General features: G+C 35.3%; 3 protein-coding genes and 2 non-coding genes across 5 annotated transcripts in view; 3 read left to right on the top strand and 2 right to left on the bottom strand.

Annotated features, from left to right (window-relative positions):
- The window catches only part of Smp_212310 (hypothetical protein), a gene marked incomplete at its 5' end in the record, with an annotated part of 23,580 nt that extends 15,265 nt beyond the window's left edge, over positions 1 to 8,315 (top strand). Inside the window, 2 exons of the mRNA XM_018797938.1 lie at positions 523 to 1,173; positions 5,798 to 8,315. Of these exons, the coding sequence (XP_018652929.1) occupies positions 523 to 1,173; positions 5,798 to 6,664 (1,518 nt within the window). The 3' untranslated portion in view covers positions 6,665 to 8,315. The remainder of the gene's footprint in view (positions 1 to 522; positions 1,174 to 5,797) is intronic.
- Positions 8,316 to 23,948: 15,633 nt separating this feature from the next.
- Smp_tRNA_02093_Gln_TTG.1.1 lies at positions 23,949 to 24,014 on the bottom strand. The gene has a single exon. It is a non-coding gene (tRNA).
- A 12,363-nt stretch (positions 24,015 to 36,377) lies between these two features.
- On the top strand, positions 36,378 to 39,468 carry Smp_123140 (hypothetical protein; the record flags this gene model as incomplete). Its single annotated transcript, XM_018797937.1, has 3 exons — positions 36,378 to 36,657; positions 36,829 to 36,948; positions 39,440 to 39,468. The coding sequence occupies 3 exons, from the start codon at positions 36,378 to 36,380 to the stop codon at positions 39,466 to 39,468; spliced, it is 429 nt and encodes a 142-aa protein (XP_018652928.1).
- Positions 39,469 to 40,581: 1,113 nt separating this feature from the next.
- Positions 40,582 to 52,753, top strand: Smp_001980 (putative homeobox protein; the record flags this gene model as incomplete). The annotated part of the gene is made up of 3 exons (XM_018797936.1): positions 40,582 to 40,757; positions 45,565 to 45,782; positions 52,665 to 52,753. The coding sequence occupies 3 exons, from the start codon at positions 40,582 to 40,584 to the stop codon at positions 52,751 to 52,753; spliced, it is 483 nt and encodes a 160-aa protein (XP_018652927.1).
- Positions 52,754 to 55,995: 3,242 nt separating this feature from the next.
- Positions 55,996 to 56,061, bottom strand: Smp_tRNA_01944_Gln_TTG.1.1. The gene has a single exon. It is a non-coding gene (tRNA).
- Positions 56,062 to 72,089: the final 16,028 nt, after the last annotated feature.

Raw genomic sequence — 72,089 nt, 5'->3', positions numbered from 1 at the left:
TGAAGGCACTGGATATCCGTTTTGTCCTAGTACGGGACTCCTAATCAGTGTTCATCCACGATCCTGCACGTGGGACTCGAACCCAGGACCTTCGGTCTTGCTCATGAACACGCACTGCTGAAGAGTCCCATACTAGGACAAAACAGCCGTTTAATGCTTTCAGGTTTTTAATGGTAGTTTAGTTTAAATAGACTCATGAGTTCAACTGTTAAAATACTACAATCCCCACACTGATAATTTATTTTGTTAGGATTATTCATGGATACTACAGACAAATAATACATAGATAATTGTTGATTTTAACACAGTGAACTAATCAGAAATCAACCATATGATGAGTGCACACTATTGGCCTCGAAATGACTTATATGTTCCTAGTCATGAAGCATACACCGTTGGTGGCTTAATTTTCTAGGATATATATATATGTTTTGAAAATATTGTGTCATCTTATTTCTTTCAGATACTAATTTATGTTCGGTTAAACAAAAACCAGTTGCCAGTGAACAGATGATGACGACGATGACGGATAAAAACATTGTTTCGAAAGATGCAGACAGTATCGCTTCTACGATTCATGAAGTAGCGAAGACGTCCAGTAGTAAAGGTAGCAGTACCACTGCTAAATCGTTGAAGACAAAGAAATCAAATCCTACACATCATGAATCGTGTAAAGCAGTAGTTGAGTCATCGTCACCACCATCATCATTGTTATCTTCGTCTACTGTTCCTGAATCATTGAATAACTCATATATATCTACTCCTGTTCCTGGTACGTCTGTTACGCCACAAGCATTAGATACTACCGGGAATGATGATGGTGAATGGTTATGTGCAAATATCAAAACAGTTAGACGTCGTCGACGCAATAATAATAACAAAGACATTAAACAATTGATGAGTACAGATAATAATAATGATGATGTTCATATTGATGACACCAAATTAGAAGGACACGTTCTACAACCGCAACCAATAGAGTTATCATCTGTAATGGTAGCAGAAAAAAATAGTCAACATAAGTCCAACTCTACACATGACATTAGTAGCAATGATAAACAGTATTCAATGACTGGTCAAGATATTATTAATTCTAAAACTAATGAAAATTTGGAACCTGATTCTAGTCATCAATGTGTAGTGGAATGCTGCAACAAAACATCTTCCATTATAGTAAGTTTTTTATATTAAAATATAATTTGAAACGAATTCTATATTTGTTACATTCAATATCACCCCCAAATGCCCTGGAGCGGCCGAAGGGGATCAGAGTCAGCTCTCTCTCTCTAAATGCCCTCACATGGCCACGTGTATACAACTGTAGTGTGAGCTACTTATATCCACATAAGTAGTATACAGCGATAGTCGGGAATAGAATGTATTTCAGTAGAAGATCGAGAAGGAAAGAACGGAAACGGAACGCAATTGGCGTGAAAATGCAGGAATAATTAAATTTGAGACGATCGACTGATGTTTGCAAAAGGAACAATCAAGTCTGAAACAATCGATTGACATTTTGCAAATTAAGTATTTACTGTATGATTCTCAGATTTTACTAAGACGTTCTGTAATTTTGTATTCAAATACATTCGATTGTCCCCACTCGTGTTCTTGTCCACTACATAGCCACTGTCATAAAAGTCCTACTCACTGCCCCCTCGCAGTGGGGGTGTTGTTTACGGAATTGAAAGGACGAAAAAGGAATGTCCGGCTCTTTGACCGGGTTGGTGGATATAGAGGATCCACCTAAGGGAGTTGGAAAACCCTGATTCCAAACCAATGGTGTACATGGTCTCCAGGATTCTGAGAGAACAAATGTCATATGAACCTGTTTTTGGTGAACGAATTCCATGGGACTGCATCTCCTAAGGTTGCTCGACTGCATTGTGGATTAGACCTCTAGGTGAAATGCTCATGGAGTGCCTCTCTAAGAAAATCACCTATTTCGGTTTGGGCGTTCAGACAGTATTCCAGCCCTTGCAAAAATCGAATGATTTGTGTGGCGCGTATATGTTCAATGCCTCCTTGTACTAATGTTCATGTGTTTAAATAAATAAATGTCAATGCACAAAGTCATTAACTGTGTTAGGAAGTAGTAACCAATGTGTTATGTCTTTGTTGTGTGAATATTATTTCGTATTGATAGAATTCTATCGATTTAGTTTCTCACATGACAACTCTTTTGTCTAAGTGACTTCAGTATTAAGGTGCACTTTTATGTGTTTGAATACTAATCAATAGTGTTCGTAGTCAATTAACAACATAAACCTTATTTAATTTATAGACATTCGTTAGTGAGAAGTTTCTGTGAAACTGCAGAGAATTCATGATGTCTTGTTTTGTTTAACAATTAAACTTACCTACCCATGATTGACTTTAATGATACTTTCGATAGTAAAAGAAACTGAATTGGGTAACTTCATACTACTAATCTGCTTGATAGTACTATTTAGTAATATATTGATCCATTATGTACCATCATTATTTGTGAAACACGTGCTCCTTACTACTATACTGCACAAGGTTTACTATTTCCATGTGATATAATCTAGATAAGGTTATCAGCCTTCTGTATGTGTTTGTGTTTATGAAGATTTGTCATTCTCCTTAGTAACTAGTCAGTTAATATACTAATTTCTATGTGATTTTTTTCGATTTTAAAACTTAACGCAGTACGATATAGATTCGATTACTATGACAAAATACGAATCTATTTGGCTATCGGTTAGCCAATTGATTATCACTATTAATATAGAATCTGGGACGATTGATTCAAGTTTATGTTCCATGAAGTCGACAGTGGAGGAGACTTAGCATGAAGAGTGTGGGGTTTGAAAACAAAAAGATTAATCTGTAAGATAAGAAAACAGTATAAAACTAATTATGAAACTCTTAATCTAGAAGTAGACAAAGAGTGGATGAATCTACACCACTGTGACCGGTTTTGAGCTATAAGCTCTCCAACCTTTTATCACGATCATTACTCCGAGCTCGATTAGGTAGTCTACACATGTATCAACACAGTCCAGATAGAAAGTTAATTACGTGATGAACCAACACTATGTCTTGGTTTGGTTACTCCTAGTCTTCTTCTTCCGATTTAATACTGTGCTAGCGAAGTGAAAGTCAGTCATACGTAAAGTAAAACTTTGTACATATCAAGACAAATCTCAGCACAGTATAAATAATATCAGTATCAATGTTTGTAGGAAAAGAATGAATTTGTGGAATAAAATACATGAACTAATTTTAGGACTCATGATCGAATGGAATACAAAGGGTCGTCACACCCATTAACATACCATAATCCAACAGTCATTGACTTGATGGACTAACAATATTTCTTGGTTTGGTCTCCCCTAGCTTTCTTTCTTTCTACACCAGAAAATATCGCTCATCGAAGCAGGCAGTAGTTAACTATATCATGGTAGCCTGCGATCATCTTCGGCATGTTGAAAGACATAGTCTAGTGATGATCGGTTCATTGTTTGTTTCTCGATTTCCAAAAATATCAATAAGTTTGTTATTAAATAGTAGTAGGTTTCTCTATGAGTGCTTATTGGCTTTTTTACATTTCACTATCTCTTTGCGTACATAAGGCAATGAAATCAACAATATGTATGAAGTATGGAACTTCATAATGCTAAATAACTATAGACTGTATAAATACTTTGTGTTTTCTGTTTGACACTAACAGTAACATTAAATCATGCACATAATGTCAAGTCACTTGTACACTAGTGACCACATTACAAATAGACTTATAAGAATCCAATCAAAGTCAAGGATGATATGAAACTAATTACTATTGCTGAAATATTTCAACAATACTATCCGTTTAGGTTGATATTATGAATGGATCAATGTTAGACCACCATTGGAAACGTGTAAGCATTGGACGGCCAGTACGGGACTCCTCATCAGTGCTCATCCACGATCCCGCAAGTGGGGCTCAAACATAGGACCCTATGATGATAATTATCATGTGATCAGTAGTGACTAGCTTCAAGATAGATTCCCTGGAGTTCTAGTGAGAAGCTGTGACCAGTGGAGTTCAACGGTGTCTGTTGCGAAGCAGTTGCTTACCGAAGACAATGGTGGACGATTGCGCAATATCATGGGTTTATTGAAGTTAGACAATAACACTGTTGGATGCCGACTCAGTGGTCTAGAGGTTAAGCGTTCACGCGCGAAGCCGTAGGTCCTGGATTCGAGTCTGGTGTGCGGGATAATGGATGAGCGTTGCTGAGGAGTCTCATACTGGGACGGTTTGGCCGTCCAATGCTTCCAGGTTTTCAGTGACGTTCTAACATTGATCCATTCATGATATCAATCTAAACTCAACAATCTCCAAAATCCTATACTGATAATACTATCTGTGACTGTGGCATTGCGAACTTTGTTGGTGGAGTTTATGAATTTGTGTCTTTAGACGTCTGGTCTACCACTTTAGGACCCATCTCTTGGCTTCCTTATGATCGAATGATATTGATGCTAACAAAAACTACATCCTACTTAACTTCGTATTTATTCTATCGACTTGGCACGTTTAGAACAGTGACATATCGAAATTCGAAGAATTATACTTAGTTTACATTTATTTCAGGCATCCATTCATGCAAACAAACGATGAAAGATGTGGATTGAAGAAGGTAAACAGGGCTACTCAGTTTAATTCAAACGTGAATCAATATCAGTGAACATGAAAGATGCAGGCAGGTATATAGACACGTACATACTGTCATTCGTGTACAAGGTCATATATGTAAACTGCAGAATGGTTATTAAGATAAATCTCATAGACGTTTAGCAATACTAATTGCTACAAGAACGTCCAACTTTCAGCCATTATGTCATAATTTCGTACCCGACACCACCTAATTCAATTTAGACAATAAGTTATCATCACTGATCATCATACTTAGAGTATAAATTCGAAACCAATCACATGAATTTGTACTCAGTGAATCGGTTAATTGTGATGCACTAGTTGACGTAGGTACAAATTGTACAGATAAGATCAATCCTCTGAACATTTCATTGATACCTTGCTATTGAAATAAATCTTTAAGAACCTAAATGTTTTCTGACGTTTCGTGACTTATTGTAAGTCGCTTCTTCAGAGTAAATAAATAACCGAAATCTTTTTATATTTTTTACATAAAACAGTATTATATATATATATATACATATATATATATATATAGTGGAGAAGATTTGTAGCTCAGGTGGATGATTTTGATGGAGTTTTGTTCTCTGAGCTGGATGGTTTGATCGTGGAGCTTTCATCATCCTTCCGAACGACATCATCAGCAAACTTTGAGTAGAAGTGAAGCGTTTAAATTTCTCCACATCTAGTTCACAGCTTGTCCCGTACACCTCGATATTGATTAGTTCTTGTCGACCTTAAATCTGTCATTGTTTATTTCTTTGTTTTGGTTGTATTTTTCATTGGTTTGATTTTTGTTCCTATGTTTCTGCATAATTTTCCTGATTGGTTGATAAAGTGGATTGATTTCAGTGTGCTTGTTTATTGCTGATTGACTTGAGTGTCAGTGTACAAGACAAGCTGTGAAATTCAAACACTTCACTTCTACTCGAAGTTTATGTTGATGATGTCGTCCAAAAGTACAATGAAAGTTCCACGACAAAACCATCCAGCTCAGAGAACCATACTCCATCGAAATGTATATATATGTAGTTTTTCAGTGTTACTAATTCACTTTTTTTTCTTCTTCAAGTAAGACATTTATTCTTAAATTAATGATATATTTTCATATTTGTAAATTTATTTTAGGAAAATATTGATTCTTCATTGAAGAAACAAAGTTCCACGGAACATTCATTAAAGGATCCATCTGTTCCTAGCAATACTACTAATATTACTACTACTATTACTACTACTACTAGTAGTAGTAGTAATAGTAATAATGATCCATCTCTTATTGTTCTTCATTCTACTTCTATTGTTACATCAAAACGTAAACGTCGTAATATTCCAAATAAAAAATCTACAGATGAAATTATTATTAATAATAATGAAAGCATAGAATCTTATAGTATATTATGTAATGAGAATCAATTGGATGATGATAATAATTCAATGTCAACAGTTACTACTACTAATACTACTAGTAGTAGTAGTACTACTACTACTACTACTAATACAAATATTTCTACTCCTATCAATTCATCAATGAAACGAAATTTACATAAAAAACATGAAGATGATGAGAATGGTTTTGAATTAATTGAACTACCAAATACATCATCATCATCGTCAGCTATTGAATCTGATGAGTTGGAAATGCATACATCATCATTAACTATCAATACTACTACTACTAGTACTACCGCTGAAAAGTCATCATTAACTCAGGCACCACCTGATCTCTTATCACATTTTCCACCATTAATTAAAACAGATAATGGTGATCCTATTGCTGTAACAATGGAAGTAGAACTTCTTGAAGGTGGAAGACATCCACAAGCGAATAAATTATTAAAGTCAGCCTTAAGCAGTAATAATAATAATAATCAAATTAGTAATCAACAAGAACAGTCAACTGATGATTATGTCGGCAAAACTTGTAGTACTACTAGTAGTAGTGGTGGTGGTAATAAAACTACCATGAAACGTTCAAAAGTAAGAAAAGCTGATTAAATGATATGAATATGATTTTCAACTATTTTTTTCTCTCTCTATTTGTTGATATGTGTCTTTATTTTTTCTCTCTCATCTATAAATCTATATATCAGATTATATATTTATTAGTTTATCACATTACCTCCTATAACTTGTATTATCCATTCTAAGAACAACAGTTTACTTGTCACTGGTCATCATTCTGCTGACCATGTTCAAATATTTATGATTTTTTAGTGAGATTCAATATCCGCTGGGGTTGCTTTTTGTCTCCCTCTTCTCTCTGAATCAAATAATAGTTTCAAACTAAAAATGAAGTAATTCGTATCATTTTCTTAGCTTTACTCCCCTACTTTCCTTTTATCTCTAAGTGTTTATCTTTATGTTGTAAGTCTATTCTTTCTTAATGTTTTATGTGTAAACATAGTTAGAAAGATACTATTTATATTTCTGGAAGAGATTATGTTATGTTCAATGGTCTATATTGTTTTCACTCTTGAAACTATATTGTATTTCAGAAATACTCCTTCGTTGTTAATGGTTTACATCTATATGTGTGATATATGTTTAAGTCTTTCGTTCTTTTCCTCTTCAATGTTTATCACCGCTTGTTCTTACATATTTTTCTGATGATTCGTAGATCTCCCTTTATCTCCTCTTCAGTGTCTTGTTGATTGTTTTTCTTTTCCAATGTTTATTTATGAATGAATGTTAAAACTTTATGGCAATATCACTATTTGCTTATTCTATCAGCTTACATATTTTCTAGCGCCATGTTATACTGTGATATTTACATCATACATATATATATATATATGCATCTTATTATTCAATTTCAGGGTCAACATAAATACATCCCATTCGCTATTTTCTAATTGGTTATCTAAGTGCGTGTGTGTATGCGTGTAGATAAGACCGCTTATTTTGAATACTCTCCTTTGATTGGTTGATTGGTTGCGTGTGTATGTGTTTATTTTAATTTGTCGTCAATGTCCTTCGCAAGGTCAAAAATGGTTTGTGTTTTTTTGCATTTTGTTGGTTTCTTATTGGTTAGTTAATCCTATATATATAAATGTACGTTAATAGTGCAAGCAGCTTACAAATTTTTTCTTACATTAAATTGTATTCTTCATATCTCCGTTTTTTGTGTGATCAACTAGAGAGTAATTAAGATATTCGATTTGTTGATGGCACATAAAAACATTGGTAATGATGATGTTGGTGTTGTTGTTGTTTCTATGCATTAAGTACTACTATTAAAGGAAGAAATAAAAAAAATGAAATTTGATGCCCTAATCAAACAACTTCTTTAGTAGTCATTTGTGTGTAAACAATATATATAATTGATGTTATTTATTTATATTGAATATTGCAATGATTATCCTTTTCTCTATCTTTGTTCACCCCCCCCCCAGCCCCAACACCAATTTTTCTCCAATCTATTTTTTTGTTGCTTCAGTTTATTAATTAAATGGTTATGATTATTTTCTTAAATGTTAATCAATGTGAATTGATTCGTTTGTTTGTTTATTTATTTATTTTTCTGTTTATTTGTTTATTTTGTTCGTGTGTGGGTGTGTGTACGTGCGTGCGTGCTTGTGTTTATGTCTGTGCATTTGAGTTGGGATAATTATTAGTAATAATAAACTCTTAAAACAAAAAAATAAAATGATTTAGATACATCCCTTCTCATTTTTGTGTTTCTTTTTTCTGTCGAAAAAAATTATTTTTTCTCCCAGTTCTCTTAGTGATTAATTGCTCATTGACTGAATGAGAAAGTATGTATGTTGTTAAACAAAGATGGATAGTGGCTAGCATTGGAATCCAGGACGCACGTTTCGTCCTATTTCGGACTCGTCAGCTGGATATACCTGGAAGTGGCTATCAGGACTCAGTGGCTGAGTGGATAACGCGATGGCGTTTGAAACGAAAGTTACTGGGTTCGATTTCCAGAGTGAACATCAACTCTGAGATGCAGGTACATCCAGTTGACGAGTCCCAAATAGAACGAAACGCGCGTCCTGGATTCCACTGCTAGCCACTATCCATCTTTGCTTACCATGCTTGTGAATTTAGGCTATTACTTACTTACGCCTGTTACCCCTCGTCGAGGAGCATAGGCCGCTCACCAGCATTCTCCATCCAACTCTGTCCTGAGCCTTCCTTTCCAGTTCTTTCCAGTTGCTATTCATCCTTTTCATATCTGCTTCTATTTACCGGCGTAGTGTGTTCTTTGGCCTTCCTCTTTTCCGCTTCCCTTCCGGATTCCAAGTTAGGGATTGAGTCGTGATGCACATTTGTGATTTCCTTAATGTATATCCGATCTACTTCCAACGTCTTTTCCTAATTTCCTCTTCCGCTGGAAGCTGGTTTGTCCTCTCCCATAAAACGCTGTTGCTGATAGTATCCGGCCAGTGAATGTTGAGTATTTTGCGTAAACAACTGTTTATAAATACTTGCATCCTCTTGACGATGGATGTAGTAGTTCTCCACGTTTCAGCTCCATACAGTAAGACTGTCTTGACGTTCGTATTGAAGATTCTCATTTTGAAGTTAGTTGAGAGTTGTTTTGAGTTCCATATGTTCTTCAATTGTAGAAATGCTGCCCTTGCTTTGCCAATCCTCGCCTTTACATCTGCATCCGATCCTCCTTGTTTATCAACGATGCTCCCCAGGTATGTGAATGTTTCCACCTCTTCCATAGTTTCGCCATCAAATGTGGTTGGGTTGGTGTTCTCCGTGTTGTATTTGAGAATCTTGCTTTTTCCTTTGTGAATGTGGAGGCCTATCGATGCGGAGGCTGCTGCTACATTTGCTGTCTTCATCTGCATTTGTTCGTGTGTATGAGAGAGGAGGGCTAGGTCATCTGCGAAGTCCAAATCATCTAATTGATTCTGAGAAGTCCATTGTATTCCGTATTTCCCTTCAGATGTCGAATTCTTCATAATCCAGTCAATCACTAGAAGGAAGAGGAATGGGGAGAGTAGACAGCCTTATCTGACTCCGGTCCTTACTGGAAATGCATCTGTCAGCTGTCCTCCATGCATGACTTTGCACTGTAGTCCATCGTATGAGTTTTGGATAATGTTGACAATCTTTTCAGGAACTCTATGGTGTCGAAGAAGTTTCCATAATGTTCTCCTGTCCATGCTGTCAAACGCCTTCTCATAGTCAATGAAGTTGACGTATAGTGATGAGTTCCACTCAACTGATTGTTCTACGATGATGTGATCTATCTGGTTCTCTGTGATTTGGTCCTGTGAGATCCATGTAGTTTTGTGTATGCGCTTGTGTGGGAATATTGTGCCGCCTATTACCAATTTGTTGAATGCACATAGGTTTGCAAGTCTCTCCCCATTTTCATTTCTCTCTCCTAGTCCATGTCGTCCAATTACATCTTCATATCCTGTGTTGTCCACTCCAACTTTAGCATTTAGATCTCCCATCAGGATGGTGAGGTCCTTTCGTGAGCACTTCTCTATAATTGATTGCAGCCTTTCATAGAACTGATCTTTATCATCGTCGTTGCTATCATTGGTGGGTGCATAACATTGGATAACGTTCATTGTGATCCCTTGCTTCTTTGTTCTGAATGATGCTTTGATTATCCTGGGTCCATGAGATTCCCATCCCACAAGTGCATTTCGTGCTTCTTTGGACAGCATTAGAGCAACTCCCTGAGCGTGTGGAGCATTTTCCCCTTCGTGACCGGAGTACAGCAGCATCTCTCCTGTACCTAGCCTTTGTTTTCCAGATTGTGTCCAATGGGTTTCGCTGATTCCGAGTACTGCCAAGTTGTATCTCCTCATTTCCATTGCTATTTGGCTGGTCTTTCCTGTCTCCCACATTGTCCGGACGTTCCATGTACCTATAAAGAGTGTTGCTCTGGTTGTTAGAAGGTGCATCGGTCTCGTGACTTCCGAAGAATTTCGGCTTTCATCATGAGACGTCATAATTATTCCTTCAACTCCCAAGGCAGAGTTTAAATGGTTTGAATTATTTTTTCTGGTTAGCGTTTTTTTAGCGAGTTAGCTTTTCTACGGGATGGGGTCGCTAACCGCATGCCCAACCCTCCTCCTTTACCCAGGCTTGGGACCGGCAGTAACTCTAGAAGAGCTACAGGCGTAGGCTATATCGAGGCAATACGCACAGTAACACATATGCCAATTAGAGACTGACCAGTTGCAGTCCTAAAAAACATCAATGGGAAAATCCAAACAAACAATACTAAGTAAATATGTATGTTGTTGTTGAGTAGATCAGCCTCTAAATAGTAGCTGTGTAATATTCATAACCTTTATATACATATATTCAAAATAAGTATAGTACGAATTCGGGGCAAATAAGTTTATACTTTGTGATGAATAACTTACCATTTTGTGTAATAATAATGTTGTAAAATGATCTTTTAAAAAAAAAACTAATCATTGAGTCTAATAGTTGTATGTGTATAGATAAATGATTCCAGTCTCCAATTTCAATTATACACCATCACATAATTGAATATATGGCAAGTGTTATGAACGATCCTCAAAACAAGAAAAAAAATACTGATATAATCATGCTCTGCATTGTTTAGATCATCAATATTGATAAGACTCACAATTTACTGACTTGATGTGCTTACACTTAACTGACTCAAACAACCCAAAACAAAGTAAATAAATTAATATATTTGTAATAGATCAGAGGGGGGGGGGGTTGTGGAGAATTTAGTATTTTCATAGTTGAAACCCCCTCTGATCTATAATCATATGCTCACTAGTGACTGACTTCAACAGATATTTCCTTGAGTTCTAGTGGGAAGCAGTGGCCAGTGGAGTTCTACCAAGTCTGTTGTAGAGATATCAACTCACTGAAGACAATTGGTGAACGGTCGTTCAAAATCGTGGATTGGTTGAAGTTAGACATTAACACCTCTGGATGCCGACTCAGTGGTCTATCGGTTAAGGGCTCCGGCTCGAGACTGGTAGGTCCTGTGTTCGAATCTTGCGAGTGCGGGATCGTGAATGTGCACTGCTAAGGAGTCCCATAATAGGGCGAAACGGCTGTCCAGTGCTTCCAGGTTTTCCTTGGTGGTCTAGCTTCAATTGACCCATGATTTCAACTATATTTGTAATATCCCGATGAGTAGAAAAATCAGATTTTCTAACGTTTCGTGACTTGGTGTAAGCTACTTCTTCAAAGAATAAATAACCAAATTAACAATAATCCAAGTTTAAACTGTACACCGGAACAACACACGAATATTAGGTGTGATCAATCAAAAAAACAGGTCTGAATAAATCAATGTCATGTCATTTCGGTCAAGGTGATATATAAGCAACATGTATGTAAATTTGTGTGTGTGTATGTGTACACTGTTAATGATGAAAAATGTGTGACCTTTATAATGACAAAGGATAGAGTTTAATTTGTAATGTAATAGTGTGAAATTGTAAATAATATCAGACTAGGTGATTAGGATAGATTGTTCTAGTAGGGTATATGGTAAGGCCTTCCTTTCTATTGAGAGCAGTATGATTAAGTATTATATGGAAAGCTTCAGCTACTCTTCTTTCTTTGTAACTGGAAAAGCCTTTTTGTAGTATTTTAATATTTCTGAAATCAATTTGATGATTGTTGAAAATGGTGTGAACTGCTATTGCCGATTTAATTTGAAGTCTATCCAGTTGTACAGGATTATTAGGTTTTTTGTGTACCTAATATGTTCTTTGGCACGAGTCATCATTAACAGTGCACACATATCGCTTATGTATCACCTTGACCGAAATGACATAACATTGATTTATTCAAACCTGTTTTTTTGATTGATCGCACCCAATATTCATGTTGTTCCGTTGTACTATTTAAACTTGGATTATTGTTAATTTGGTTATTTATTCTCCTTGAAGAAGCGGCTTACACCAAGTCACGAAACGTCAGAAAATCTAATTTTTCCTATTCATTAGGATCTACCCAATGCTCAATTTATTCGAAATTATCAAATCAAAACATGGTAATTATACTACCAAAACAAAGTGTTTATACGTATGAATTTTAGTCTTATAAAAGAAGAGAAATACACTTGATCTATGCATAATTAGATCAATTGTACTAAATCTAAGGGTTCATTATTAACTAACTATAATTTTTAAACAGTAAGGAATATATCAGTAGTTAGTAGGTTAAATGCCCCCGAATGCCCTGGTATGGCCGATAGTGAGGAGAGTCCGCTCTCCCTCTCGAAATACTCTCACATGGTCATGCGTAATATAGCCTCTATCAGGGAAGTCCTACTCACTGCCTTCTCTCAACACGGGTGTTGTTTACGAAATTGAGAGGACGAAAAGCAAATGTCTGGCGCTTTAACCAGGTTGGTGGACACTCTCCGTGTTCACCTAGGGGAGTTGGAAAACCCTGATTGCAAACCAATGGTGCACATGGTCTCCAGTATCCTGAAGGAACAAATGGCGTATGAACCAATTGTTGGTCACTGGCTACCATGGGACTGCATTTCCTCACGATGCTCCACTGCGTAGGGGATCAGATCTTTAGGTCAAAGGCTGGTGGTGTGACCCCCTAAGAAAACCACTTGCTTCAGTTTGGGCATCTGGAAAGTATCACAGCCCTCACACAAATCTCATTTGATTTGTGAGGCGCATATGTATCTGGTGCTTCCTTGTACCAATATTTATGTGTATAAATAATAATAATAGGTTAAATAGAAATCTACAAATATAATGATTTAAAAAATGCTGTGAACTCATTATTGACAAAAATATAGGGATTCCACAAGTGAATGCGCTTCAAAAGTCTTCTAAAATGTTGGAGAGATCCAGAAAACTCCTCGAAAAAAGCCAATGAAGGCTCTGAAAACGCTGAGAAGCATCTTATTCAATCAGTATACACTAGAAGTTTTGCCAGAAATATCAAAAAGTGAAAAGTTACATCTTGAGTTTCTGATTGGTTGATTACTTATAGTGCTACTATGTTTAATAGCATTCGAGAGTTTTCCAGAAACCCCAAGGCTATCTAAAATACTATAAATATCCTAGATTTTCCGTACAAAAATAAACCTTGGAGTAAAGCGCTTTTCCTCTCGTGTTCAAGTAGCTGTGTAGATTTAGTCTGGGGGTTACTAGAACAGCTTAGGATCTGAATCTAGCGTTCAATTAGAAGACTTATCCCAAAGTTTGTCATTTTCTTATTTATTCATCTTGCCTTAATAGTATGTTTTGAAGTCAAGTACACAAATTTGTACTTAATGAATAAATCAACTACACATTTTGATTGCATCTTAATTACGTTGACTGTCAAAGTTTGATGAGTTGTTAAGTGCATCATGCAATGGTTAGTCAATATATCGAGTATTTGATGTAACCAATAGGCTATTCAAGCTGTTATCAATATGAGTTTATTACGTAATATACAACTTAATCCGATAGCTGAGATTATCGTTTACAGTCAATTCTTTAATGAGATGCTTATTCATTCTTCGCCTAGTTAGCGTCTAACTAACTGTAATCAGCTAATTAAAAGTTCTGATCCAACCAATCAAAGGTTATTTTTTATCGTACCGTTACAAGTGTAGGCAAAATGATATAATATTGAACAACTTTGAAAATATCTTACTCGAGTACAAAAAAGGGAAGAAATTATGACCTCAAAACACAAAAAGTAGTTGCTTATGGCCGATTACACACGGCCACCATGTGAGTAGTTTTCTATATATTATACTGGTATATTTCAAGATCACTCGTGGATATCAAATCTGTTTAGGATAATACGAGGTTTGTTGTACTTTAGATTTGAATTTTTGGTTGTATTCATAGATTTGAATCAGTTAAACAACTCTATAACCTCATATTTTGATCTAACCCGACTGTTGTTGCTACCTTGACGTGGTGGTCGATGAAACAATCGAGCTATACTGGATGGAACAGTCGTTCCTCAAGGTCCTACCGTGCCAGACAGGTCGCTTGCAGTGCGGTATGACTAAAAGCAGCAAACCTAAGGTCCGAAAGTGAAGTCGTACTGCTGACTGTACAGAGGTGTAACGGCAGTAAGTGTTTCCTTGAAACAACCAGCATAACAGCGATGCTGCCTTTCCATAAGGAGGGGTGGGGTTAGAAAAGGTCGACCCTAAAAATGCACACCTCGCCTTATCCCATGGATATCCGTCTCCGGCGGTAAGGTTCTTTGAAGAACAGAGCTAACACAAAAATTACCCACAAAAAGGTCGTGTGTGACCGACCTCAAACAGTTGTCCCTTGGGCACTACAGTCACGCTTTCAGGTCATTAAGACCACTTCTAACCGAATTTCCTTTTCAGGTACCTCTAGAAGAACCCTTCCACGGTGTGGGCAACCGGGAATTGACAACTGCCCTTATACCTCTAACATCACTCAAGATCACTGGCTGATTTTGATCTACTTTGTAAGCCAGCGCACATTTACGATTACATATAATCGCCTTTGAATTGCTTAAATGTTGAATGATAGGTGATGGGCAGTGATACAATGTTAGCTGATGGTGACCACTTGGAATATCAACTTAACTACAAAAACTACGAAGTAATCCGAATTACACAATTAGGCTATTGGAAGATCCCATAAAAGAAATTTGGCAAGATAAATCTATCTTATTTGCAGATGATTTCAGAGACTAGTTAGTTTCTATTTGGAAGTCTGTTTAAATTGATGCTAACTTTCATGTGACTATGAATATAGACATTTGTTTTGACCCAAAAGTGCATATTTATTTTGTATGGTTATAGAGTGTCAATAAAAAACCATAGATACAGGTTTCGTTCTGTTCGCAACTAATCAGTACGACATGAAAATGTTAACCAGTGGCTTAGATGCTTTTCAACTTGCTAAATAGGCTCGATAATACAACTGATGTTACTATAACTACGTTTAAATGAATATATGTTTGAATAAGTGCAATGGACACCCGTTTCTTCTTTGTCATTAGAACAACTGAAAACAAAAAAATCGTTCGTATATGTTTGAATAAAGAATAGGCACGATGATTTGTTTTACAAAAAAGTATTTTCATTCAATAGTATCTGTAGAGGTTGGCATCGCAACTTACGTTTTTTGTGAGGAACATTATACTACTTACTAATGTGTAAGTAGTATACTTTGAAAAACTGAAAATAGATTTATGATAATTATATCTGAATCAGTCAAGAAAATAACCGCTGAAGCCTAGGGTGAATACCACTAAGCCAGGGTACATGCAGTCCAGCACGAAGCCAGGTGCATGCGTCATTATATATTTTTGGGTCATGTTAACGATCCTTCCGTAGGTGAACCTACGGAAACCTTGTTACGACTTTTACTTCCTCAAATTAGGTCATCTCAGTATCAGTCGAGCGGCAAAGCCACTACAACGACGCCAATCCAACGACCTCACTAAACCATTCAATCGGTAGTAGCGACGGGCGCTGTGTACAAAGGGCAGGGACGTAATCAGCACAAGCTTATGACTTGCACTTACCAGGAATTCCTTGTTCACGGGGAATAATTGCAAGCCCCGATCCCAGTCTCGATGGTGATGAAACAGTTTGCCCAACCCTTTCGGGTCAGGTTTCCAGACTCGCTGGCACCGTCATTGTAGCGCACGTGTGACTCCGGACATTTAAGGGCATCACAGACCTGTTATTGCTCAATTTCGTGCGACTTAAGTGTGCCGCTTGTCCCTCTAAGAAGTAAAAACTGGCACCGCACCCGCCGGATCACGACCACACTACTCCATAAAGAAGCAATAGAAGCCGCGCTCTAAACGAACACAGATGACCAGTCTACTATTTAGCAGGTTAAAGTCTCGTTTGTTATCGGGATTAACCAGACAAATCGCCCCACCAACTAAGAACGGTCATGCACCACCACCCACCGAATCAAGAAAGAGCTATCAATCTGTCAGTCCGGACCGAGTGAGTTTTCCCGTGTTGAGTCGAATTAAACGTTGGATAGGACATACATTAAGGAAATCACCAATGTGCATTACAAGGCAATCCCTAACTTGGAGTCCTGAAGGAAAGCAGAAAAGAGGAAGGCCAAAGAACACATTACTCCAGGAAATAGAAGCAGATATGAAAAGGATGAATAGCAACTGGAAAGAACTGGAAAGGATTGCCCAGGACAGAGTTGGGTTGAGAATGCTGGTGGTCGGCCCATGCTCCTCGACGAGGAGTAACAGGCGTAAGTAAGTAAGTACTGGAATGACTCAAACTACGATGTATGGGCGATTCACTAGATAATGTCTTCTGAAAGCAAGAAACAATTGAGAATAATTTGATTGATCAACTCTCTTTAGAAACTTTCATAAGAAATCTGATAAATGACTGCTTAAGATCTTCTTATCCCTTCCAGCCATAGTAACATGATGAAGCTTAGTAGGCCTTTCTGGAGAAGAATGCTACATCAAAGCACGGCACAACTACCGGGGCTCAATAGCTGTCTTTGCATTGATTACACAGAATCATTACATCTTTCTTTCGGTATTTTTTTTGGGGGGGGGCAGACTCGTTTATTCTTTCTTGTTGAACCAACAATAATCATACAATGATTCTTTGAAGCCTTCGTAATCATTTGTGGGTGTAGGTAGAGTGGTTGATTAGGCCGATAACCACCACCCAGGTTACCGTTCACGTTAGTTTATGGAAACATTCCTATGATCCAGGAGACATGACGAGGACGTGTGATTATATAATCGCCTGATTTAGTATGTTTTCTATTGGCTTTTAAAATTTAAAATCTATATATGTTCCAATAAATACTCTTGTTTTGTGTGTGTGTGTGTGTACAAACTAACTTTCAATGTAAAACTCATTGATTACTCTCATTTTGTTTTATATTCAATGTTCAAGAATAAAGAACTTCTAGTGACTAGTAAACTATTAGGATGTCAATGTCAAAGCCTTCAAATTTAAAGCGTATTAATAATTACATGCAGACACCATTCAGACTTTCACGTGATAACCCAAACAGTACAGGTCAATCCCGTCCCACAGGAGAACCAGACACTATATGAGCTTCAACGCTACAATCTGAATAGTACAGCTCAAACCTGTGGCGCAATCACACAAGTACCAAGCACCCTAGTAGACCATTCGCACGATTCATAAATATACTCGCGTCACATGTATAATTATCCCGATCAATGATCGCGTAAATCAATTATGTACAGCATGAACAGGCCGAAGTTGACCCATTCCGCTTACACGATAGTCAACCTCATTACTGTTAGCAACGGGGACATGCCTTGCAATGTTCCGATGACAATGGCCCTTGAGAACACTGAGAAGCAACCATCAGTATGAATGAAATCAGTTAACCAGTAAAGCAATTTTGCACATGAACAGTCAGCAAAACTTGCCAAAGTAATGCTAAACCATCCACAATATCACTGACAAACCTCCAGTCTCACATAAAACCTTCAGCTCTACATGGCAATATAGCTTATAGCTTATACTGCATACAAAACATATATTTGGTAGTAAGTAAAATAGCTCAACCTGAAGCGTTAAGGCATAAAGAACGCTTAAAACCCATTGTCTGGTGTCAGAATCAATGTAAATGAGAAAAGGTAATCAAAACATTTTACTGAAGATTTCTAAGGTGTTCAATTCATTGTTAGCTGGATTTTACAAATACTAATCAGTATGTATATTCAATTGATCGTTCTTTTCAACAGTATATTCCTGAAAGACGTTTCATTAAATACTTGGACTAGGTAAAACGGTAGATTGGATCAAATTTATCTCTCTTTCAATAACATTAAGTAGCTGGGTTCACTGTAGGAATTCAGTCTGATAAATAGAACTTATTTTTATAGTTTAGAAACAGATACGTGAGGATTAAGAGTAGAAGATACTCATAAGTTACTAGTACTTGACCTGATATGTCTTGGAAATATTGCTCGCATCTGCTGGGATCACTGGGTAAGTGATAATGAGGTTAGACACAGGGTATTAGGGAATAATGGTAAATCAGTTGATGACGTTGTGAATTTTCATCGTCTGAGGTGGTTGGGCCACATGTTACTTATGCCTGAACATCGATTACCGTGACGCACAATGCTGACTAGTATAGGGGGTGGTAGGAAGAGAGCTAGGGGCAGCCAAACCAAAACGTGGCATCAGTCCTTGAAGTCACTAACTTCTATTCTGAGCCATGTTGGTAGATGCAGACTACTTGGTTGGGGTCCGCGTGACTATCATAACCAATGGTTGGAGACTAGGTGACATGGCTGAGAATCGATCACAATGGCGTAGGTGTATACACTCTTTGTCATCCCTTAAACCTTGAGATTAAAATTGCTTCATATCTGTCTTTCTTCCTGTACTATATCCTTATGTACAATCTTTCTTTTAAATATTACTAAAATTGAATTAACTACTTCTATGAATCCGGTGTTCATCTTGTTGTGCTAATGAGGTATGGCTACTTGTACCGTTGTATATATATATGCCTGGTCCTAAGTTGTAGCTGACTGTCTGGCTGACTAACACAAAATAAGGATTTCATCATTTAATAGTTGAATTCATGAGTTAATTAAAGTTAGACCATCATGGAAAACTTCGCTGAAGACAATGGTGGATTGTGGTGCTATATCATGGATTGGTACTCATCATTAAATTATTAACATTAGACAATGATAGACAATGATAACCTAAAAAAAATTTAAAAAAATATTTATCGATTTGTTTATTTTTCCTTTTGGTGATAAACTTGAACGGAAATTGTCAATCACTAGATTTTGTTATTTCTGCTAATGTATATTTTTGTTTTAAACAGTCAACATTTCCTGACTGGTATATGGTATAGTGTCTTTTAATGTTGTCTTTATGATAGGTCGATACATTTTTTGTGATTATCAGAAGGGGGTTTTGTGAATATTATAGTCATTTTAATAGTTGAGATCATGAGTCAATTGAAGCTAGACTAGCATGGAAAACCTGGAAGCACTGGACGGCCGAACCGCCTTATTGTGGGACTCCTCAATGGCAGTGTGCATCCACGATCCCACCTCGCGAGATTCTAGCCCAGAACCTATCAGTTTCGCGCGTGAGCACTTAACCTATAGAACACTGAGCCGGTTGGCATTCAACAGTGTTAATGTCTAACTTCAACCAATCCACGAAATTGAGCAAATCATTCACCAATATCTTCAGTGAGTTGATATCTCACAACAGACCTGGTTGAACCCCACTGGTTACTGCTTCTCACTATGATTTTATCTTTTAATTTTTAAGATTTAAAAATACAAAAAAAAATATTGACAATCTAAAATATTTTTATTTATATTTTTCTTTTATTTAATTGATTTCTCTTTGTTTTCATCTTTTATTTGACAAAAAAACCCCCAAAAAAAAAATTTTTTAAAAATGACAAATTCCGGAAATTTCAAATTTTCGACCCACTCTCCCTCTCTCTCTCTCTCTGTCTCCACTCCTCTCTCTTTCTGTCTCCAACCCCCTTCTCTCCCTCTCATGATACTACCCACAGATACATGCATGCTCATATATGTTTAATATATGTAAACTGTCAATATATATGTACATATACTACTTATTAAATACTAGAATTAACATAATTATTATATCAGTAATCATTACTAGTCAAAGATATCCTACCATTATTAAACATGTACCTTGTCAAATTAGTTGTAAAAGCCTGCTAGAATATCTGTTTCCTATTATTATTATTATTATTATTATTATTATTATTATTAGTAGTAGTAGTAGTAGTAGTAGTAGTAGTAGTATCTTGACTATATATATTTACTATATCCTTTAAATTAGAACATAATTAAGCAACCATGATACCAACTAACAAGATTCAACCTAAAGATTGAATGTTACCTTTTTTAGTGTTTAAGGTGGTGGTGGTGGGGGTGGGTGGGGGGAAAGGGATCTAAATAAAACAGAAATTCAAAATTACGTAAAAAAAATGGGATAGAAATGTTTTTCTGTTTGTTTGTTTGTTTAGTTGGTTGGTTGTTTGGTTTTTCATTCCCGTCATTGTCATAGTACACAAAACAACAACAACAACCATAACGATAACCACAACGACAAATTTTAATCGTTTTTAAACGGAATCTATTTAATATTGAATGTGTTCTTCCGTTAGTAAATACATGGTAATGGGTTTTGTGAGTATAGTTGTGTATACACATATCTATATATGCATACATACATGGATAGAACCCTTAAAAATACAAAAAAAAAGAGAAAAAAGAAAAAAAAGAAAAAAGGGTTGTGAGGAAACATAGAAAAGAGAGAGACTATTAGTAACATAGGAAATAATTGTGTTCCATGTCAATAGAATATCCTGTTCTAATCAAATGACATTTAGTTATGTCATTTAAAGAGTTGCTTGTTGTTGTTGTCGTTGTTTGTTTGTTTGTTTTTACTGGATTTGGGGGGTATCATTTTTTTCTTTTTCCTTTTTCGATTTTGTTTTTTTAGAAATAAAAAAAGAAACAATCATTTTGATTATAGGAACATGGTGAAAATTAGTAGGCTTTACTGGAGAAGAGTGCTATATCGAAACATGGCACAACTAGCGGGGAGGGATAGTTGTTTTTGCACTGCTTACGCTCATTCGGGGTTTTTTTGGGGGGGGGCAGACTCATTTTTTCCATCTTTTTTGAACCCTAAATAATTATGCAATAACTCTTTGTAACATTTGTAATCATTTGTGGGTATAGGTAGAGTGGTTGATTAGGTCGAACTCCATCACCCACATTACCGCTCACGTTAGTACATAGGATGGTTGTCATGATTCAGGAGGCATGACGAGAACGTGTGAGTTGGGTTTTGCATCCCAATTTTAATTATATATATCCTTTTAATGTTAAATAGTTATGTATGATAATATAAATTATGTCATAACTTGAGACCATTGATCAATATCATATCATATGGATCGTGGATGCGCACTGCTGAGGAGTCCCACAATAGGATGAAACAGCCGTCCAGTGCTTCCAGGTTTTCCATGGTGGTCTAACTTCAAGTGATTCATGATCTCATCTATAAAATTACAAAAAATCTCCACAAAACCCCCTTGTCATATGTTCAAAGTTAGTAATCTATTTTTTTGTTATTTTCGGATTTGACCAATTACATTCTCAACCTTCATTGTTGACGTTGAACTAAAGTAAGCTGAGCTCTTATTGATTTGTTATTCTCAAGTCTTCTTTTTATCTTTCACTTTGATATTAAAGAGATGTTAGCAACTAACTTTTATATATTCAATTCGATTAGGACTCAAAACTTCATGTCTTTAACAAGTTGGTTTTCTATGGGATGAGGTCGCTAACTCCATATTCACCCCTCCTCCTTTAAACGGGCTTGGGACCGGTAATAACAATAACATTCAAATCATGAACCGACCAGTGTTAGATCACTATTAAAAACCTAGAAGCACTGAACTTCCGTTTCGTCTTAGTTTAAATCTTTTCAACAGTGTGTATCTAAGATCCCGCAAGTGGAATTGAACCCAGGATTTTCAATCTCACGAGCGAACGCTTAGCCTCTAGGCTACCGCACTGTCGATATCTGACTTCAATCAATCCAGGACATTGTGTGACGATCTTCCATTGTCTTCAGTGGGCAACTACCTCATATCCGAAATGGTTTAAGTAATAATAATAATTCATTTCAAAGGCATCTAGACGCATATTCCATTAAGACTGGTTATACACATGAATAGGTCAATGCGACGTAATATGATATGATTATTTAATAGACAATGAGACCTATGTAGAATCATGGAGTTATTGTTCCTAATGATAAATGTTTGGCAGCATGACTTTTTTTCGATGGCTTCATTCAGCCTTCCTTTTAACATTATCTCATATGATCAAATTGTTACTCGAAATGTGTATTATACATTCACGTTTGCACAGCCTTGTTCAAATAACCTACATTATGTCACCACACTTTGGAATTTGCACAAATGAGAATAATTGTTTTATATATGACTCACTGATAACACATTAGATAATACTCGCGGTGTATCATAAATTCAAGTGATCATCTATATTCAGTCATTCATAGAAGTAGAGCGAAACTGAGTTACCCTGGATCAAATCCACCAGGTAGTATCAGTTCCTGTAATAGTTCAGATAAACCTTGATGACGAGTATCAATAACAACAAATCTTAGGTCTACAGTTTCCTAACGACTATTATATATCATCTATCATGTAGAATTGTAGAGAAGCTGTATTAATGTAGAGTGTTGTAAACGGAAGAAAATGACATTCAGTTAATTAGTCCAACAACAACAGCAACAAAAGAATCATTTCCTGAACAAAGTTAATCAAATACAACACCATGAAATCACTTGACATATCCTATAACATTGTGAAGATTATATATTTACCTTAATAATTTCATTTATCTACATATGTAAACTAATTATATTACATAATCATATAAATGCATTAATTCCTATAAATAATGATCAGAAGGGGTTTTATGGATATTAGTCATTTTAATAGTTGAGATCATGAATCAATTGAAGCTAGACCATCATTGAAAATCTGAAAGCACTGGACGGCCGTTTCGTCCTATTATGGGACTCCTCAGTAGTGCACATCCACGATCTCGTCGTCCAGTGCTTCAAGGTTTTCCATGCTGGTCTAGCTTCAATTGAATTATGATCTCAACTATTAAAATTACTATAATATCCACAAAATAACCCTTTCTGATAATAATCAACATATGCTTACTAGTGGTTGGCTCCATGGGGTATTTCCTGGAGTTCTCGTAAAATTCATGACTAGTGGATTTCAACCTGGTCTGTTGTGAGAAAGTAACTCACTGAAGACAATGGTTTATATGTAGCTTAATTTCGTGGATTGATTGAAGTTGAGCCTTAAAATCGTTGAATATCGGCTTGCTCCATGGTCTAGTGGTTTAGTGCTCATGTACAAGACTGATAGGTCTTGGGTTGGAATCTCATCAGGTAGGATCATGGATTCAAAACTACTGAGGAATCCCACACTAGGACGGTTTGACCGTCAAATACTTCCAAGTTTTTCATGGTAGCCTCGCTTTCATTGATTCATGATCTTAACTACTAAAATATAAATAATTGTTTTGTTTTTTCTTTCTTTTTTTTCTCAAATATCTCTTCAATTATTCAATATATATATACAACATTTATATAACATGAATTATAAACATAATGCTACAAGCATGGTAAGCAGAGATGGATAGTGGCTAGCAGTGGAATCCAGGACGCGCGTTTCGTCCTATTTGGGACTCGTCAGCTGGATGTACCTGCATCTCAGAGTTGATATTCACTCTGGGACTCGAACCCAGTACCCTCGCTTCAAACGCCATCGCGTTATCCACTCGGCCACTGATGCTACAAGTTTCTATGTTTCCCCCCCCTCTCTCTCTCACACACACACATACACCTACACAAATAAACAAACAAACTATTCCATTTTCAAAAAAAAAAAACAAGAAACAAGCAAATTGAACACAATTAATTATTATCATTAAAAGCTTTAATTAAACTATTTTTTTTAATTGAACAATTATGTTTCATTATTAATTCAATGTTCAATGTTCAATATGTTCATATTTATCTAACATATATATTAATAAAACAAAAAAAGACTATTTCCTATGACCGAATTGGTTGCTTGTTTAAAAATTTCAAAAAAAAGAAAACATAAATTTATTTTGTTTGTTTGAACTAACAAAATTGATTATTTAAAAGTTAGAGGGAGGGAGAGAGAAGCGCGCGCGCGCCTACTCACATTTGAATGTTAACATATATACATATTCACATATTTGTTTAAAACTATTATACAGACAGATAGATGGGTAGATAGGTGGATAGATGGGTAGATACGTACATAGGTGAATAGATGGGTAGATAGGTAGATATTTAAGTCTTTGATGTCTTTTTTGTTTCAATTTTTTATAAAATGTTCGTTTTTTAAAAATTGTTCTTTCCGGATTGAAAATAAAGTTTTTGATTTAGTTTCTAATGACATATTTAAGTAGATAATAAGTTGAATGAATGAATGAATAAATTAAAGTTAGATTATAACTAGAAAAGTTGGCAGCATTGAATGATTGTTTCGTTTTATTATGCGACTCTTTAGTTATGAGCATTCAATGGTATTCATGTCTAACTTCAACCAATCCACCAAATTGAGCGATCCATCCACCAATATCTTCAGTGAGTTGATATCTCACAACACACGTGGTTTGAACTCCACTGGTTACTGCATCTCAATAGAACTCTAGGAAATGCCTCTTGAAGTCAGTCACTGATGAGCATATGATAATTATCGAAAGGGGTTTTTGTGGAGATTTAAGATTTTCATAGTTGAAAGCGTGAGTCAATTGAAGCTAGACTACCAGGGTGAGGTTGTGGATGCTCACTGCTGAGGAGTTCCACAACAGGACGAAACGGTCGTCAAGTGTTTCCAGGTTTTCCGTTGTGGTCTAGCTTTAATTGACTCATGATTTCAACTATGAAAATAAGTTAATAGTTACTAAAAAGTTAATAGTTGAGTGAATGAATAAATTAAAGTTAGATTATAACCAGAAAAGTTGGCAGCATTGAATGATTGTTTCGTTTTATTATGCGACTCTTTAGTTATGAGCATTCAATGGTATTCCTGTCTAACTTCAACCAATCCACCAAATTGAGCTACACATCCACCAATGTCATCAGTGAGTTGATATCTCCCAACAGACCTGGTTGAACTCCACTGGTTACTGCTTCTCACTAGAACTCTAGGAAATGCCTCTTGAAGTCAGTCACTGGTGAGCATATGATCATTATCAGAAGGGGGTTTGGTGGAGATTTTAGTAATTTTATATAGTTCAGATCATGAGTTAATTGAAGCTAGACCACCATGGAGAACCTGGAAGCACTGGACGGCCGTTTCATCCTATTCTGAGACTCCTCAGCAGTGCTCATCCACGATCCCGCACTCGAGAGATTCAAACTCAGGACCTATCAGTTTCGCACGCGAGCATTTAACCGATAGAACACTGAGCTGGCATCCAACAGTGTTAATGTCTAACTTCAACCAATCCACCGTTCACCAATAGTCTTCAGTGAGTTCCTATCTCACAACAAACCTGGTTAAACTTCACTGGTCACTGGTTCTCACTAGAACTCCAGGAAACAACTCTTGAAGCCAGTCAATAGTGAGCCTCATGATGATTATAATCTATAACTGACTTTAACTGAATAAGTTGACATAATTGAATGGTTGTTTCATCTTACTATAGGACTATTCAGCTGTACGCATTCAACGTTGTCTAACGTCGACCAATTCACGATACTGCACTACTATCTACCATTGTCTTCAATGAACAAACTGTTTCATACCAGACATAGTTGAACCCCCTTTGGTCACGGTTTCCCAACAAAACTCCAGGGAATCCAGTCAATAGTGAGCCTCATGATAATTATAATTCATAAAGTCCCTCTATTATTAAAAAGTATTGATAATTTTAATGAATACATGAAAGAAAATAATTAAAACATAAGTGTTTTTTCTAGAGATTGAATGGTTCTTGGGGGGAATGATTATTGTTGGACAATGTTATATTTGTCTATTTTTTAATTCTACTCAAATTCTGTCACTCAGGTTGAAATGTAATTTGACATCGGGTACACTATGTTGAAATGCTAATTAGTTAGAGTTAGAAGGAAGGAAAGTCTGATAAACATAAGTTTCATTATAGCCGGTAATTGTTAGTATGTTGTGTTTGAAATCTTGAAGGAATTGTAACTTCCTATAGGACTTGAATCTAGGGTATTCAACTTCATTGTGTGATAAATCATCATTGAGCTACGTGACTCACGACTGATCTTCTGTAGCACTCAGATACTTACAGCTGATGGATCACAGAGAAGTGACTAGAATCATGTATCTCTAGTCTTTAGTTAAAATTGAATTCGTGGGATTAAACTTCATGGAAACTAAGTCAATGGATTAATACTGACTAACTTGAGCCACCTAGTAATCAATAAATAGTAGCTCATATTTTACAATCTCAATCATCCTAATAAAATAGTGATACTTCAGTAAACGAATACTCAGGTGGGGATAATCAGTTTATTGATTGATACAAAATTACAGAATATCTTCGTAAAAATATGAGAACCATCGAAGTTATCCTTTTTTTCAACATTCAATAAATAAGCAAAGATGGTTGGTGTCTAGCAGTGGAATCTAGGACACACGTTTCGTCCTATTTCAAACTCGTCAACTGGGTGTACCTTCATCCCAGAGTTGATGTTCACTCTAGGACTCGAACCCAATACTGTCCGCTTCAAACGCGATAGCTTTATCCACCTAGCTACTGATTCCTGATAGCCACTTGCTTGTGAAACGGAGTGAAGCTTAAATTCACTTGGTATGCCAATAAGAGAAAGACTGATCAATTGCAGTCTTAAACATCAATGGGAAGATTCAAGTAAAGAATATCAAGGGAATTCAATAAATATTATTATTCCCAACATTTTCAGAGATTTTTTTCTCGTTTATGTAATCGATAACTGTTGCATAATAAAGGTGGAGAACTACGAAGGCCATCATCCAGAAGATACAGGTGTTTATCAACAGTTGTCTACGCAAGATACTTCGGATCCGTTGGCCAGACACTATCAGCAACAAGTTACTGTAGGAGAGAACAAACCAGATTCCAGCGAAGGAAGAAATCAGGAGGAAGCACTGGAAGTGGATAGGACACACATTGAGGAAAACATCCAATTGCGTCACAAGACAAGCCCTCACATAGAATCCTGAAGTTCAAAGGAGGATAGGAAGACCAAAGAACACATTACTCCGACAAATGGAGACAGACATGAGAAGAATGAACAAAAATTGGATAGAACTAGAAAGGAAGGCCCAGGACAAAGTGTGTTGGAAAATGCTGGTCGTCGACCTACGCTCTATCGTGGGTAACAGGCGTAAGTAAGTAAGTAAACATATTAAAGGGGAATTCTCGTCATAAAGTTCACTTCAAGTCTGAAATTTCATTCTATTCGTTGTTTTTATCCTACATGTCAATCTTGGGTTGTCCTACTATTTTCATAACATACAATTGGGGCAAACTTTAGACTTCTATAATGAAATATGATAAAAGGGATAATTTAATCAGATTCGAGAACATGACTCTTAGGTTCTTGCGCGAAAACTTCAAATAACGAGCATAAAAGTCAGTAGAGTAATATTCCTGAAGTCTTCAAGATGCAGTGAATAATGATGAAGAAGTACTTTTTGAGATTTTAGAGTAGAAATGATAATGTTAAGGCATATCAGATACTCAGTTCTTTCTTTATAGATTGTATATAACAAGTAAGTCAACATCCGCCATCCCACACACCAGACTTGAATTCAGGACCTTCGGTCTAGTTCGTGAATGCTTAGATTCTAGACCATCAAACCGGCATCCAGTGGTGTTAATGTCTAATTTCAACCAATCCACGATATTTCACCATTGTCTACCATCGTCTTCAGTGAGTAATTACCTCACACTAGACACAGTTGAACCCCATTGATCACAGCTTTTCACTTCTACAACTCCAGGATCGTTGATACACACTGCTAAAGATTCCCATATTATAACTCTTTGGCCATCCAGTACTTCCAGGTTTTCAATGGTCATCTAACATTGATCCATTCATGATATCAATCTAAACTTTACAATCTCCTCAACTCTATACAGACTATAAACAATTGTCTACAAATGACTAGTCACATTAAGAATAACTTATAAATCTTATGAATAATAGTTCAGATATGGTTGGCTCCATAATGAAAAATTCTTCATCTACTACACTCCATTTAAAAAGGAAAAAAAACAAACATAAAATATCCGGCATCCAACGGTGTTAATGTCTAATTTCAACCAGTCCACAATATTGCACCACCGTCTACTATTGTCTTCAGTGAGTAATTACCTCACACCAGTCACAGTTGAAACCCATTGATCACAGCTTCTCACTTCTAGAACTCCAGGATCGTAGATACACACTGCTGAAGATTCTCATATTTGAACAATATTTCACCACCGTCTACCATTGTCTTCAGTGAGTAATTGCTTCACACTAGACACAGTTGAACCCCATTGATCACAGCTTCTCACTTCTACAACTCCAGGATCGTTGATACACACTGCTGAAGATTCCCATGTTAGAACACTTTGGCGGTCTAGTGCTTCCAAGTTTTCAATGATGATCTAACATTAATCCATTCATGATATCAATCTAAACTGTGCAATCTCTATAACTCTATGCAGACTATAAACAATTGTCTACAAATGACTAGTCACATTAAGAATAACTTATAAATCTTATGAATAAAATATTCTTATATGGTTGGCTCCACTACTACACTCCATTTAAAAAGTAACAAAACAAACAAAACATAAAATATCCGGTTCTAGATGAAATTACAAAAATTTAACATTAAACGACATATTAACACGGATAAATTTTTCCCCTTATGTCAACTGTATTATTGATAATAACGGATAGATAAGAACCAGTTTAATGTATAGTTTTACCACACACATTTACTTCTATTATATTTAATGCGATGAATAGATTGTGTTAGTAAAGGGTACCTACCTACCTGCCTACCTACCTCCCTCCCTCCCTCCTTTCCTCCCTACCTACTTACCTACCTACCAACAAACCATTCAATGTTTTAATAATCTCTCATTTAAACCCATTAAAACAATAGTAATACTACTAATAATAATCGCGACAACTGATTACATTGTTAAACAGTTAACCTAATTTGTCTAGGGGCGTAGTAATTGTAATAGTTATTAATAATAATAATAATAATAATAAAAAACAACCCCTTACCCCTCCCCTTTCCCCCCCCAAAAAAACAACAAAAAAACCACACAAAAAAATTACAAATCATGTATCTATCTTACCATAATCTATACTCTATTCACCTGACTTGAATAAATAGATATCCGGTTTATGTTTTAAGACAAATAATGAATGAATGTTTTATTTATTTAGTTAATAAACAATTTTCTACTAAGAAAGTTTATCACAGATTTTATCTTATATATATATATATATTTATCATTAGTTTATTGTTGTTATGTTTGTCGTTGAGTGAATGAGTGAATGGGGATGATGGAGGGTGATGGTGATGGTAGTTGTGGTGGTGGTGATGATGATGATGGGGGTCTAACAACAACAACAACACACACACACACATATATATATATATATATATATACTAATAGAGAGAATAATAATAATACGATTCATTGTTAATCTGATTAAGGGAATTGGATAGGGTGAGGCTATTTTGCTGTTGCTACTATTATTATTACTACTATTATAATAAAGAACATAGTAGTTAATTGTTTTAAAACGACAAACGGAAATAATCATAATATAGAAAGAAAAAATTGTTGATTATCATGATTGTATAAATGGTAATTTCTTTTTCCTTTGTAAAGAAAGGATATAGATAGATAGATTGGCTTAGTTTAAGATGTTATTACGGTGAAGTGTGTTGATAGTGAATGAATGAATAGAAGTAATAATGATAATTGAAACATTTAATAGGATTGTATGAATTTGTTAGTAAACTGATTGACACTAACATTTCACTGATATAGTACTGTTATAGTTGAATTTATGAGTCAATTGAAGCTAGACTATCATTGAAGACGTGGAAGCAGTGGACGGACATTTCGTCCTATTGTGGGGCTCCTCAGCAGTACGCACCGGTTGCTCAACTTTGTGGATTGGTTGAAGTTATATATATGAACACCATTGGATGCCGGCCGGATCAGTGATCTAGTGGTTAAGTGCTCTGGCACGAGACTGATAGGTCCTGGGTTCGAATCTCGTTAGGCGAGATCGTGAATGCGCACTGTTGAGGAGTTTCAAAATAGGACGAAACGGCCGTCCAGGGTTTTCAGGTTTTCCACGGTGGTCTAGTTTCAATTGACTCTTGATTTTAACTATATCAAAAAGAAAATTGTTGATTATCATGATTGTATAAATGGTAATTTCTTTTTCCTTTGTAAAGAAAGGATATAGATAGATAGATTGGCTTAGTTTAAGATGTTATTATGGTAAAGTATGTTGATAGTAAATGAATGAATAGAAGTAATAATGATAATTGAAACATTTAATAGGATTGTATGAATTTGTTAGTAAACTGATTGACACTATCATTTAACTGGTATAGTATTGGTATAGTTGAATTTATGAGTCAATTGAAGTTAGGCTACCATGGAAAACCTGGAAGCACTGGATAGCCGAATCGTCCTATTGTGGGACTCTTCAGTAGTGCGTATCCATAATCCTGTCTCGTGAGATTCCAACTCAGGACCTAACAGTTTCGCGCATGAGCGCTTAACTACTAGATCACTGAGCTAGCCGGCATCCGGAGGTGTTAATGTCTAACTTCAACAAATCCATGAAATTGAGCAACCGTCTACCAATGTCTTCAATGAGTTACTATCTCACAACAGACCTGGTTGAACTCCACTGATCACAGCTTCTCACTAGAACTCTAGGAAATACTTCATGGAGCCAATCACTAGTGAACATATGTTGATTATTATCAGAAAGGGTTATTTTGTGGAGATTTTAGTAATCTTATAGTTGTTGTGATGGAAGACACTGACAAAATGTAGAGTTAAATTCATTTTGTATTGTTTGTTTGAATCTTCCCATTGATGTTTAGGACTACAATTGATCAGTCTCTTATTGGCCTCAATATAGCCTTAATTCACAAGTATCAACTCTGAGATGCAGGTACATCCAGCTGACGAGTCCCAAATAGGACGGAACTCGCATCAAACTGGATTCCACTGCTAGTCATTATCCGTCTTTGCTTAAAATGTTGAGTTGTTGTTGATTATTTCTTGCTTCAAGCGATGATGTAAACATTATTTAGAGTGTGTTATTCCATCTTGAACTGTAAACTTTCATTTTAGGATAAGTTTGTATCAGCTCCTGAACTAATGATAATTAATGAGAAAGTTGAGCATGTCAACCAATTTATTAACTTTTGAAGTTATATTTATCCTGGTGGATTGGAGCCTGACGACTGGCGCCACATGTTATATGGATGGGATGTTCGTCCGCCAACTAAAAGACTAGTGTATTGTACACCAGTTCGTTCTGTTGTACATTTTAAAATAAAGGGGATTCATAGGTTACTAATATTTGACCACAGATCATCGATCACAGCATACTAGTTAAATATGGAAAATCGACTGATGAGTTAATAAATGTTTATCAGTTGAGGTGGTTGGGATATTTGTTACGTATGTCCAACTATCCCCTACATTGATGGGAGACGTCTGATGTACGACTAAGATGGAAGAAAGCTAGGATCAGCCAAACTGATATATAACACCAGTCCATGAAGTCAGTGATAAATGAACTAAGCCATATTTATAAGTTTCCACTGATAGATTGGAGTCCATGTGGTTACTGTAACCAATGATTAGAAACTTCTATGGACATAGCTCAGAATCGTTCAAAATGGCTCAGGTTCATTCATTCCTTGACGTCCTTTAGAACTTGAGTCCCGAAATCTACTTACATCTGAAATGATAATGGTTAGTGTATGACCACTTCAGTATCCATTTATTACTACACTTGCTTCTGTAAAACTGAGAATATTAGTCATTCTTTTCACATTTCATACAACAAAGTCCCAGAACAGTATCTTGTATTGTTGAAAAGAGTTAGAAGTGGATCCATGGTAATTTCAATAAAAGAACACTGTGAATATGTGTCATGTTATCATAAGTGACTTATCATTTAGAATCATGTACCAGCTGTGTAGAGACAGTGTCCTTCTGTCTCATTTAGATTGACAAAGTCTCTATCATTTGCATAGAAAGCCCGAAATGTTTTCTTAAACCTACATATTCACTCCCTTCTCTTGTCCATTTCGATAATTTTAGCTCCACTGGTGTTAATCCGTGTTAGGTAGAGATAGGTGTCTATCTCAGTACAATGGAAGATGGTCACACAATTTAGTGGATTAGTTGAAGTTTGACATTAACAACGTTGGATGCTAGTTCAGTGATCTAGAGGTTGAGTGTTTGCGCGCGAGACGGATGGTCCTGAGTTGGAGTCACACGTGCAGGATCATGGATGCGCACTGCTGAGGAGTCCCATGATAGGACGATTTGGCTGTCCAGTAGTTCCAGGTTTTAAATACTGATCTAACATTGGTCAATTCATGATCTCAATGAAAAACTTAACAATCTCCACAACCCCATATCGGTAATTTTAAATGGGAAACATTGTATATCTGTACTGAGAGGTGGTGTTATGAGGAGTAATGACTTAATCTATTGGAGAAAGAATGACCTATGAAATAGACTTTCTTCATATGTCATTTCGATTTAATTACGGGATCGAATCCATATCATTAGTCCTTGTGTTTTCACTATTTGTCGTCGGATTAGGGTTTTCACTACCGGTCAGAAGTCAGTTAAATATTCATCTGATATAACAGTGATAGATATGACACATACGCCTTTAAGCACTAGCCCAATGGTCGCCTACCTTATTGATTGAAAAGTTTTTATGTAGATTGGTGTAATGTGTAATTTGTATTGATCACAGATTAATCTTAGTTAAGGTATTATGGAAAACTAAGGAGCATTAGACGGATGTTTCGTTTTAGTCTGGGGCGTTCAGTAGTGAACATTAACTGCCCTACAAAAGATTGGACCCAGAACCTTAAGTTTTTGCAACGAAAGCTGAACTATTAATATCACTGCACACACCTTCATTGGTTCAATTCGAACTTCAATCAGTTTGCGATATATGACGATAATCATCCAGCATACACAAACTCCAACACTTACGAATGTCCATTAGAACTTCTAGATTACTAATGAGCTAGCTATTACGGTTTGATCGAAGGAGCTTTGTACAAGCTGTCAGTGATTCCTGACAGTTTAACATTAAAATACACTTTAAAACAGAGACTTTCATTAGGTTCATGGAATTTAAGTCTTCCAAAAGACTTTTTTCTTTTCCTTTTTATGTCATTTAGCCAGATTCTTTCATTCTATCTTCTATGCTTAAATATTAAAATTAACATAAGGATTCATGGAGTAAACCATCTTTAACTCTTGAGAAATAATCGTAATATTTTTTATCCTTACATCATTAGTTGACAACTATTGAAAACTAGGAGGCTCTGGAAAGATGCTTGATTCTAGTATGACACTCAGTAGTGTTAGTCCATGACACCATAAGAGGCCTAACAGAAAACCTTCAGGTCTCTTGGGAAGGGATTAACATCTAAAGTACTGACTGACATCTAGTGGTTTAGATTTATAACTCCAGTCAATTCACGATATTGGGTGGCTATCATCTAATAGCTGGATCATATTCATCTCTTGTATGACATTGTTTAAACTTCACTGGTTATGATTTCTCACTAAAACCATGAAAATTATCTCTTCAAGTTAATCACTAGTGAGCACATGTGTTCTGTTAGTAACATGAAACAAAATGGTTGTCTTGTGCTATCTGGTTTTTAATGGCTATCTGACTAAAATCAGTTGGTAATGCAAAGTGAAAAAATTCAATAGTCACCACAGACCACCTGTACTACAAACAATACGATAACATTATTCGTACCCAAACCAAGACCTAATGACTTGGGTTCAATTCACGACTGTGGGGTCTTGTATAACCACTGTTTAGGAATCACATACTACAGCGAAACGGCCGTCCAGTGCTTCCACGTTTTCAATAGATGTCGAACTGAAATAGACTAGTGATTTCAAATAAAAATGAAATCTATTTATCTTTTGCATGATATTACTTCGTCAAAATTATGGGTATGGGGTTGTGAAGATTAATATGATTTTGATTGAGATCATAAACCGATTGATGTTAGGTCAACATTGAAAACCTGGAATTACTGGAAGGCCATTTCGTCCTATCATGGGACTCCTCGGCTGTACGCAATCACGATCCCACTCATCAGACTCGAACCCAGGCCCTACAGTCTCGCACGTGAACTGTTAATATTTCGATCATTGAAATAGCATCCAACAGTGTTAATGTCTAACCTCAACCAATTCACAAAATTGCGCGACCTATCTCTACCTGACACAGATTAGCTCCACTGATTACGATTTATCACTAGAACTTCAAGAATTCATTCATGAAACTAGTCACTAGTAAGCACACAGTCATCATCAGAATGGGGTTATGGAGATCATCAATCAATCATCAACATCAATCGGTTCATATTCTTAGTCATAATCAAGATTTAGGAACCAATTAGTTGGAAAGAAAACAAACAAACATAACATATGAAATGATGAATTCACTTGGTATTGTTTGTTTGAATCTTCCCATTGATGTTTAGGACTGCAATTGATCAGTCTCTTATTGACATACGTGCATACTGTGCGTATTGCCTTGATGTTGTCTTAATTCACAAGCATTATAAGCACAGATGGATAGTGGCTAACAGTGGAATCCAGGACATACGTCTCGTTCTATTTTGGAGCTCGTCAACTGGATGTACCCACATCTCAGAATTGATGTTCACTCTGGGACTCCAACCCAATTCCTTTCGCTTCAAATGCTATCACATTATCCACTCAGCTACTGATTCCCGATAGCCACTTGCTTGTGCAATTATACAACACATACATCATCACATACATACACACATACATGCATATATACATACATACATCTAAAAAAAGACAAAATCATTTAATCCAGTTAGAGTTGAAACAAAATTTTTCCTTCTCTAAATGAATAATACCCACCTCTTAACCCATCTATATATATGAGAATATACATAACAACAAAAGCTTTTCATCCAATCAAATTTCTACAATTTTGTACTTATGACAATTTACTTTTGTTTCCTCATTGTTGTTGTTGTCGTGGTGGTGGTGGTGGTGATGGTTGTTGTTTGTCCCTATCATCAATACATCACCCTATACAAAATGCATTCTCGAACTATATATATATATATATATATATATATATATACAAGAGAGAAAAAAAATGTTTTTCTCCCTAACCCGTAAAAACCAAAAAAAACAAAAAACAAAATTGTATTCTCCACCCTACTCAAAAATTTAGATAATTTTTTTCTTAAAAGGAACCCTTTCATGATAATTTTTTTTAATTTTAAACCAATACACGGTTTATTTCATTAGTGACATAAATGAGAGAGATATGTATATCTATAATTGTTACTAATCATATTTAATCATGATAGAAAAGGAAGGGGACAAAGAAAAAGGTAATAATAACACTTTATAGATTATCACAGTTTGTTGTTGTTGTTGTGACGGTGTGTATGTGTGGGGTGGGTGGGTGAGTGATAGGGTAGGGGTGGTGGTGGGAACTCAATAAAACTTGTGGATAAATGCATGTCTAATAACATTTAAAAAAGAAGATAACATAAGGATTGCTATTTATGGTTTTTCTTCTTTTTTTAACACTTCTGAGATATGTCGGTAAAAGTATAAGTTATATAATGTTATGTAATATATATATATATACAATACGGTTCATTGACTACAAATTGATATTATGTAATCATCATTGAGTATGTTACATAATCTTAGTCAATCCCAAACAGATGAGCTTGATCTTAGTAAATCCGGTGATATTCATTTATTGAATTCATCATCTTCTATGACATTATCATCGTCATCATCATCATCTTCATCATCTTCTTCAATGTTATTAACTTCTCCAACATTGATATCGACATCATCATCGTCGTCGTCTTCGTCGTCAACATCTCCAACATGTTTAACTGTATCATCAATTCATGAAATATATCAATCAAGATCATTTATGATCAATGATATTTTAGATCGATCTAATCAGACTACTTATAATAGCATTGTTAATAATAATCATGAAAAAGATAAAGGATACAAATTATACAATGAACAAGAAGATATACAGATGAACTATGATCTTAATGGATATATAAAGCACAGAATGATTCCATGTGATGAATATAAACAAAATAATCTGAAACGGAAATATACTACTGATAATAATACTACTAATAATAATTATAATGATGATTATCCATTCTCAAATACAATGAAGAATGAAAGAAGAACAAGTACACCATTGATGACCAATGAAGAAGATTGTCATTCATATATGAATATAGATCATAAAAAGATATTCATCAATCATATGAAATATCAATTAGATCAACATGATGAACATTCTGTTGATGATACAAGACAATTGATAGAAGGAAAGTTGAAAGAACATTATTCTGTTAAAGGTAAATACGATACTTTCTTTCTAATATTCATTAATTGTATCCCTATACTATTACTACTGGTTAGCGTTTTTTTTTAACGAGTTGGTTTTCTACAGGATAGGGTCGCTAACCCTATGCCCAACCCTTCACCTTTACCTGGGTTTGGGACCGGCAGTAGCCTCCAGAGGAGCTACAGGCCTATGCTTCATTAGGAGTAACAGTCGTAAGTAAGTAAGTATACTACTACTACTACTACTAATAATAATAATAATAGTAAACGTATCTGTAAGGGTATATTAATGATAAGGACTAGCGTTGATACAGTACATAAATGTACGTATTGAGAGCATCAGATCAATATATTGACATTTTGTTTCATATCTCTTTTATAGTAAAATTGAATAGAGGTTAACAATGAAATTTAATACATGTGTTTCATCCTATGATGGACTCATCAGCTGGATGTAGCTGAGGCTAAGTTAGTTAAGAATAATAATAGTCTTTTTTATATTCAGTACTATATGTTCAGTAGTTAACAAGCTGGTTCTTATGAACTCTGGAAAAACATATATATATATATATATATATATATATAATTTCCCCTAAATGCCCTGGTACGACCGAGAGTGGAGAGAGTCCACTCTCCCTCTCCAAATGCTCTCACATAGTCACGCGTATAAAGCATCTGACAGGAAGTCCTACTCACTGCCTTCTCGTGGTGGGGGTGTTGTTTACGAAATTGGGAGGACGAAAAGCGAATGTCCGACGATTAAACCGGGTTGGTAGACACAGAAATTCCACCTAGGGGAGTTGGAAAACCCTGATTCAAAACCAATGCTGCACATGCTTTGGCTACAGTATCCTGAGGGAACAAATGGCGTATGAATCAATCGTTGGTCACCGACTACCATGGTAGTGCATCTCATTACGATGCTCCACTGCCTTGTGGATAAGGTTTTTAGGTCAAGGGCTTCGGCTGTGGCCCTTTAAGTAAACTATTTGCTTCAGTTTGGGCACCTGGTTCCTCCTCATGAGATTTGAACCCAGGACCTTTCAGTCTCGCTCGCGAGCGCTTAACCACTAGACCACTGATCCGGCTGATATCCAACGGTGTTAATGTTTAACTTCAACTAATCCACGAAATTGAGCAACAGTCCACCACTGCGCACTGCTGAGGAGTCCTACAATGGGACGAAACGGCCGTCCAGTGCTTCCACGTTTTCCATGATGGTCTAGCTTCATTTGATTCTATTTGTTTCTGCAACCATTTTGGCGCATGTTCATACACCCTAATTTTGAGATCACGATTTCTCCTCCCTATGTTTATGTGACCACACACACAATTAAATTGGACCTTGTTCTTTCTTTGATAATAATCCGAAGTTAAGAAACAATTAAGATAATAAAACTCAATGAATATCTATCATCGCAATACGCATAGTATGCAGATATGCCAATTAGAGACTGACCAGTTGCAGTCCTAAAAATCAATGGGAAGATTCAAACAAACAATACTAAGTGAGTTTAAACTTCACACCATTACAAAATCAAGTGGCTATCAGGACTCAGTAACTGAGTGGATAACGCGATGGCATTTGAACCGAAAGGTACCGGTTTCAAGTCCCAAAGTGAACATCAACTGTGAGATGCCGGTACATCAAGTTGACGAGTCCCAAATAAGACGAAACGCGCGTCGTGGATTCCACTGCTAGCCACTATCCGTCTTTGCATACAATCTATCATCATAGTTTTTAAATGGGTCAAATAAGGTTACTATTTGGCTTGTTGTCTCACATTAGGACGATTTTGCCGTCCAATGCTTGCAGGTTTTTCATGGTGGTCTAGCTTCAATTGACTCATGATTTCAACTATAAAAAATTACTAAAATCTCCACAAACCCCCCTTTTGAAAAGTATGAATCGAAATTCTTTTGGCGGTACCGGTTCCTTGAGAATCCAGGTATACTTTGCTGAAGAGCGCCAGCTAGCATAAAATCTATGTCTACCAGGGTTTCCTCTTGACTACTTCCAATGGGATGAAACTGATATTTTAAACTCTACCACTGGTCACAATACATCTAATATATATATCAACTTATACAAAACTGGTCAGAAGTTAATCAATCAAGGAAACCAATTAAAGTAAAAGACTAAATAAAGATAATGAAATCTATGAAGACAACTAATTATAAATAGGTTCATTATGTAGTGAACAAGAATACAGGTGGAGACAATCGAATGTATTTGACACGAAGATTACAGACTATCTCACTCAAATCTAACAACCATACAGTAAACAATTAATTTGCAAACTATCATTCAATTGTCTCAATCTTGATTGTTCCTTCTAAGATATCAGTCCATAGTCTCCGATTTTTATTGTTCATACATTTTCATACCAAATACGTTTCGTTTCCATTCTTTCGTTATCGATCTTCTATTGAAATACATTCAATGCCTGACCATCGTCATATACTACTTATGTGGATGTAAACAACCCATACCACAATTAGTACGAACTGATATAACGTTTATGGAATGACTATGCATCATATCTCTTCATAAAGTAATCACTGACGATGTTTATTAGAATAGTAATAAAAACTCTAAAATTAAATCATATCACGGAAGAAAATGACAAAACATTTGAACCTATCAACTACTGATTACTATAAAGGATGTTCTGAATAGTGTGAATGGAGAATTGACAGATTAATCTCTTATTAAATTCGCTTTTCTCTCATTGGTGGGAATCAGCACATTCATATATCAAACACGGCACGCGAGCACTCACACCAGATAACATTTTATATATGTGTTTACTTAGCAACTAAAAACAGGTCGTTACACTGAATCATGTTCTTGTTTCTATGGTTAATTTTCGTTCATTAGTATTGAATTTTATTAAAAGATATTCAGATCATTTTAGCTATTATCATGTAGAAATGTTGAATAAACTATACTATTGAATTCACTTGGTATTGTTTGTTTGGATGCCAGTCAGCTCAGTGGTTCTAGGGGTTAAGCGTTCAAACGCAAGACCGATACGTCATGGGTTCGTATCTCGTGAGGCGGAATCGTGGATACACACTGCTGAGTAGTCCCACACTAGGATGAAACAGCCGTCCAATGTTTCCAGGTTTTCCATGGTTGTCTAACTTTAATTAACTCATGAATTCAATGATCCAATTATTAATTATTACTATTCTTTTCTTTCAATATTTTCCAAATGAAAGATTTAAATGAAATAACAAATAATCCAAATGATACCAAATTGATCCTATCAACAATAAACAATCTGAATAACTTCAATACAAACAATGAAAATCAAAAAGAAGATCCAATCAAAGAAGATGGTACCGATGATAATGATAATAACGACAACGGCGATGATGACGAAGAGGATGAAGATGAGATTGATGATGAATATTCTGAAACTCATTCAAATGAATCTTTATATTCAATAGATCCATATCATAAATTATCAACAATGAATAAGAAAAAATCAATTATCTCATCAAAATTCGAACATTCAAATGAAAATCATCGAACATATCACAGCTATCATCATCATCAGCAGCAGCAACACCAGCAGCACCATCAGCATCATCAGCATCATCATCATCATCATAAAGAATATGATCTTAATTATGATATGAATAAATCAAAGAAACCTCGTAAATCTAGAACAGCATTTACTGATTTACAATTAAATGAATTAGAAAAAATGTTTGATCATCAAAAATATTTAAGTGTACAAGATCGTATTGAATTAGCTGAAAGATTACATTTAACTGATACACAAGTTAAAACATGGTATCAAAATAGAAGGTGAGTATTGTTGTTGTTGTAGTTTTTTCTTTTCTCTTTTCTTCTTTTTTTTGATATCAGAAGGGAGGGGGTTTGTGAGATCATGAATCAATTGAAGCTAGAGTATCATGGAAAACTTGGAGGCAGTGGACTGCTGTTTCGTCCTATTGTGGGACTCCTCAGCAGTGCATATCCACGACACCGCCTCGTGAGATCAGTCTCGTGAGCGAACGTTTAACATCTAGACTACTGAGTTGGCCGATATCCAACGGTGTTAATGTCTAACTTCAACCAATCCACAAAATTGAGCAACACATCCACCATCGTCTTTAATAAGTTACTATCTCACATCAGATTGATTTCAGTCGAGATAAATTTGAAAAGTAAAGAGAACTGGACAGTTATTCTAATATGGGATTTTGATCGGGAATATCAACCAGGTCTGTTGGGAGATATCAACTCACTGAAGGCATTAGTAATCGGTTGCTCAATTTCGTGGATTGAATGAAGTTCGATATTAACACCGTTGGATAAAGGCCAGCTCAGTAGTTTAGAGGTTAAGCGTTCGAGCACGAGACTGATCTCGTGATGCGGTGTCGTGGATAAGCACTACTGAGAAGTTCCATAATAGGACGATTCGGTCGTCCAGTGCTTCTAGGTTTTCCATGATAGTCTAGTTTCAATTGACTCATGATCTCAACTATATAAAGTATCAAGATATGTTGGCAATGAAATAATAGTGAGAAATGAGATTGGATGATTTCAATATCAGATAGTAAAGTGATTGAAGTTAGAATTGTAACGTCAGTTCCCGATGTAGTGTTAACTAAGGGATATAAAGATTCTGGATTTTGGTCCATAGTACGATTAAACGTACATATCTCTGGTTTTCGATGGTACTCCAACTGAGATTATCATTTCGAATTCAAAATTATTAATGATCAATAATTGTAAACATAAATCTTGTCATATGAATGTTGATTTAAATATAAGGGGATAGTAACTAGTTTTCAAAGTTTTCATAATTGGTTGAAGTCGAATTATGTTACTAGAATGATCCACTAGTTCATGGATTTCAATTGATAGTAGTTAGTAGTATCATAAACTGACTAAAGTTTGAAGTATGACCCGTCAGATATTAACTTATTAGTCTGCAAACAATAAATTCTACACAAAGTTTAAATGTCCTGATTGTAATTCATGATGGATCACGAGTTCAAATTGTTGAGGAAACTGATAGTGGAGTGAGACATCTATTGAATGGTTTCCGGTTTTTAAGTAGTTGATCAAAAGAAAAATAGATTATTTTATATAGTTAGTAGTAATTTTAACAAAGTTTTATTCCAACTTAGTTCAATACTAATCTGATAAGCTTATATGAACTCATAAGTGAACTAATTCTATCAAAGTGGTTTAAACTTATATTACCTAGTATCCTATTAAAAGAACAAATTGATTTCTTCAGGTTATGATTGTTTTCCTGTAACATAGAAATATTTACAGTCAGTCAGTCATAACGTAGAACTTCGTACGTACGTATATCAGTTCGAGTTGCCATATCGCAGTAGCACAGAGATGCAGTTGTCGATTCAAATCCCATAGTGGTAGAAGTAGTAAGAGTATAAGCAGTAAACGGAAAGATTAGGGTTTGAAGATGTTATTCAAGGAGTATAATCCAGTGAAATGAATTCGGAAAAAAAAAGGGACATGAAGAATTCAGAAGATTAGAATTTGGGAGAACACAAAGAGTGGATGCAACTTCGCCATTGTAAACGATTTTGAGCCATGTCATTCAAGGTCTCTAACCATCGATTGATATCATCTCGTGGATCCCAACCAGGTAGTTTACACCTGCCAACATGGCTCAGTCCACTTGTCAGTGACTTCATCGATTTGTGCCACGTTTAGGTCTGGCCGCCCCTAGCTTTCTTCCAACCTACTCCTACACCATAAAACATTGCACATTGGGGCAGTTGGTGGTTGGCTATACGTAACACGTGTCCCAGACATCTCAACTGATGAAGTTTCACTACTTCACCAATCGATTTGCCATCCTTACCCAGTACCCGTTTCCTAACAACTGCATTACCTACTCGGTGGTCCCAGCACATACGAACAATGCTTCGAAGACACCTATGATCGAATACTAGTAGCCTACGAGTATCCTCTACTCTTATCGGCCATGTTTCACAGCCATAAATTAACAACCACAAAACCTTAACGCTTATTTCATTCTCGAGCTTCTCTTAACCTAGTCGCTAAACAGAAGACAAAAACAGAAAATAGATCAGTTACCCTTTATACTTAATTAAATTGTGGCTCAAAACTCATGTAATAATATGCTTGAATTTTCTGACCACATAGCAACACAGTTACAAAATCACAATGTGTACATAATCCAGCGGTAAGTGACACAAGACCAGAGTAATATGGAAATAGTTAATTAACGGTAAGTATGGGATAATGAGACATATAACAATGATTTATGGACGAAATGAAAGCTTAGTAGTAGGAGAATCTATAAACAGAACAGTCTAAGCGTTTTCTAACTAAACAATAAAAATACAGACAATGATCCTTTGTATGATAGTTTCTAAGGTCATGCCTCCGCACTATTGGCTCCATTATGCTAAATTCAATGCAACAGTCAAAAATTAATCCGAAATAACACACATATAACAGCAATACAATATATAATTTAGCACAAACCCTTTTGAAATGTGGACTTATTTTCTCTTGCCAACCTCCAGCAGCTTGTTGTTGATCTGGTATGCCACTATCTCGTGTAATCCATCGGCAAAACCCACATGCTAGAAAATATGCTTTTTGTGCTGTTGTCCAACCTGGTTCGTCGGGCTTCCTTCCAACCTACTCCTACACCATAAAACATCGCACGTCGGTGGTTGGACATACGTAACACATATCCCAGACATCTCAACTGATGAAGTTTCATTACTTCACCAATCGATTCGCCATCCTTACCCAGTACCCGTTTCCTAACAAACTTCATTACTTACTCGGTGGTCCCAGGATATACGAGCAATGCTTCGAAGACACCTATGATCGAATACTAGTAGCCTACGAATATCCTCTACTCTTATCGGCCATGTTTCATTGCAATTAAGTAGGACGGAACGAACTGCTGCACAGTAAACCCGTCCTTTGGTTGCTAGACGGATATCTCGCCTACGCCATAAATGACGCAAGTTGGGGGAAGCTAGACGAGCCTTCTGTATTTACGTTAATTGATCACTCAATAACAATCAATCTTATATAGTTCAAGTAATTAATACTGTTCGGAATCGATCAATCAATTCATGAATCACTGATAAATCTACTCATTACATTGTTAGGGGGGGATGATGAAGTATTTGCTTAAGTAAACATATTATCATGATACTGATAAACTGGATGACAAAAACAAACAAGTCAGCTATTGATTTATCTCTGATAATATCTATTTCACCCTACTATTGAGTAGCTAGTCAGAAAATTGAAGCCAGATAGATGGCAGATATCTCAACATTCTGTTCATGATACTCATCAATTTGTTGACAGTGTTAATCATGCTAATACTTACGAGAAACTCATATTTTCACTTGATGTTAGGTTCTCTGTTCACCAGTGTAACTATGTGATTATATCACTTTTAACAATATAAATGTAGGTTTGTCGACTGACTACTTGAGATTACTGTTGTTACGTTGTGGTTTTGATGTTCAGTTCAACTTCATGTATGAAATGTATAGACAAAGAGTTAAGATCATAATGATGTCTAAATTGGGAGTAATCTTAACGGGTTGTTTCATGTGTAAACTGGAATACAACTAACTTAGTTCAGTCATCATTCGTTTTAATCCATACAAAAGATATGAAGGCAATAAATGAAGTAACTCATTCTATCTCATTTCTCGATGTACTTCTGACAAGTAGGAATGATGGATCTTTAAAAAGGTCTATTTACAGAAATCAAACATGGAATGATCAAGTGACCAACTTTGATCTCTGATTAGTATGAACTACATTTTTTTTGTTCGGAAGTATGAATTCATTCCATGTACGATTAGTGTTACATACTACTTATTTCTGTCGGCATAAATAACATGTACCACATGTATACTAATATTACATTTTGTAAAAAGCAGCCAACTGTATTAGATTGAATATCTAGATAGATAAACTTTAGACGACACAATTTTATAGGCGTTTTCTTTTAATTGTAGAAGATATTCATTACCGACTAGCTTCAATTAATATGCCGCTGAAAATCAGGGAACGTAGACAGCTGTTTGGTCTAAGTATGGGACTCCTTAGTAGTGTGCATTCAAGACCCTATCACAAGATAATGAATCTAAGACAGTCAGTGTCGAGCATGAACACTTGAAACAAAATTTACTGACTCAGAGTCCAATGGTGTACAAATCTAACTTCACTCAACCTATGTGTGAGTAGCTTATAAAGAAACATTAACTATACTTGAAGTCATGAGTCAATTGAAGCTAGACTATCATGGAAAAACTGGAAGCACTGGACGGCCGAACCATCTTATTGCGGGACTCCTCAGCAGTGCACATTCACGATTCCGCCTCGCGGGACTCGAACCCATGGCCTATCGGTCTCACACGATAGCGCTTACCCACTAGACCATTGAGTCAGTCGATATCCAACGATGTTAATTTCTAACTTCAACCAATCCATGAGATTGAGCAACCGATCACTAATATCTTCAGTGAGTTGATATCTCACAATAGACCTAGTTGAACTCCATTGGTCAAATGTATAATTTTACATAATACTTACAATTATTTTTTTTCAAAAATCATTCCAGAACAAAATGGAAACGTCAAACTGCTGTTGGTTTTGAATTATTATCTGAAGCTGGAAATTTTGTAGCAGTTCAACGTATTTTACAAACAAATCCATATTGGGCATATCATCCAGCAGCTCAAACAATTTTAGCTAATATGGAAGCAATTATAAAGAAAAAAACTGATTTTGATATAACGGATGAATTCAAACAAACTAATAATCATAATAATAAGGATAGTAAAGCGAATCCTTTTAAGCAAATCAATCCAAATGAACATATTATTAACAATAATACTAATAATGCTACTAATACTAGTACTACTATTACTACTAACACTAGTACTACTATTGCCACTACTATTACTACTAGCAACACTATTGATGATCACAATTCAAGATTCAATGATCCTGATTCATTTTCTTTTAGATCATTATCAAAATTTAATTCATCCATTGAATTACCAATCACTACAGAAACTACTAATACTACTACTACTTCCACTACTATTACTACTGATATAACTAATCACTTTCCATTAAAATTTACTACAATCAATAATCCATTAAATCATATCAATAAAATCGATAATCAATCAATTATTGAGTTATCCAATTGGTTACCATTTAAATCAATTGAATTCAATGATAATCATGTATCATCGTCGACAGTATCATCATCATCATCATCATCATCATCATCATCATTATCACCATCACCATCATCAATATGTAATCCAACTCAATCATATACTACTACTAATACTACTACTAATACTACTACTACTAATATACCAACCTTATCATATTATCCTATAAATAATTTATCTCCCATGGAAACAACGAAATTATTATCATTTAATATACCAATTGATTCATTAATATCAAAATTCAATATCAATTCAATAGAATCATATAAAACAATTAATTTATTAACAAATTTATTAACAATTAATAATACAATGACAAAAACTATACCATTATTTAATAATAATAATAATAATACATTTTAATAATAAATAATCAATAATCAATATTGATTTATTGTTACTAAGTATATTCTGATAGAATATTGATTATTTATTGAATAATGAGGGGAGGGGGTTCAAAAAAAAATTTTAAAAAAAGAATAACAACTCACGTCAATATTGATTGATTGTATATTGTAAAGTGTAAATTAACTTTACCATTATTGATTATTGATAATGAGCAAACAATACTGTTGCCATAATTTGACATGATCTCGGTTTCATTTCCTTTGTTCACTTGATTGTACAATAACAAAGAATATAACATTATTTAATAATAATAATAGTAATAGTAATAATAATTTTTTGACATTTTGATGATAAATAATCAATATTGATTCATTGTTACTAAGTATATTTTGATAGAATATTGATTATTTATTGAATAGTGGGGGAGTTGAAAAAAAATTATTTAAAAAAAATGATACTTTAAAAAGATATTGATTGATTGTATATTCAATATATTGTGAAGTGTAAATTAACTCTACCATTATTGATTATTGATTATTGATAATAAATAAACAATACTGTTGCCATAAACTGAGATGATCTCGGTTTGATTTCCTTTATTCAATTCATTGTATAATTACAAAGAAATATTCCATTATTTAATGGTAATAATAATAATTTTTCACATTTGAATGATAAATAATCAATAATTCATATATTGATTCATTGTTACTAAGTATATTCTGATAGGATATTGATTATTTATTAAATGGTGGGGGAGTTCAAAAAAAATCAAATTTATTGATTGTATATGCAATATATTATGAAGTGTAAATTAATTTAACCATTATTATTATTATTGATTATTGATTATTGATAATGAATAAACAATATTATTGCCATAACTTGACTTGATCTCGGTTTAATCTCCTTTGTTCAATTCATTGTACAATTACAAAAAAATATTCCATTATTTAATAATCATAATAATAATAATAATACATTTTGATAATAAATAATCAATAATTCATATTGATTCATTGTTACTAAGTGTGTTCTGATAAATTATTGATTATTTATTGAATGGTGGGGGAGTTCAAAAAAAAATATCACAACTCAAATCGATATTGATTGATTGTATGTTGTGAAGTGTAAATTAACTTTACCATTATTACTATTATTGATTATTGATTATCGATTATTAATAATGAACAAACAATATAATTGCCATAATTTGACAATGATCTCGGTTTAATTTTTCTTTTGATCAATTGATTGTTTATTCGTTTAATTTTGTATAAAAATTACTTGATTATTGATTTTTTTCTTCTTTTTTTGGTTGCTTCATGTTTCTTTTTTTTATTTTCTTTTCTTTTTTACTACACATTTAACACAATTTCATTAAAAAGTTGAATAAAATATAGTTTAATTACATGTGATTACTTATTAGTACTATTGTATTGTGGTCTACTTATATCCATATAAGTAGTATATGATGACAGTCAGATATAGAATATATTTTGGCAAAAGATCGATAAGGAAAGAACTGAAATGAAGTGCGATTGGTAAGAAAATGCATGAACAGTGGAATTAAAGAAGATGTAGTGATATTTACAGAAGGAACAGTGAAGATTGAAACAATTGGTTGTTATTTTACAAATTGACTGTTCACTGTATGGTTATCAGAATTTAGTGAGATAGTCTGTAATTTTGTGCTTAGATACATTCGATTGACCTCAACTAGTGTTTTTGTTCACTACACTATTGTTACTACTTTAAGATTATAATTTATGGATGATCTATAAGTGGTGCTTTAGTATCTATGAGAATATTCATCTAGTTGCTAAGGTTAAATGAAGATTATAAAACAGTTTGAACAATAAGGATTATGATTTATAATTAAAAGTTAGTGTCAGGAATTAGATTTATGATTTTCATCACAAACTGACGTCAACTAAAATGCCAAAATAGTATCTAGCTAAATTGTAACACGTAGAATCAGCAGTCAGAAAAACGCAGGACAAATCTAAAAGCACAGCACACAATGTTAATCGAGAATTTTACACCAAGAGACAGACAACACGAAGTGGAGACCACGAGCCTTTTTATTTTCAAAATCAAAATTCACGGGGCGAGAGTACAAAGGGAAGAGTCAGTTTACAAAGTAGTCTTATGAGTCATCCTGTAAGCTTAGTGTACGTAGGGCTTACTCTTCTTCCTCCAAAGAGTTTATGCTTGATCGCCCTGCAATAGAAAGAAAATAGAATCTGTTAGTAACATCATACATGGCAATTTCAATTCCGTTATAAAATGATTGAATGAATTTCGCGCCAAAATTTAAGATCCGTTATCCTAAATCTGATTGGTTTGTTCATAAATTATGATCTCGCCATTACTACTTGTAAGTAATATAATTAATTGTATAAGGATTAGTTATTGTGAATATCTCAGTTATATAAAAGATCATTCATTCGCAGGTTGAATAGTTCTGTAGTAACATCTCATAATGTGAAACTGAGTAGTAATTACTGGCTCGAAGAGGTATTTTCTGGAGTTCTAGTGAGAAGCTGTGACCAGTGGAGTTCAACCGAGTCTGTTGTGAAATAGTAACTCACTTAAGACAATGGTGGATATGTCGCTCAATTTCGTGAATTAATTGAATTTAGACATTAACACCGGTGGATGTCAGCAGGCCCAGTGGTCTAGTGGTTAAGCGTTCGTGCGCGAGACTGATAGGTCCTGGGTTTGAATCTCGCGATGCGGGATCGTGGATACGCAGTGCTGAGGAGTCCCACAATAGGACGAAACGAACGTCCAATGCTTTTAGGTTTTTCATGATAGTCTAGCTTCAATTGACTCATGATCTCGACTATTAAAATAATTAATTTTATTTGAAATTGTGCAGTATTAGACAGTAGTTTGAAATATAAGGCCCTCTCTTAGAATTCTGAAACTCTTTGATATAATCCTTGGATAGATTATAGATGTTAATTGCTGAAAATCATCATCTTGAAGTGAAGCAATAGTCCAGTACTTTCTAGTTATCTTATAGTACCTCAGATGATAACCACTGAAGGGCTGAGTTTTGGGTTTGATTTCCGGTTCTGGGATCATAGATGAGTACCGCTGAGAAATTCCATACTAGAACAGAACAACTGTTCAGTGCTTCAAGGTTGTCAATGATGTTCTAACTTAAATCTGTCTTTGATCATAATAAGATTTCATACTGTCTACTTTATGTCATTACTTACTTACTCCTGTTACCCCTCGTGGAGGAGCCCTGGCCATCCACTAGCATTCTCCATCCAACCCTGTCCTGGGTAATCCTTTCTAGTTCTTTCCAGTTGTTATTCATCCCTTTCATATCTCCTTCTATTTCCCAGCGTAATGTCGTATCTTCACGATATGTCTAGAAATCAAATTCTTGCACTGATGTGAAGGAATTTTGGAATATAATTGTACGATCTATAGCAGGTCCTTGTTTTGGTAGGTACACGTTAATTTTGATTAATTTGGTGAATATGTTGGGTTTTTTTCTCGGATTATTAGTTTGACAGAAAGATAGCTTCTAATTAATAAAGTATCAAGCCATTTATTGACAGTCCCTATAGCATTATTCGCTTTTAATTTGAAGTAATTATAACTTCTTTCAACTGATTCCCTACAGTGTTTCTTTCAATATACCTTAATCCTTCTTTCATCTTACCCTCTGGTACATATTTTTTCTTCAGAGTATAGAGTTTCCTTTGAATATAATCTTTTGCTATTGTAAATATTTGTTCATTATTTACTTAAACTTATGAACAGTGGTACAAGGTGGCATCAAATACATTTGCGCCACACTTCATCATTCGGTTTGTGCAAGTTCTGGAATACTTCCTGATGCACAAACCAAAACATGTGGATTCCTCGGTGATCCACACCTGGATCTTTTAACTTAAAGGCCTAATCGACAACGTAATTGAGCAACGTTAGGAGATGCAGTTTCTTGGTGGCCAGTGACCAAAAATAGGTTCCTTTTAGGACCTTGGAGACTATGTACACTGTTGGTTTGGAATGAGGGTTTTCCAAATATTCTTGGTGGATCCTCTATATCCACTAACCTGTTTAAAGCGCCGGACATTGGCTTTTTATCCTTTCAATTCTGTAAGCAACAACCTCACTGCGAGAAGATAGTGAGTCGGACTTCCCTAGCAGTGACTTTATACACGTGTGCACGTGAGAGCGTTTCCAAGAGGAGAACTGGCTCCCCCCACCCTCGGCTATACCAGGGTAGTTGGGGGGCTCTGTTTATACACCACGTTATTGACTAATTAACATTCAGCACATACTATGCAGTTTAGTTTATTCAAAAACGGATTACTGAACAATGTACATAATATACAGAAAAACCAATGTATTTAGATAATAGGGGGTTTTTTGTGGAGATTTTTTAGTAATTTTTATATATAGTTGAAATCATGAGTCAAATGAAGCTAACCTGGAGTTCTAGTGAGAAGCAGTATCCAGTGGAGTTCAACCACGTCTGTTGTGAGATATCAAGTCACTGAAGACATTGATGAATGGTTTCTCAACTTCGTAGATTGATTGAAGTTGGACATTAACACCGTTGGATGCCGGCTCAGTGGTCTATCGTTCAAGTGCTCGCTCGCAAGACTGATAGGTCCTGGGTTCGAATCTCACAAGGCGAGGTCGTGGATGTGCACTAGTGAGGAGTTCCACAATAAGACGGTTCGGCCGTCCAGTTCTTCCAGACTTTCCATGGTGGTCTAGCTTCAATTGACTCATGATTTCAACTATATATTTAGATAATATTTTCGATTTATTTTTGGTGTGAAATAGATTCTAGTCTACCGTTTTGTGTGTGCGTATGTTCTTGCTTGAATTGTACAAATCATAATTACCTGTTGTAAGTAGCAGTTGTCTATGGTTCCGTCAAATTCTCTTTGCATAAAAATATAAATTAATCAACTCTGAGATGCAGGTACATCCAGCTGATGAGTCCCAAATAGGACGAAACGCGCGTCCTGGATTCCACTGCTAGCCACTATCCATCTCTGATTACCATGCTTGTGAATTAAGGCTATATCGAGGCAATACACACAGTATGCACATATTCCAATTAGAGACTGACCAGTTGCAGTCCTAACAAATCGATGGGAAGATTCAAACAAACTATACTGAATGAATATAAATTAATTGTCAATATTATCCCTAGATTTCACAAAAAAAGAAACAAAGTGAATTCTTCCATCCACTTGGTGTTGTTTACTTGTATCTTCCCATTGTTGATCAGTCTCTTGTTGGCATATACACATCCTGTGCGAATTGCCTCGATATCGCTTAAAGTCATAAGCATTACAAGCAAAGATGGATAGTGGCTAGTAGTGGAATCCATGATGAGAGTTTCATCTTATTTCAGGACTCATCATCATCTGGATGTGGTTGCATCCCAGAATTGATGTTTTCTCTGAGACTCGAACTCAATACCGTTCACTTCAAATGTTTTCGCTTTATTCACTTAGCTACTATGTCCTTATAACCACCTGTGAACACTACTAGGTTCAAGCCCCAGAGTTGAACATCACCTCTGATATGTAAGTTCATACATCTAATTGACAAGTCTCAAATAAGACGAAATACACTACCTGAATTTCACTACTAGGTACTATTTATCTTTGCTTCTAAATTGAATTCTTTTGTATAAAATCAAGTTGAAAGTTTTATCAAACAGAAAAACTTACCTTGTTTCTGTTTGTTTGTTTTTTTTGCTTTTAAATCAATTTATCTAAATTTAATAATTATTATAATTTTTATACAGATATATATTTATATATATAGACAAACATACTACTGATTAATTCAATAAGATAAGTAGTCACTTATTCATTTTTGATTTTGAGTAAAATTTTACACAAAAAAAATATTAGACAAAATTTACCACAGAAATATCCTGAGTAAATGAATGAGTGAGAGGGGGGAGAGAGAGGGAGAGGGGGAGAGGGAGGGAGAGAAAGAGTAGGGGAAAAAAAAGGCACAACACAGGAAATCAACTATATAACTTCCTTTTTTCTAAAAGAAAAAGACAGAAAAAAAGAAAAAAACGGAAAAAAAATTTATAATCTATTTTCTTGTTTTATCTTAGACTATTCTACCAGTTCTATAAAAGAATTAATGACATCAATTAATTTCTCTTATCGGTATTATTTAAAGTTTTTTCTTTCTTTCATTTAATAACCGTTTAAATTAATAGAGAGAGAGAATATATTTATGGTGGTGGTGTTGTTGTTGGGCGTCAATCATTTTATCACTTATGGGGGTGGGGGTATATGTATGTTGGTATGGTTTATATTAAACTCCTACACATCATATAATATATATATATATAGACAATATTAAAAGGGTTACAGACTTGATTACCTCCACACATACATACACACATAGATAGATACACAAGTACTGACGAGATATATATATCTGATATGTATATGATGAATGTATACATATATTATCTCTTGGACAATGATAATACAGGTCATGTACTTTATTGAGTACTGTTTAAAAAACCAAACATTCACTCATTCACACACACATCTATATATACTACTGATATTATTTTTACACTTCTTTTAGTAGTAATGATTATGATTATTGAATAGTTTCCTGTTTTATGTCTTTAGTTGTAAGTTTCTTACTTCTCTCACTTTACTTGTTCCACCTTAATTTTTTTTAATTTGATTTTAAGTGTTTAATTATGATCAAAGGAACCCGTATAGTTGTCACTATTATGGGGTGTTAGTTTACACTTCTCTCTCTCCCTCTCCCTTCCCCCCTCTCTCTCTCACAGACATATACATACATCATTGTATCATTTTAATTGTTTCTTTGTACGTGGGTTTGTTTGTGTGTGTGTGTGAATAGGAATAAGTGTATATGTTTTCTTATTAGATTATTATTGTCCATTTTAATAAGTGGACTGTAAAATAAATGTGTTATAATAATTGGTTAATTCATAAATATTCAACTAATTGACCATTATCACTTCGATCATTACCATTTTTATGTATATACTTGGAATCATGAGTCAATTGAAGCTAAACTACCGTAGAAAACTGGACAGCCGTTTCATCCTATTATGGGACTCCTCAACTTCGTGGATTGGTTGAAGTTAGACACTAACACCGTTGGATGCCGGCCAACACAGTGGTCTATCGGGTAAAGTGTTCTGGCGCGAGACTGGTAGGTCCTGGGTTCGAATCTCGCGAGGCGGGACTGTGGATACGCACTGCTGAGGAGTCCCATAATAGGACGAAACGGCCGTCTAGTGCCTCTAGGTTTTCCATGGTGGTCTAGCTTCAATTGACTCATGATTTCAAGTATATATAAAAATTATTTAAAATCTCCACAGAAAACCCCATTACCATTTTAATAATATGATATATTAAATATATTGAAATCATGGACTGATCAATGTTAGATCATTATTGAAAACCTGGAAACGCTAGATAGTCGTTTTGTCCTAATATGGGACTTCTCTTCGGCGGTGCTCATCTACGATCCGACAAAAAGGAATCAAACTTAGAACCTTCAGTCTCCAGTGAATGGATGTTTTTACTATTGGATTTCCTCTCAATGGTCTAGAGTTTATACCTTCATGATGAGACCAGTGATCCTGAATTCAATCTCCTGTGGTGGGGTCTTGTATATGTACTGCTGAGGAGTCTTAGTAGTAGTATAGTTCTTGATTTTATCTAGGTAAACTCTACAATCTACACAAAATCCTACCCTGACAGTATTTGTGTTGGTATTCACTGTCAGTAGGATATTTCTTTACACCTTGGTGGACATTGTTCTTGTGATTCAAACTCACAATATTCATTATCTAAATGTCTAATTGTTTAGACTGTTGGTGATAAAATTAAAGAGGATTGAGATAAGCACTAAATTCAGAAGTGTACAGTAACTAGTCAGTACAATTTACTATCAATCAATTATAATCAATTAAGAACCCGAAAAATATATGTACTGAATCACAATTGATTGATCACTGAGTGGTGATCAATGTCATGTGTGTCAAGTCCTTCTTAGTGCAGAACGATCAAATTGCGATGTGGCCACTAGTCTAGGTGACTGGAAACTGCGTGCACTATGATGAGATTAGATGGTGGTTGGAGGTGGTCAGTAAGAAACCCTGGACCCGGGTTTTGTGCTACTTGGCACTTGTCAGCAAGGTGCACCTTTAATCTTGAGGGAACTGGTGCTCCCTGACGGATTCAATCCCGTGTCACTCAACTTGACAGTTGGAGACGTTACCGCTGAGCTATGCGGGTCGCGACCAACCTCCTGTAGGACTGAGATGTAATCACATTTGACTGATCACTGGATGGTGATCAATGTCATGTGTGTCAAGTCCTTCTTTCAAATATGTACTGAATCAAATTGTCATGCAAGATTGCCAGTATGAAATGAAATTAACAAAACGAATGATGAATGAGTCCAAATAACTTAATAACAATCTTGATCAAATAGACTAAACATTGAGAATATGATTTGAAAATAAGGTATGTATGAAAATATACCGAGATCGTAACTATAGAGTGAGATAAAAATGAATACATCTGAGCTATTATAACCAACTCTAAACGTTTTGATTTGACCATTTCTAGCTTTCCTTCACCTTACTCTCAAATCAATCAATCACTCTTATCCGTCAAGATATGTGATAGCCAAATGTATAAATCTCAGTACAGTATAGTGACAATATCTCGGTTTATGAAATGAAGTGACCTAGGTATCAAGTAGAATTTCCTACACTTTTCCCCTTCCATCAATTTTCATTCATACAGGATGGGTATAATCTAGAGTCATTTAAACTACAGATTAAATTATACAAATTGATCTATAAAATTCAATTCATCAGTTAGACAAAAATTAATCAAACGTATTACAATGTTTACTTACTTTGTGGATTAGTTGAAGTTAGAAGTTAACATCCGTTGGATACCGGCTAGCTCACTAGTCTAAAGGTTAATCGTTCACACTTGAGACTGATACGTCGTGGGTTCGAATCTGGAGAGGTGAAATCATAGATGCGTACTGTTGAATAGTCCCACGATAGGAAACGGCTGTCCAGTGCTTCCAGGTTTTCCATGGTAGTCTAGCTTTATTTGACTCATGAACTCAACTATTAAAATTACTTAATTCTCTTTACTATGACCGAGTCTTATTTCATACTTTCATTAGCTTAGATTAACAATCTTTTTCGCAAGTGTTAAAAAGAGTGAGAGATGAGAAAAAAAAAGAAAACGGTAATTCCTAATTTATGCAAAATCAATTTGAATCAATCAAATTTTGATAAAAATAATGAAGTTGTATGGTAAGCAAAGATGGATAGTGGCTTGCAGTGGAATCCACGGCGCGCGTTTCGTCCTATTTGGGACTCGTCAGCTGGATGTACCTGCATCTCAGAGTTGATGTTCACTCTGGGACTCGAACCCAGTACCCTCGCTTCAAACGCCATCGCGTTATCCACTCGGCCACTGAGTCCTGAGAGCCATTTGCTTGTGCGATGGGGTGAAGTTTAAATTCATTTAGTATTGTTTGTTTGAATATATGCCAATTAGAGACTGACCAGTTGCAGTCCTAACACATCGATAGGAAGATTCAAACAAACAATACTAAATGAATTTAATGAAGTTGTATATTTAAATGATAAATTCTATCTTATCTACCCTTAACTACAAAAAAATTTAGGATTTTTTAAAGATTAGAAAGGGGGTTTTGTGGAGATTTCAGTAATTTTATATAGTTGGAATCATGAATCAATTGCAGCTAGTCTACCATGGAAAACCTAGAAGCACTGGACGGCTGTTTCGCTCTATTGTGGAACTCCTCGGCAGTGAGTATCCACGATCCCGCCTTGCGAGATTCGAACCCAGGACTTATCGGTCTCGCGCGCAAGCGCTTAACCACTAGACCACCGAGCTGAATGACATCCAACGGTGTTAATGTCTAACTTCAATCAATCCATAACAATGAGCAACCATTCACCAATGTTTTCAGTGAGTTACTATCTCATAACAGACCTGGCTGAACTCCAGTGGTTAAGCGCTCGCGCGTGAGACTGATAGGTCTTGGGTTCGAACTTTTTAATGAGTCAATTTCATTTTAAGCTTTTGTTACTATAATGTTTTCAATATGTAATATATATCAATTGTATGCTATGTATAGAATTGATATAATTTGTTAGGCAGCATTATTTTATTATAAGCAAAGATGGATAATGGCTAGCAGTAGAATCCAGGACTTGCGTTTCGTCCCATTTGGGACTCGTCAGCTGGATATACCTGCATTTCAGAGTTGATGTTCATTTCGGGATTCGAACCCAGTACCGTTCACTATCTATCTGTCTATCCATCTATCTCTCTATCCATACATCTATCTAACTGTTTATCATTATAAAAAGTATTTAATGTAATAAGAAGGAATTATGTTTCTGTCTGAACTATACGGTTGATTAATTTATAATAAGCATCAATTGACGAATTAATACCATCCATCTAACCATCCATCCATCCACTCTCCCCCCCCATACACACAGAGAGACCAATCTATCACTGTATCCATTCTATAAATAAACAAATCAACATTAATACCTATCAACTTTAATGTAACTCATATTGAATGAGATAATTATTTTCATTTAAAAAAGAAGAATAGAATGAAGTAACGTATCTATAATGATGTATATAAGCTGGATGTTGAATGGGATGAAATCGGATATTTCTCATTTACATCTTTAATTAAGAATTAAATGAACTAAACTGAGTGAAAAAAAAAGAAAGTAAACTAACTATGTAACTAAATGGCAACTAAAGAGGAAAAGAAAACTGTAACAAAGTAAAGAGAAGTTAAGTTAATGGATGAATAGATGAATAAACAAAACAAACTAACCATATACTCTATCTACCCCTCCCCCCTTCCCCCCTATTAATTTACATTACAATATTTATTTGTTAAAAATGATCAAATAGATTAAAGAATTAACTAAGAATTTAATTTGAAATGACAATTAAATAGTGTTAGTTACTAAGTAAGAAGGAAAGAAACTTCAGTCCTCTTTTTTTTCTTGTTGTTGTTCGGTTGTCTTAATTTAATCATGAAGTATTTAATTACATATTTTGGGTTAAGTTGAAAATAGGGGAAAAATTAATTTTTCAAAAGTTAAATTTACAAATTAATCTAGGCTAGACTATTATTGAAAACTTAGAAACATTGGGTGGATGTTTCATCCTAGTATGAGACTTCTCAACAGTGCTCATCTATAAGCCCGCATGTGGGATTCGAACCCGAAATCTTTAGTATCGTGGGCGAACGCCTAACCTTTAGACCCCTGAACTGGCATCTAATGGTGTAAATATCTAGGCTAGACTATTATTGAAAACTTAGAAGCATTGGGTGGATGTTTCGTCCTAGTATGAGATTCCCCAATAGTACGCATCTATAAGTCAGCATGTGGGACTTTGACCCAAGATCTTCAGTCTCGTGTGCGAATGCCTAACCTTCAGACCCCTGAACTGGCATTTAACGGTGTAAATATCTAAATTCAATCGATCCATGATTTTGTGTAACCCTTCATCGATTGTCGTATGCGAGACAACAGGTCCTTAGTTTGAGTCCCATATGTGGGATCGTGGCTGCGCACAGCTGAGGAGTCCTATATTAAGATGAAACCGCTATCTAATGTTTTCAGCTTCCTAATAATGGTCTAGCCTAGAATAACTAGTGAATTCAACTTTGAAATTACCACAATCTCCACAAATTCCTATACTGATAAAAATTAATTGTTGAAAATTGTTATAAGGATACATATATACTTATTCTTATTAGATTAGAACAAATACAGAAGGACGATTTAGTTTTAAGTCAATACGATATGAGAAACATAACCAAAATACAAAAAAATAAAATCCAAGAAGAGAATATTCATTTGGTGTTGTATACTTGTATCTTCTCATTGTTATTTAGGACTGCAATTGATCAGTCTCTTGTTAGCATATGTACATCCTGTGCGGACTGCCTAGATATTGCCTGAAGTCACAAGTTTTATAAGAAAAGATAGACAGTGGCTAGCAGTGGAATCAAGGATGCGCGTCCACTCCTATTTGGGACTCGTCAGCCGGATGTACCTGCACCTCAGTGTTGATGTTCACTTTGGGACTCGAACCCAGTGTCTTTCGCTTCAAACGAAATCGCGTTATCCACATAGTTATTTCTCTCTTAAATAATACCGAACATTTTAAATTCAACTTCAATACTTGGATACAGTTGAAGCGAGTATAATAAGAGGTGTATACTTGTGTTCATTTTGGTATATATTACCTATGTATATACGTATGTGTGTGTTGAGCAATAGACATGGGGGATTTCATATGGTACAATTCTAAAACTACTTAAAATATCCTTATTAGTAATGGAGTAGAGTCTTTCATCAATAAATTAATGTTATAAATCCTTCTGTCTGAGCAAATGTAGATAAAAAAGGTATATATTAAATATATTCGAATCCCGAGAGTAGGATCGTGGATGTGAACTGCTGAGGAATCTAATACTGGGACGAAACGATTATTCAGTGCTTCCAGGTTTTCCATAGTGTTCTAGCTTTAATTGACTCATGAATTCAACTATTAAATTATTAAATAGGTCCTGGATTTATTTCTGTAGACAGTATTTGTCATAGATTAATACCAGTTAAGGTACTACTGTAGTGAACGAGAACACAGTGGAGACAACCGAATGTATTTGAATATAAGATTACCGAGTCCCTTAGTAAGATCTGAGACCAATTCAGTAAATAATTCATTTGCAAAATGTCAGTCAGTAGTCTCAAAATTCATTGTTCTTTTCGTTTCCATACCAATCATTCTCTGTTCTCGTTCTCTTCTCTTCGATATTCTTAACATTCTGCCACCAAACATTTCACTTTCGATTAATGATACATATTACTTATATCTATCAACATCAGTAACACACAACACACTACTAGAAATCACAGAGTACTGGATAGATATTTCATCAACCGTCGAACTATATCGCGAATCGATTGAAGTTGAAATTATACCAATAGACATTAACTTCAAATAATTAAGCGATCACAGATATATTTGAAGATTGAGGGTTATCTGTGAGGACAGTTGACACAGTCCCATACTAAGATGAAACAAATGCCCGAGTAGATGTATAAATAAATTAAATGTGGAAGAATACTACATCAAAGCATGGTACAACTACCGGGGCTCAATAGCTGTTTTTGCATTACTTACGCAGAATCATTACATCTTCCTTCCTTTCTTTTTGAAACCAACAATAATTATGCAATGATTCTTTATAGCTTTCGTAATCATTTGTGGATATAGGTAGAGTGGTTGATTATGACGATCTTCACCACCCAGGTTTCCACTCACTTTAGTTCGTGGAAACAGTTCCATTATCCGGTAGGCACGACGAGAACATGTGAGTCGGGTTTTTCCTCCCAATACAATAAATCAATTATCCAATAATTTGTACACTCTTCAGATATTTATAAATATTGTAAAGAAAAGAAATACTAATAATGTGAATTGATATGGAGTTTGTTTTAGGGGTTACAAATCATCATTACTAACAAATAAATCGATTAACTAAAAGATATATAGATTTGTAGTAAGAAGTCGATTTCAGTACACGCATTCCATCTTATTTGTGACTCGTTAGTCAGATGGACTCTTATCCCTGTGCTGATATGTACGCCCAGAAACTAGCACAACATCTTCTTCTTCAAATGACTACGCCTTATTCACTGTATCCTGGTTTAAACATCAACACTCAAATTCAGATATATACAACTGACGAGTCCCCAATAGGATAAAGAGTACTTCATATATTCCAGTGCTAACCATAAAGTCTATATATTAATCAAAAAAATGTGAGATATAGTTAATTTTAATCGTTAAATTCATGAATCGATTTGAGCTAGACTAGTCTATCGTTTCGTCCTAGTATAGGACTCCTCATCAGTTCACATCCACAACCCCTCATATCGGACTCGAACTCAAGACTTTCGATCTGGTGCATAAACGATTAACCTTTATATATGGCTAAATTAAAACAATTCCCATAAGAAGCATAAATAAAAAACAACAAGATTGTTAAATCCTTTTCTACTACTGATATACATTTCTTAACTGATTTTTCCCCCCTTCAAATCAAAATCTTCTTTTCTACATCCTTGTCAACATAAATTATTTACATTAAACATTGAATAGATACACACTTGCACACACACACACACTTATATATATGTACACTTAAATGCACACATAAACACACACACATATATACTTATACATTAGTACAAATGGTGAATTTACTTTACATTACATAAAATTGACAGTTGTATTATCATTGATAATCGACATTAATCAGTTATGCATTATTAAATAACCCCCCCCCTTTTATTTAAAACCATATTGATAGAATACTTAGCAACATACGAAACTATAATAGTAATAATACAAATATTATTATTATTATTATTACTATTATATCATTTTTATTCAAAGGAAGGCCAAAGAACACATTACGTCGGGAGAAAGAAGCAGATATGAAAAGGAATGCCCAGGACAGAGTTGGATAGAGAATGCTGGTGGGTGGCTTATGCTACTTTACGAGGGGTAACAAGCGTAAGTAAGTAAGTAAGTAAGTTTATTCAAAACTTAATTTATTCGTTCAGATTTGTCTTATATGATTTAATTATCCATTTAGTTTATATATTCATCAGTTTTACTTATTCAATGTTCTAATCCAACTCTTACACTACCTCCCTCCCTCCCTCACTCTGTCCCTGTTTCTCTTTACCCCCCCCCATCAGACATATCACTCTATTCTATGTAAAGTAGATTCAAAATATTTGAAAAGTAAAATATTACCTGTTCAACAAAGAAAACTCCTTTTTTTTCTTTTTATGGTCTAGTGAATTAATTCATTCATTGAATGAATAAATGAAAGTTGAAGGTAGGGGAGGGGGCGGCATGGAATAATAAAAGGGAAAAAAAGAAGAAGAAACAAATGAATATTTTATTCCACTCGTTTACATCATTATCATTCATTCTATTTCAATTCAACCGTTGAATGTAAAATCATCATCATCATCATCATCATCACCATTATTATTATTATTATCATATTCATGATTGGCGAGACAATGACAATAACATTCAATAGACGTTTGTTAGTAGTATCTCTTTTCCGAAAAAAAACCCAAGTGATATTCACAATTCGATAAAGATTATGGGAGGGGGTGGAGGTGGGGTAGGGGCGGATTTAGTTATTATTGTTGTAACTGTGATGGTGGTGGTGATGTTATCATTATCTTTTTGTGTTAGCTTGTAATGATGATGATAACAATATACATATACATATACTACTTATAATAGTTATAATAGTAGTAATAATCGAAGCGAAACTAACTGGATGATTGAATGATTAAGTAATTGACAGAATAATTATTAGACTGATTAGACAATTATTTTGGATTTGAGATTTATATATCTTTTTAATGATGAAATAAAAAGAAATATGGAATATTATCATAGTTGAAATCATGAGTCAATTAAAGCTGGACTACCATGGAAAACCTGAAAGCACTGGATGGCCGTTTCGTCCTATTCTGAGACTCCTCAGCAGTGCGCATCCACGACCTCGCCTCGTGAGATTCGAACCCAGGACCCACCAGTCTCGCGCGCGAGTACTTAATCAATAGACCATTGAGCCGGCGTCCATGGTGCTAATGTCTAACTTCAACCAACCCACGGTTTTGAGCCACCGTTAACCGTTGGATACCAGCTCAGTGGTCTATCGATAAGTGCTCTGACGCGAGACTGGTAGGTCCTGGGTTCGAATCTCTCCAGGCGGGATCGTGGATGCGCACTGCTGAGAAGTCCCATAATAGGACAAAACGGCAGTCCAGTGCTTCCAGGTTTTCGATGGTGGTTTAGCTTTATTTGACTCATGATTTCCACTATGAAAATACTAAATTCTCCACAAAACCCCTTCTGATCTAAAATATGGAATACACACAAAATTTGTTTTCATTTTTAGTTTATGATTTTGATGGAGTTTTGTTCTCTGAGCTGGATGGTTTGGTCATGGAGTTTTTCATCGTCCTTTTGAACGACATCATCAGCACAAACTTTGAGTAGAAGTGAAGTGTTTTAGTTTATGATTTATTTCTCGTAGATATTTCTATGGTAATAATAATGAGATCCAAAGGTTAACTGTTCGTTTATGAAATCAAAGGTTCTGAGTTCGATTCCCTATAGTCTTTGTATTTAAAAGGAATCAATGGTTCACTTTCATATCCCTTGATAATCAAAGAATTTTGAATCTTTTAGATTCTTGAAATGTCAGTTCTATAATTTATAAAAGCCTGTTCAATAAAGGTTGCAATCACATTTTATATACAGTATTTATTATCAGTATAGGGTTGTGGGAATTATTGAATTTTATTAAGATTGTGTACAGGTCAAAGTTAGACTGCTATTAAAAAAAACTGGAAGCATTGGACATGTGTTTCTTTCCAAAACGAAAGTTGGAAAACCCTGATTCCAAACCAATGGTACACATGGGATCCAGTATCTTGAGCGAACAAATGGCTTATGAATCAATTGTTGGTCACAGGCTACCATGGGACTGCATCTCCTCACGATGCTCCACTGCCTTGTGGATCAGATCTTTAGGTCAAAGGCTCCGGGTGTGGCCCCCTAAGAAAACCACCTGCTTCAGTTTGGGCACCTGGGCAGTATCACAGCCCTCACACAAATCAAATGAGATTTGTGCGGCGTATATATATCTGGTGCCACTTTGTACCAATATTTATGTGTTTAAATAAAAAAAATAAAAAAATGCGGATCTATGATTAAAAAACTGAGAATCGGACACAAGGCTTTCGGCCTCATTTTAGTGGAGTTGGCTCAAACGACTTCTCCACTGTACGTCATTTTGCTTCTCTCTCTTTTCTTCACTTTGTCCCTCTGATTGTCTGTCCAGATTAATGAGTATACTACATATATGTATTCAAAAATCCATTCTCGGATTTGACTTATTTAATTCCGTTATTCGGTATTGCGATTTAAGTCGACAATTTTATACGAGGATTGATGATATTTATATTTCAATAACAGCCATTCATAGTATAGGGCCACTAAAGTTGTGGGCCCGACGACGAGTCTAATGCAGCAAACTATGTCCATGAATAACCTTCTGTACTCCATACTATTGACGAACAAACTCAACGAAGCCAGCTCAATCTCTAATCCAATGTATTCAGTGAAACCCGTGCAGTACGACCTGAACATGCTCGAATGGTATTATCTTATCGATACTTTGTCCTCATGTCAACTCTTCTCATTGATCCATCTGGCAGATTGTTCCATTATGATTCAAATAATTATCATAATCTCATTATTACATCATTGTCACATTGTCACATTATCACCTAACGTTGAATTATTATTGCTGTTCGTATTGACTATTTTTATTAATCAATAACGATAATCACACGATCGAACTGGAGTCAGATCTTGAGTCACTAAAGTGATGAGCTCGTCGACAACATCGTTCAATCTAATTGTCATCAAAATAACAGGTCAGTAAATCATGAATGAGTGCTTAACCTCCAGCATTAATCTAATGGCGTGGAAGTCTAACTTGAACCAATCTAAGATATTGAATGACTATCTTTCACTGTCTTCTGTAGACAATTTTCTCATACTTTACATGATTGAACTCCATTATTCACGGCTTCTTATTAGAACTCTGGTAATTTCTTCTTGAACCTAGTCATGATTGAATATTTTTGAGTAATTCATTACTTCGAATTTCAAATTACATTGACAGTTTAGAATAACCCAACTTGTTAGCTTGTATATAGTTGAGGATAAAACAACAAGGTACCTAATGAATATGGGTAATCGATCGTGTAGAACCCCATAATCTCAGAATACAAGATGGAAGTAGCAGAGGAAGTGATGAATGGGTGAGAGTCAAAAATGTACAGAAAAACAGGGGTATTTATAGTTTTTAGTATTGACTATAGAATCATTACAATCCAGTCACTCCAGAAGTAAGAATTTATACAATTGTCTAATCATAGCATACCAGGTCGATATTTTATAAAATTTCTATTGGGTTCTAATTGGATGGAATATCTTCGGCTCCGTTTGAGCTCCTAGTGGCTTAGTCTCTCTTTCTGTGATCTATCCCAACAATCCCGGAATAAGATTTCCTTTCGAGGTCTACTTGTAACTTGATAACTGGTTTTCAGAGGCTTTCCATCCTTTTTATGTCTTCATCGATCAACCCCTCATTCTCTTGTTCTTCATGGTGTCTTTGAAAGCTCCCATCATTGGAGTTATCGCCAGTGGCAGATTCACTTGGCAATCTCTGGTGTGCATCATCCTTCTAATTTTATGGATTTGGTTCGTATGTCTTAAAAGCTCCTTGGACCCTAAACAAAACTTTGTCCAATCTTTGTACAATTATTTCTGGTTCCCATCGATTCTTCACATAGTTTTACCTCTAATGTTAATAGAATTATCGGTATTTGTGAGAGCCAAATAGTGTTCCTATATCTATGTACATATTCAATTTTCCTGATAATGTGTGACTGCTACTTTTTCGTTTAAATTACTGTTTGTCACGGATTCATTGAGGCTTTCACTGACATATTCATTCATTCTGTAATCAATTTCCAGCTCTGTGCGCAATCTAGAAATTAATGCGTCAAATTTCATCGCACCCCCAAAGCATGGGTGATTCAGCAGTTTTGCGTGTAATTTGTCAATAAATTCATACTGACTCTTTGTAAAACGCTGCTCTTGTCGCTGGAATAGCAACTGCAATTGATCGGAAGTGCGAGTCATTTTTTTACTGTATGACGAATGACCAATGTCGTTCAAGGACAGCCATGACAATTCTGGATGCTGATTGCACGAAATAATTGCCTGATTTTCAACCAATGGCAGGCTGACTTTGGTTCGATTTTTGTTTTACCCCGTCGCCAGTTGTTATATCGATTGCTTGAGTGCGTGCCCTGTTAATATATGAGCGTGCTGATTCCCGCCAATGAGAGAGGAGTGAATAATCGATCAGAGCAATGATACACAAAAGCCATATGAGCAGTCTTGAGTACTTATCATTCCTGCTTTCTGCCTAGCCCAGCCAGTTAAGTCCAGAACACCAATAATGGAATATGCAATATGAATCATTATTCACAAACATACTGAGTTTATATACCAAACAAACCGACCACGTCGTACCATAAAATAGAAAATAACATTTGTACAAGATGTGGACAAATGTGGCTGTGAATAGGGGGAACAGTAATTAATAGACTGGGTATAACTCAAGAATGGTAAATCGTATAATAATAGTCTATAGGTCAAAATAAAGCTTATAATAAAAGGGACAGAAATATGAATCGTTAAGTTACTTGACAAGTATACAATAAGAAATATACATATCATATTGGTCCAGAAACAGTCCTCAAAATTAACCATTCATAATTCTCCACGGGATATAACAATCTAGAAATCCCACTGTATTGACAATATTCAAGTGCTCACTAGTGACTAGTTTCAAGATGCAAATCTTGAAGTTCCAGTGAGAGATCGTGATCAGTGAAGCTCAATCATATCAGATGTCAGAAAGTTATCGATTTCAGATAATGGAAAATGATCACCCAATGTTACGAATAGATTGAAGTTAGAGGTGTTTACTGTCGGATTCCCGTTCAATATTCTAGAGATTAGGAGTTCATAACGAGAACGATAATGAACTCGATCACTTGTGGTGGGGTCACGGATGTACGTAGGTGCGCCCTATATTACAGCGGAACAGTTATTCATTACTTCCTGGTCTTCAACGTTTGTTTAGAAAAGATCAACCTCTAACGTAAGCCGTGAAATTCAACAATTCCCATCAGCCAACTACATTGAGTCCCGGAGTGAACATCAACTCTGGGATGCAGGTACATCCAGCTGACGAGCTCCAAAACAGGACGAAACACGCGTCCTGGATTCCACTGATAGCCACCATCCATCTCTGCTTATAATGCTTGTGATTTGAGGTAATAACGAAGCAATGCACAAGGGATGTACAAAGGCCAATGAGACTGATCAATTGCAGTCCTAAACATCAATCGGAACATTCAAACAAACAATACAAAAATGAACCAATTGAAAATATTTATGCATGTTTACATGGTTTCTACCTCTTCCCCTTACTCTCTCCCACACACACTCTCTTGTCTTAACATTATTTCCACATAAGACTCATACACACATATGTGTAATACATATATACCAAGCACACACACACACACTGTGTTAGCTGTTCATATCAAATACCCTCAAATTTACAAAACAAGAAACCGGCTTCTATTTTCATCTCTTCTCATTTTTTTTATTATATCACATACAAAATGGTTCGGGTTATCACTTTGCCAGTTGCTTGTATTTTATAAATAAAAGCATACATACTAGTTATACTACTGCTACAACAACAACTACTACCATGTGGTGTGTGCTATTGATGATATAAGTAGTATGTATCATCAATCGAAAGTGGAATGCATGGAGGCTGAAGGTTGAGCAAATTGAGAAGAAGAGAACGAGAAAAGAGAGTGATTGGTATGGAAACGAAGGAACAACAAAGTCTGAAACAATTAATTGACATTTTGCTTATGAAGTATTTACTGTATGGTTCACAGATCTTGCCAAGACATTCTGTAATGTTAGTTGTTCCCACTTGTGTTCTCGTTCACTACATTACTACTGTTATAATTCGTATTGTGTGTGTTACTTATATTGGCATAAGTAGTATATAACGCTAGTCAGGAGTAGAATGTCTGGCAGCAGAAGGTCGAAAAGAACGGAAACAGAAAGCAATTGGTATGGAAACGAAGGAATAGTCAAGTTTGAGACAGTTGATTGATATTTCACCAATGAAGTATTTACTGTATGATTCTCAGATATTACCAAGAGATTCTGTGATTTTGTATTCAAATACACTCAGTTGTCCCCACTTGTGTTCTCGTTAACTGCAGTATCAGTGAAATAGGGGCAAGCAGAGTGATTTTTCTTTACATATGACAATAGTATCAATAACTGTGTCATAGTAGGATACAAGTGAGCTAATATTATTACTGCTATTAGTGTGTATTTTAATGGCGTATAGGAAAATGATTCTTGATACTTTCCCCCCCATAGAGTTGCAATTTTAAGTTACACACAGATATGAACTAGCAAAAGACAAACAAGGACAGTCGAAATAAAACTTGAGATAGTCAACAGGAAATCCTGTTCAATGCTATATAGTATCCATCAACAAGGTACATCAGTAATCTCAAGGGGACTAATACTACGTAACGGAATCGAACTCATGTCATTCAGCTTCACAGTCAGAGACATCGCCTCTTAGTTATTCGCACAGTGACTAAATTCGAGATGTATATTTACAACTAACTGGTCACTGAGTAGTGAACAATCCTTATTCATACCAAGTATTTCGAATCCATCAGGAAGTATCAATGTCCTCAAGATTACAGCTACACCTTGCTAATAAGTGTCAAATAACACGAAACCTAGGTTGGAAAGAGTTTCCTTTCCACCACCTTACGTCTCAACATGGTGCACGCGATGTCGAGTTACTTAGACTAGTGGTGAAATTTCAACTTGATCGATAAAATACGAAAGTTGCATACATGTATACATAATTTTAATAGATGACTTCATGAATCAACTTAAGTTAGACCACCACTGAAAACCTGGAAGCATTGGATGGCCATTTCGTCCCAATGTGGGACTCCTCAGCAGTGCTCACCCATGAGCCCTCACGTGAGACTCGAACCCAAGAACTTCGGTCTCACGAGCGAACGCTTAATCTCTAGACTACTGAGCCTGCCGGCATCCAACAGTGTTAATATCTAACTCTAATTAATCCATGATATTACGCGACCGTCCACCATTGTCTTCAGTGAATAAGTGCCTCACATTAGACACGGTTGTACTTCATTGGTCACAGCTTCTCATTAGGACTCCACGAAATCCATCTTGAAACCCGTCACTAGTGAGTACATGATTATTATTATTATTATCACAGTGAGGATATGAGGAGATTGTAGTACTTTTAATAGTTGAATTCATTGGTCGACTCATATACGTATAAATTAAGTGGATAAACTATCCGGAATTAGATGGATAGTTATTTTCAAGGAAGATTTGAATCTGTACAACTTTTTAATTAGAAACATTGTTATATCTAGAGCTTTGATTCTTACTATGCCGCGTACTACTAAACTACTTGAACGATAGAACCCTCAACGTCGCAAGAGAGAAGACAGAAGACTAGTAAGTAGGAACTTTATTCCCCAAAACAGTGTCAAAATATAGTACAGAAATCTCATGTATTTATAGTTATTGTCTGAATGTAAATCATCATTTCGGTCAACCAATAGGCACATAGGGGTCATTCTTATCCATCCAATGGGGAAGCTACACGTCGACATTCTAGAATATTCCCCTAGCAGTGATTGGATGGAATATCTTCGGCTCTTTCTGGCCTTCTTGAGGCTCCCTAGAGTTTACCAACGAGCCGTCCTTACAAACATGTTTAAGCATACAACTTATTGACTAGATCATATCTAACAATCTGTTCGTCACATAGTATATTTGCTAGATAGGGTATTTTCAGAATTTTTATACCTTTGCTTGCGTGAGTGGATTCTAATGTATTTATGTCTCGACATAGAAGGAGAGAGATATGGATAAAGTGAGCGGTTAGTATCTGATAAGATAACACCTGCCAGGAGTTTGCATGACATTAGATGTCTATTCACAACTATATTAATAATGACCTCAAAAGATTCACTCCATATCCTGCTAACTGCATCCAGGAATCTCCGCAATACAGCGAATTCTTTTCTTGAAATCCCGGGAAAGAATAATGAGGAACAGTAAAGAATAATATGCAAGAATTAACAAATTGTAAGAGTAATTGTCGAGTAATCCCAAAAGTATGCAGCCTCTTTATGTATTAAGTCAGACAAAAAAATTTCTTCGATAACAATAAAACATGAGAAGACGAAGAAAGATCCGAGGGGGGAACTTACATCAAGATAAATGACTTTTGATGCCGTGTTTAATAAAGAATCTACAGTAGTACAAGTTGTATGACATTTCAACAGGGTGTTTAGATGCTGTTTATGTCTCGGGCGAAGATCAACAGTTTGATACTTAGATGGATTAAGTGTTAGAAGGGCATCTTACACTTAAATAGTCAATAAACTTAAAACATACAAAATTAGATAGACCCCAGTTCACATTTATAAATGTAGCTACACAGCGTCACACTTTTTCTTACTACGATAGGTATTAAAACCTTGTAGTGTAGTAAGCAATCGTCATGTAAATCATTTAACCAGGATTCTTGAATTGTGAATACAACACAATAAAGATACATATTTAGACTTGATAGGAATCGAAAATAGTCCACCGTGTCAATTAGTGATAGGTAGTTGGAAGTGAGCAATTCAAAAATCGACATGTGATTGATGTTTGTTCTTTTTAATGGGATATATTGCCAACTACTACGATGTTTCTGATTGTACTTTTTCGGACCTTGTAAAGTGACAGGTCGTGAACTCTTTATATACTCAACTGAATAGATTATGTGATTAATGGATATAATAATGTGTTAAAACAAAACACAACACATAACTTGTTGAAATATCTAGATGGTAGGAACAAGTAGGTAACACGAGGCAAGTACCAACTTGGAATCTTGAAGGGAAACAGAAAAGAGGAAGTACCAAACAACACACTGTACTGAGAATTGGAAGCAAACATGAAAAGAATGAATAACAACTGGAAAGGATTTCCAAGGACAGAATTGATTGGAGAATGCTAATAAGTGACTTATTATCCTCCATGAGGAGTAACAGGCGTAAGGAATTAAAGAACAAGTATCTCAAATATTCAATAATTAAAATGTAAATAGTTCCTTTCAAACTAATCATATGCTCACTAGTGACTGACTTCGAGAGGTAAATCCAGAAGTTCTAGTGAGAAGCAGTGACCGGTAGAGTTCAAACCATGTCTGTTGTGAGATATTAACTCACTGAAGACAATTGGTGAACGGTTGCTTAAACATCGTGGATCGGTTGAAGTTAGTCATTAACACCGTCAGATGCCGGCTAAGTGGCCTATCCTTTAAGTGCTCTGGCGCGAGACTGGTAGGTCCTGGGTTGGAATCTCGCGAGTATAGGATCGTGGATGCGCACTGCTGAGGAGTCTCAGAATAAGACGAAACGTCCGTCCACTGCTTCCAGGTTTTTCCTGGTGGTCTAGCTTCAATTGACTCATGCTTTCAACTATGGTAATCCGGGTTACTCCAGGAAAAAACAATATCTTCTATATTTCATGAATTTTCAAAGAGAATTTCTTTAAATTCCACCAATAACATATACATATATATAGGTATATATTCAACTCCGATTAGATATAGATAAGCAAATTTAATTAACTTATTTGCGGTAGGTATACTAATCTAAATTGTCATAGAATTAGAATTTCATAAATAGATATATACATATATATATATATATATGTATTTAAGAAATAAAGGCGGGTATAAACCGAGAGAGAAAGAGCGAGAGGGGGGGAGGGAGAACGAGAGAGAGCGCGGGGAGGGGGGGAGTATATAATCATAAGAAAGTATACTTATTTCCTTTCCTTTTAAAATAAATCCCCAAAACAATAATAATAACTCAAAGAAACAAGAATCAACTTAATTTATTTCAGATTTTCTTTTCTATTTTTCTTTTCTTTTTTTCTTTTCTTTCTCTTTTCCTTGGAATACAAAGGTGTTGTATATTAGATAAAGGCAAAAAAAAAGAAATTCATCAAAGACTTATTTATAGGCATAATATATATGTATTCTCTGCTTCCTAACAACAACAACAACAACAACTACTACTACTACTATAATTGTTGACAAAGAGATTAATAAAAACAGGAAAGAGATTATGAATTGCAAAAAAACACACTTTGATACTACTTACTATCAGTACTACTGATATAAATATTACTAACAATTTGTAGGATATTGTATATTGCATGGGAATTCAAGTATGTGTAAGTAATTGAGGGAGGGGGGTAGGGAGGGGGGAAGGGAGGGAGAGAGAGAACGGGGATAGATAGGGTGATATATTTATTATATTCAATAAGGGAATGGATTATCTATGATATGATATTCTAATGTATATAACCTTTAATAAATAATGGTTAATAAACTTTATGGCTTAATTATTCATATAAGTAGTATATATTGTATTATTTTTTTATATGATTAGTAGTCTATTGTTTTATTATTCACTTTGTTCTTCCATATGTACAAACACCCATTCTCTTTCATCCCCCCCCCTATTTCTCACTCTCTCCTTTACCCGCGCTCCCATCAATTTAAATTTGGTTTT

The sequence above is a fragment of the Schistosoma mansoni genome, chromosome 6 (assembly GCF_000237925.1).
Source record: "Schistosoma mansoni strain Puerto Rico chromosome 6, complete genome".
In the NCBI taxonomy this organism is placed as follows: domain Eukaryota; kingdom Metazoa; phylum Platyhelminthes; class Trematoda; order Strigeidida; family Schistosomatidae; genus Schistosoma; species Schistosoma mansoni.
This window is presented reverse-complemented; position numbering and strand designations above follow the sequence as displayed.